At 34.4% G+C, this 72,089-nt stretch overlaps 2 pseudogenes; both read right to left on the bottom strand.

Moving 5' to 3' along the window:
- Positions 1–25,465: 25,465 nt before the first annotated feature.
- LOC141540670 (protein VAC14 homolog pseudogene) lies at positions 25,466–26,719 on the bottom strand (annotated as a pseudogene).
- A 189-nt stretch (positions 26,720–26,908) lies between these two features.
- LOC141540669 (protein VAC14 homolog) lies at positions 26,909–51,397 on the bottom strand (annotated as a pseudogene).
- Between the last annotated feature and the right edge of the window lie 20,692 nt (positions 51,398–72,089).

Genomic DNA, 72,089 nt, shown 5'->3' with positions numbered 1-72,089 from the left:
TCCTGAATGTTCTTTCTTTCTCTACCACCCACCTTCATTTCTATGCTATACAAAGGATTTTCTTTTCTTTTCTTTTTCTTTTTTTAAAAGGTCCTTTTATTCTCTGGGTAAAGCACTAGGTGAGAGAGTTTATTCTTACATTGGAATCTTTCTCCAACTTCCTTTACTGATTTTTTTCATATAGTTTCTGATGTCTTCATATTTATTTTGTATTTGCTTTGACATAGTTTTACCAAGATTTCTCACTCAGACAATGGACAAAAAAAAAAGAGAAAAAAGAGAAAATTGAGAGAAACTACAATGTGATTAAAAAATGATTAAAATTTTAGTATGTGTAGATATACAAATTATAGAAACGTACAGTAAATTGTGTACAAAACTGTAATTTTATTGTTTTAAAGCAATACAATTTAAGTTTTTGGACATGCAACCACTGTCCTTTGTGAGTCTTTTCCAAACTGGTTTTCAGTTGTGGCACAGTAATTTGTGAAATGTATTTGTGAGGGAAAAAACAACAACAACAACAACAACAAAACAAAACAAAAAAATCTTAAAATTTGATTGACTCAAATTAGGAACACTAATATAATATTAAAAAAAGCTTTAAGAATTTACCTTTTATAGATTGTTTACAATGTGTTTTTATCAAGTGTACACTTAAAATTACTTACTTTTAACATTACATAATGATAATAGAAGAGGACTTTGTAACTTTGTTAAATAGATCATTGGTTTTCCCCCTTTCTTTATCACTTTAAAAATTATCCATTGTCCACATATTTTTCTGTACACTCTTTTAGCTTCCCCCCCTCCATTGTCCCACACTGTCCATTATTTTTTCTTTTTATTCCTGGTTGTTTTATTTTTTATAATTTGCTCAGATTCTTAGATTGTTCATTTTAATAGTCCTTAAACAGAAAGTTATTATATCTGTACAGACTACCTTCTCACCTTTCCCTAAATTTTATCCTCTTTCTTCTTTTTTGGTGATCTGTATCTGTAAATCTAGAATAAATGTCCTGTTGTCCTGTTCATTTCTGCCCAGATGGCTCAGCATGCACACTACTATGTGTGCATTTCTGATCTTGAGACTCTTATGTGAGTTGCAATTCCTGCTGAAGAGTACCAAAATAATTCTTAGAGTCTTATCTCAGCAGCCTGGCTTATTTACTCTGACCCTTCTCTGTACCTGTTAGAAGTTTCCTGCTGAGTGACATCTCTTAGGATATGACAAGGTGGAAAGACTAAGTGGTCAGACATCTACAGGAAAAAAAAAACAAAACAAAAACGGGTCACATTTAAAAGTATTGGGAACACATTTTAGATTAACAGTTGAAGGAAGAAACTAGGAGGAATCCCCTTCATGGGGATGTTAGTGGAAAGGATAGAAAAAAGATACTGTATATTTAGCTAAGTGATCAAATGATTGAACTTAGGATGCTTCAGGTGATAAAAGGTAGTAGGAAAAAGGAAAGCAAGATTTAAAAAAATGAATTGAGATTTAATTAAGAAAAGTGTAGTAACTTTGGGGGGGGGTGAAATGATAAAGAGATACAAATGGTATTGGTGTTATCAGTTAGAAGGCTTATTCAATACTATTATTTCCTCATCAGTATTCCACTTCCTCTACCATCCCATCTCTAAAGAAAAAAATAACATGGTATAATGGGAAGGATATTAGCTTTAAATTCAAATGATTTAGATTAAAATCTCAGCTTTACCATTTTTAAGTATGATATTGGACATTTTGGGGTCTAAATTTCTTTATACTAAAATGAGAAGGATGGACTAATTGGTTTCTAAGGTTCCTTCCAGCTCTACCTTTATTGTGATGTTCTCTTCTCTAAAGTGTAAAGTTCTCTGAGAGCAGGTTTCTTGGGAAGCTTCTAGAGGCAGCCTTAGTTTCAGTTCAGTTTCAATAATACTCTGGGTGAGGGTAGGGGTGGCCAGGACCTGAGAGACACTAGCTTCTCAGAGTTTTATTCTTTATCTCCTGTGTTTACAGCTTCTCTGCAGCCAGGAGTTAAAGTCCAGATCCTTTATTTTCTCCTTCAAATATTGTTTCCTTCAAAATAGCCTGGTTAGCTTTAATAGAGGCCTATCTCTCTCCTTGGTTCCAAGAGCTCCCTCCAATTGTCTCCAGCCAGCACAAAGGTGGAATCTGGAATGAATCTTGACTCCTCCTCCAAGAGTGCACTTGTGGATTTCTGTGGGCTTGTGAACGCCTCCTTATATATGGTCTCTAAATATGTGAATGGGACTTCCGGCCAAGATGGTGGAGAGGAGACACACATCTGCTTAAGCTCTGCATTTTCTCTTAAAATTTATTTCATGATAAGCCTCAGAATTAAGCTTGACCAGAAAAAAACCCACAAATAATTACCAACAGAAGACATTCTTGAAATTCACCAGAAAAGATCTGTTTTTGCTTGGGGGTGGGGAAGAACAGATTGGGCGCAGAGTGAGGGCAAGCAGCAAGATCGAGGTAGGCAGCTCACACTGCACAGACCTGAGGGGGGAGAGGTATGATCTCTGCTGTTTCTGCAGAACAACCTTTACCCAGTGTAGATATTCTTTCTTGGCAGCAAGCCAGGATCAGCAGAGAAGCTGTAAACACAGGAGATAAAGAATAAAACTCTGAGAAGCTAGTGTCTCTCAGGTCCTGGCCACCCCTACCCTCACCCAGAGTGACTCAGCTCATTCTTAGAGCCTCAGAGTCTCAGAGCGCAGATGCAGTGAAGCCATTGCTGTCCTGCTAGTGCCTCACTGCTGTCTCCCACAATCTGTAGAGAAAGCCTAGTAATACCATCCAACCCCATCCCCTCCCCCAAAGCAGACCATTTGTTTTTCTTGTCAGTTTGTTTTCTTTGATTCTGCTCTGACAAAATGAACAAAAAATTTAAAAGGACTCCAACCATTGATAGCTTCTATATGGATAGGGAGCAGACTTTAAACCCTGAGGAGACTAAAAACAGACTGTCTCCAGAGGAATCCCCAAAGGGGGATATGATCTGCTCCTCAATACACAAAACAGTCATAGAAGAAATCAAAAAGGCTCTCACACATAGAAGAGAAATGGGAAAAGGAAAGGGAAACTTAGCAAGAGCATCTGGATAAGTCATCCCACGTGTTTAAAGACAGAGTGGATAAAGAAATCAAATCATTGAAAAACAAAATTAGTGAATTAGAAAAGGTAAACAACTCTAAGGAAAACAGAATTAGTGAGTTGGAAAAATAAAATAGCTCTCTAAAAAATAAAACTGGTGAAATGGAAAAAAAAATCCTAGAAAAAAACAATTCACTTAAAAACTCAATTGGACAATTGTAAAAAGATATTAAAAAAAATGAGTGAAGAAAATACTTCATTAAAAATCAGAATTGAACAAATAGAAGTGAATGACTCAAGGAGACACCAAGAATCAGTCAAGCAAAATCAAAACAATTAAACAATGGAAAAAAATGTCAAGTACCTACTTGGGAAGACAACAGACCTAGAAAATAGATCTAGGAGAGACAATCTAAGAATAACTGGATTCCGTGAAAAATATGATGAAAAAAAGAGCCTGGACACTATTTTCCAGGAAATCATCAAAAAGAACTGCCCAGATGTTCTAGAAATAGAAGGTAAAATAAATATTGAAAGAATTCATTGATCACCTACTGAATGGGGACCTTAAAATCAAAACTCCAAGAAATATAGTGGCCAAGTTCAAGAACCATCAGAAGGAAAAAATATTGCAAGATGCTAGAAAAAATCAATTCAAATATGGAGGAGCCACAATAAGGATTACCCAGGATCTAGCAGCATCCACATTAAAGGATCGAAGGGCCTGGAATATGATATTCCAAAAGGCTAAGGAACTTGGTATGCAGCCAAGAATAACTTACCCAGCAAAAATGAGCATCTTTTCCCAGGGAAGAAGATGGACATTCAATGAAATAAAAGAATACCATCTATTCTTGATAAAAAAAAAAAAACTTTAACAAAGTTGCTGGATACAAAATAAATCCTCAGAATTTTTATATATCACCAACAAAATCCAACAGCAAGAGATACAAAGAGAAATTCCATTCAAAATAACTGTCAATAGTATAAAATATTTGGGAATCCATCTACCAAAGAAAAGTCAGGAATTATATGAGCAAAATTACAAAATACTTGTCACAAAAATAAAGTCAGATTTAAATAATTGGAAAAATATTAAGTGTTCTTGGATAGGCCGAGCGAATATAATAAAGATGACAATACTCTCTAAACTAATGTATTTATTTAATGCTATATCAATCAGACTCCCAAGAAACTGTTTTAATGACCTAGAAAAAATGACAACAAAATTCATATGGAAGAACAAAAGATCGAGAATTTCAAGGAAATTAATGAAAAAAAAAAATCAAATGAAGGTGGCCTAGCTGTACCTGATCTAAAACTATATTATAAAGCAGCAGTCACCAAAACCATTTGGTATTGGCTAAGAAATAGACTAGTTGATCAGTGGAATAGGTTAGGTTCACAGGACAAAATAGTGTACAACTATAGCAATCTAGTGTTTGACAAACCCAAAGATCCCAACTTTTGGGTTAAGAATTCATTATTTGACAAAAACTGCTAGGAAAACTGGAAATTAGTATGGCAGAAATTAGGCATGGATCCACACCTAACACAATATACTAAGATAACATCAAAAGGGGTCCATGATTTAGGCATAAAGAATGAGATAATAAATAAATTAGAGGAACATAGGATAATTTACCTCTCAGACTTGTGGAGGAGGAAGAAATTTGTGACCAAAGGAGAACTAGAGATCATTATTGATCACAAAATAGAAATTTTTTATTACATCAAATTAAGAAGCTTTTGCACAAACAAAACTAATGCAAACAAGATTAGAAGGGAAGTAACAAACTGGGAAAACATTTTTACACTTAAAGGTCTGATAAAGGCCTCATCTCCAAAATATATAGAGAAGTGACTCTAATTTATAATAAACCAAGCCATTCTCCAATTGATAAATGGTCAAAGGATATGAACAGACAATTTTTAGATGATGAAATTGAAACTTTTTCCACTCATATGAAAGTGTGTTCCAAGTCACTATTGATCAGAGAAATGCAAATTAAAACAACTCTGAGATACCACTACATACCTGTCACATTGGCTAAAATGATAGGAAAAAATAATAATGAATTTTGGAGGGGCTGTGGGAAAACTGGGACACTGATGCATTGTTGGTGGTGTTGTGAAAGAATCCAACCATTCTGGAGAGCAATCTGGAATTATGCCCAAAAAGTATCAAACTGTTCATACCCATTGATCCAGCAGTGCTACTACTGGGCTTATATCCCAAGGAAATACTAAAGAAGGGAAAGGGACCTGTATGTACCAAAATGTTTGTGGCAGCCCTTTTTGTAGTGGCTAGAAACTGGAAAATGAATGGATGCCCATCAATTGGAGAATGGTTGGGTAAACTATGGATATGAATGTTATGGAATATTATTGTTCTGTAAGAAATGACCAGCAGGATGAATACAGAGAGGCTTGGAGAGACTTACATGAACTGATGGTGAGTGAAATGAGCAGAACCAGGTGATCATTATATACTTCAACAATAATACTGTATGAGGATGTATTCTGATGGAAGTGGATATCTTCAACAAAGAGAAGATCTGATTCTGATCCCATTGATCAATGATGGACAGAATCAATCATACCCAGAGAAGGAACAGTGGGAAATGAGTGTAAACTGTTTGCATTTTTGTTTTTCTTCCCATGTTATTTTTACTTTCTGAATCCAATTCTTCCTGTGCAACAACAACAAAAAAATTCGGTTCTGCCCATATATATTGTATGTAGGATATACTATAACATATTTAACATGTATGGGACTGCCTGCCATCTCGGGGAGGGGTTGGAGGGAAGGAGGGGAAAATTTGGAATAGAAGGGAGTATAAGGGATAATGTTTTAAAAAATTGCCCATGCATATGTACTGTCAAAAAAAAGGTTATAATTATAAAATTAATTTAAAAAAAGATGTGAATGTGTGAACTAATGTATGAACTCCTTTAAAGCTGTGAACTAAGTACATAAGCATTGTCTCTATCAGTGACTTATCACCTTGTTTCAAGTTATGGCCCATAAGACTTTATAAGCCTATGATTTTGAAATGGAGTCTCCATATTACTGTCCTGTCTCTTGATTTCAGGACAGATCTCCCAGCAACTCAAATCAAGCCATAAACTTAAATTTCCCAAAATGAATTTAGTAACATGAAAATGTATACATGATTTATCTTGTTTTTTTATTTGTGCTTTTACTTTTTTTTATTTTGTGCTTGTATCTATTTCCTTTTGGTCTGTACATTCATGTGTTTGTACATTTATCCTTCTCTGTGAACAGCCATTCATTTTCTAAGGTTAATATCTGTATCTGGTAATATACCAGGTATATTGTTCCAAGCAAAATAAACTGATACAACTTCTGCCTCTTAGGAGTTTACAATCTAAACCAATCTAAAATTATGTCAGAACATCCTATTTCCGCTCTGACAGAGTAACAGATCTTGGAGATAAGAAATCAATAGATATAATATTTATCCCATGAAGATTAAATTCATTAATCCACCAAATGTATATAGACCCTATGAACTTGCTTGGGTATTTACACAAATAGAACATTGAGACATGGCATCTCAAATGATAAGTGTAAGAGGAGGAAGGATAATTTCAATCTCATTTGCATTTCTAATATGCCAAGGGACAAGAGTGGCAATTAGTACTGGCTCTAATTAGATTTTCTTCATAATGTGGATATGTTCTGTCTACAGGCTCTAGGCTAGAATTACCAAGTCATTTCAAGTAAACTTTAGTTTCCTTATAAACTTTTCTCATATCTGGTTAAAGTATACACTGAAACTTTACCTATGTGAAAACCCCATACCCAAACAATTAGTTAAATTATTTTAAAAACAAAAAATATATATAACAATTTTTAAAATCAACTAGATTGCAATCTCTCTGATGACCAGAAACATACCTCTGTTATCTCTTAATATTTACACAGTGCCTTATTTTTGTAGTTACTAAAGTCAGTGTTCATTGATTCAAAGGAAATCACAATAGTTTTTTTAAGAATTAATAGATTCTGCACAATATTCAAATACTCCTTAGTCTACCTTTTATTAATAAAAAATTGTTCTTCTTTGAATGTGGCACAGATCTCATGAAAATTGTAAATCTAGCAGGCAAGAAAGAAAAGACAGATTCACTGTTCTCCAATCATTACCTGATTTGTCATACCTTTAATGAGAGCATAAAAAACAATAGGTTGTAGGTAGAAAAAATTAGGAGGGTGGATTCACTTCTATATATCAAAATAAAATGTTTTTAGTAATAAAGAGCCTTAGAATATAAAGAGCTTTAGAATAGAGAATGACTTTGGAAATCACATAGTATAATTTCTGACTGGTGTAATTTCAATGGAATGGATTTCTTCTTTAATGGATTAGTAATCTGGCATCTTTCCCTAAGAATTATTTGGTAAGACATTTGAACATTTAAGTAAAGTAGTTTAGTTTAAAGACTTTAAATCATTTATCACAAGATGTCCCCAAATTTCCTAGAGAGCTAAAAAAATCATTCCTTTGTTCATGTAGGTTCACCTATCAATATCACCTCTCCATAAAATACAAAAACTATAATAGAAAGATTATGCCTGGCTAGGAGTAAGATTTGGATTCAATAGCAGTTCTAAACTCCATTAGTCTAAATTCAAGTATTTTATTTGTATTCGTAATAATAAAGAAGTCATTTAATTTCTTCGAAGCTCAATGTTCTGATCTGAAAAAAAAAGGAAATAATACTTATATAATTTGCCTCAGATTGATTTGTAATTGAGGGGAAAATATATATTTTTAAACTTTAAAGTGCTATATGAATATGAATTATTATTAATACTATGGTTTGGTTAGACTAGGAAGCATCAGACATTTAATCATTATCATCCTTGTCATTGTCAAAAAGCATTTCTTGAACACCTAACTACACACAAGGAACTGATCCTGAGATGAGTATTATAATTAAACAATTCAATGCACATTTATTAAATGTTTACTGTATACACCTATGATGTCTCCCCATTTATGTTGTAACCTGTTCCACATCAGAGATTGTTTTACTTTTTGTCTTTAAATCCAATCTGCCTGGTACATGGTACCCTATAACATGGTTCATGGAACTTGATAAATGCTTATTATTGTTTGAATTAACGGTATTCAAAGCACACTGGTAGGTGCTAAAGGAAATATTGCTAAATTGAAATCCCTGAACTAGAGAGGATAACAATAGCAGTAGCAGCCACAGCAACAACAACAATGAACCTTTATACAAAGGCTACTAGGTGCCAGAAACTTTAGAATGATTTCATTTGATCCTCACAACAAATTTGGGCAGCAGGTTTCATTATTAAGCCATTTTAAAATGAAGAAATTGAGGCAAACAAGTTAAATGATTGATTTAGGGTCATACAACTAATAAGTGTCTGAAGTCAAATTTGAACTTAGATCTTCCTGACTCTAGGTCTTGTCCCCACTACCTAGATGGGGATTAATGAAAGAAGAAGCAGAAGTGACATTGTGGTTGGGATATATTATGAGACATATGACCAGAAAAAAAGAGTCGAATGATGAGATTTTGAAGTAGGACAGAATATTGGAATGGAGGTAGGATATTACATTTAGTGCTAGACTGAAAGCAGGGCTAAGGGTTAGCCATAATACACTTGGATTGAAACACTTGGTCTTCCTTTCACTTTCCTTTCTCTTCTCCCTTCTATCCCCTTCCTGTTTCTCCATCTCTTTCTTTCCCTCCCTCCCTCCTCCTCCTCCTCCTCCTCCTCCTCCTCCTCCTCCTCCTCCTCCTCCTCCTCCTCCTCCTCCTCCTCCTCCTCCTCCTCCTCCTCCTCCTCCTCCTCCTCCTTCTTCTTCTTCTTCTCCTTCTTCTTCTTCTTCTTCTTCTTCTCCTTCTTCTTCTTCTTCTTCTTCTTCTTCTTCTTCTTCTTCTTCTTCTTCTTCTTCTTCTTCTTCTTCTTCTTCTTCTTCTTCTTCTTCTTCTCTCTCCCTTTCTTTCTTCCTTTTTCCATCTCCCTCTTTTTTTCCCAATGCCAGTCTAATAGTTACACTCTGGACCACACTAAGAAATTTAAAAAGGAATGTTCTTCTGCAGTCCTTATTTTCCATGCCCCCCCACCCATTTCAGTCCCTTCAAGTTATATGATTAAATACTGTAAATTATTATGTGATTCAATAATAAAATCAAAAAGGAAAGAAAATAAGAATAAGTATTAAAAAAGAATTAATGCTTTAAATAGAAGATTGAAATAATATTACAGTTGGGGTTGATCTTTATTGCCTATTCCTTTCCACTATTATTTGTCAGAGAATGGAAAGAATAGGGATTAATATATAAAATGCTATAGGGAAATTCCTTAGAATACCTCCTGAGAGAAGCAGCAAAATAAAGAAGATATATGTTGGATTGTGTTTGCACTTACCATCTGAAATGATTAAACTGAACACTTTGGCAGAATCTGCTGCTCTTATAATTTCCATACTTATCTTGGTTTTTCCCTGTTAAAAATTATTGTCTTACTATACCCAATCTGAAGGATAATTTATTTTATGGAGAAATAAGATGAACATAAGAAAAAAGAATTCTACCTTCACTGATTCATTCAGCATCATTATCTTATCACCCCTTAACCACTGATTCTACTCCTTTATTTTCCCCCTTGACTCTAGTATGGCTATTATGCCCTTTTTTTGTTCTTAGCATTCATTATAAGCCTAAACACATTCTAAGTTTTAGTATTCCACAGAGTCTTTTCACTAGATCCACTATTTTTGCATTCACTTTCAGTTATCTACCATTCTTCTTGCTTCTAGCTTCTTTTCATGACCTTTAAAAATATGAATGGATCAATGAATTTCCTGTAAAGCAAAATTGATCTTTTTTAAGACACTTATCTCTTTTCTTCCTCATCAACAGGGTGAATGGAAATATTGCATGTATTGAGATGAGCAAAAGTGGTTTTGATTTTTTTGATTCAAAAAATAGAAAAAGGAGGAATCTTTAAACCAATTTTTGTTATAACAAAGAACTCTGATGGAGTGATCATAATAGTTGGAAAGACTGAATAAATTATGATTTATGAATATAAAAGAATATTGTTAGGACAAAAAATGAAAAAGGAATAGTTCCAGAGAAATTTGGGGAGACTTATAAGAACTATTTCAAAGTGAAGTGAGAAGAACCAGGAGAACCCTTCATCCTGAGAATATAAAAATGAAACAAAACAAACAAATAAACAAAAAAATTGAAGATGTAAGAACTCTTGACATGAGGGGCCATAATTTTATAGAAACAATGATGATGCATACTACCTACTGTCAGAGAGATGATATACTCAAGATGCATACTAAGAGGCACACTTGGTATAACATGGACAACATGGGAACCTTTAAAAAAAAACTTTTTGCTCCAGAGTTGTTACAAGGATTTTTTTCTTTTTCATTTTTTCTTTTGAAAGAGAAATAAGATAGTGATATAGTGAACCAAAAAAAAAAAAAAAAGAAAGAAAGAAAGAAAGAAAGAAAAAAAAAAGAAATGGAGACAGGAAAAAAGAAAGGAAGACAGGAAAAAAATAAGGAAATGGGGAAAAAAGAGAAAATAATTAATAGTAAATCTTTTTAATTGTAAAGGGGAAGGAAGGCCAGAATAAAATACAAATAAGTAGACTGACAACTGTTGAATTTTTTCACATTTTTCATAGTCTTAAAAAGAAAAGCAAACTCTATGTAATAAATATCCAGTTTCAGATATAATCTTTTTCTTTTCTACTCTGCATATGCAAATATTTATTTTATTTGGCGTTAAATTCAGAATTAAGAAATAAATAATGCTGAATGAGACAGATCATATATATTGAGAAGAGGAAAAATTAGTCTTGATTTTCAAGAAAAAAAGAGGATTGATTTTTAGAATGTTAGCAGTTTTTAGGTAACATAAAAACAAAAAAATAAAATTAAAATCATTTTTAAGATAAACTGCTTCCAATTACTCACAGATTATCTCTTCAATCACATGTTTCTCATCTGCCTTACCCTTTCAGGAGAGTTATCTTATTTGATGAAGAATTTTTTTAAGAGAAAGGAAGAAGAGCAAAGTAGTTACAATATTCTGATCAATGCATCCCAAAAAAACAAAAACAAAAACAAAAAAACAACAACAAAAACCCCCTGAAAATCGTGGCAATGTTCCTTGAATGTTAACTTCTTATCTCGGCAAAGATGCTTAGAAGATTTGAACTTTGTGAGACTAAACAAAAACTCATGCAAGACTAATCTCATTTTTTTTTTTGACTTACTAGTTTAATTCATGAGAATGCCATAGAAATACTATGCATGGATTTCAGCAAAGTATTTGACATAACTGTTAATAGTACCCTTGTGCATAAAATAGAATCATCTGAACTAGATCATTCTACAATTAACTGGACTTGGAACTTGTTGAATGAGAGGAACCAAAGAATACCAAGTATAATTGATACACTAATGTCAACTCTTAGGGACATCTCTAATCTAATATCCCACAAACTTGTCCTTGATTCTGTGCTGTTTGATATTTTAATCATTGGCTTTTATGAAGGGAGATATGGCATGCTTATAAAGTTCACAGATGGCACAAGGCTGGCAGGGAGAGCTAATATGATTGATGATATAGTGGGGATCCAAAAATGGTCTAAACAGAGTAAAACATTGGGCTAAATCTTAGAAGATGAAAATTAAATTGTGATGAATGTTAAATTCTGCATTTTTTTCTATTTTCTTTAAAGTTGAATTTATGACAGAGGTGACATGGCTAGATAAATATTTAAGTAAAGCAATTTTATTTTATTCTAGTGCAATGGGTGAAAACTGCAAAGAGTCAGATTTAAGCAAAATATATAGAGAAGCTTCTGAAAATTTAGAGCTGTCCAAAAGTGAAATGAATTGGCTGTTGACTTAATGACTTTTCTATCATGGAAGTTCTTCAGGCAGAGTATGTAGATGTTTTAGAGAAAAGTGTTGGATAAGATTATGTCTGAAATCCCTTCAACTCATGTATTTATCTGGCAACATGGAGATAAAATTTGATTGAAATTGAAGGAAAGGTAGGGTTTAAGGATATAAAAAAGTAAAAGAAGAGAATTTCAGATGTGGAAATGTCCAGGAGCATGTTAGTGGACACAAAGTTAAGCAGTTTGGATAGAATAAAGGGTTTGTATAGGAAAGTCATTAGGAAGGAAAGATAGGAGTCACATTCTAATGAATACTGAATATCAGAAACAGGAGTTTGAACTTATTCCTATGAGCAAATGAAGCCACTGAAAGTTCCTAGTCAGGAAAGTGATATTTGCCAAGGGGTGAATGGAAAGGATTACTTTGGAAATGGTGTTCAGGATACATTAAAGATTCAAGAAAGAGAGAACTTTAAGAGACAGAATGATTTAGTGGAAAGTGCTAGTTTTGGATCCAATTCTAGCTCTGATTTTCGATTCCTTTTTGTTCTTGGACTTGCTACCTTTGGCTTTTAGTACTTTAACTCTCTGTACCTGTAAAACAAAGAATTGGACTATATGATTTCTAATGCTATTTTTTTTTAAGATCTCAATATAAGATCTATCACTAATTAGGCTATGGCAGCAATCTAGGTATGAAGTAATTAGAATGGGTCCAACCCTAAACTAGAGATGGCTACAAGACAGTATGAATATTTAGATACCTTACTTGATATAGGGAGAGCAGAAACAGGAATAAATACTAGTTCTGACTTGATAACTGAAAAAATAATATTACTTCTAACAGAAAAAGAAAAGAGGGAAAGGAATTGGTTTTTAGAGAAAAGTGATTGGTTTGGGACTTGTTGAATTTGAGATCAGTGGGAATTACATGTGTAAATGTGTAGCTAACAATGAGAAGTGTGCACAGAAATGGACTAAAGAATTCCAAGCCAGCCAATGAGATTTATGTGTTATTTCAAGAACATGGCTGATGTCTCTAAAGAATATACTGTTCTATAGTTTTGTTGTTTGTCCTTCATTTTAAAAGAGAATCAATGACATCACTAGGCTGATGTCTTGACTTACATGTGAATTATATTTATCACACAAAGTCATAAGCCTCATTCTCCTCTTGAGTCAGTGGAGTCCAATGGCAAGACAAGATGTCCCTGAAGGTACTGGCCTTTTACAATCAAGTTCTTCTGAGATGTCAGTGTGTCTGAACCCCTTGTCAATGATTAGAATCTGGGTAAGAATTGACACAAAAGTTTACCCTAACAACAATATCACTCTGGAAGGAAAATAATCTCAACTTATTCAACCAAAACAGAAAACAATTGTTACTTTTTCTGACCTCTAGCCATTAAAACCTAAACAATGAGCAATAGAGGTCTGGTTTGGGGCTTAATTCTTGTTGCTTGATTGCCAATTCCAGATCATGATAACCATTGTCTACTGATTTCCATATCAATCTAATTTTTTTTTCAGGAAATTTAAGGAATTCCTAACTGTTTTCCTTTCTTCAATGCCCTTGTCTTTATATAAAGGAGAGAGTGAAATTTTCAAATTGATGAAAAAGAGAGGGGCCTGAATGGAACTAATTGGATGAAGTATTTCTCAGATTTGAGTCACGTGATCCCTGTTCCCAGAGCTGGGACACTGGGAAGGTCTCATCTTCTGGAACTGCTTCAGGCTGACAAGGGGTGTATAGCCTTACCCAAAGGGGTCCAGACAGAAGAGGGAAGATGAGGGAGTTGTAGGCAGCAGTAGCAGTGTGTGGTGCTGAACTTCAGAATCAGTTCTCAGGTGATTTCAAGTTGACAAAGTGGTTGGAATTTCATGGCTCAGTCTGGAAGAAACAACTCTCACAAGTATATTAAAATGCAAGGACTAAATATGAGTAAAAAACAAAGAATAAACAAAGGTAGAGCTAATATAGAGGTTACTAGGGACAGTAACTAGGAAACCCACCCAGAAGAAGGATGGGGGTGGGGATAAAGCTATCATGAATGCTTTGTAATCCAAACAGCTTTTCTAGAATAGATACCAAAGAATGTTTTTTCCCAAATTCTTGCTTTTGTTTCCTCAAAGGAATAGCTATAATAGGTAGAACATGTGCCCTCCAATGAGTATGATCTCTCCATAAAAATCCCAGAGCTTTACAAGGGAAAGTTTTTACCCAATTAGTTAACAAAACCAAAAGCCGTTTGAAGTCCCTGCAAAGGCACATGTGCAAGCTCTTTTCAGAATTTACTTGTCTGGGAGCTATATGAGGGCATGCAGGAGTTAGGGAATTAAAGTTGCCATGGTCAGGGGCAAATAATCAGCAACATGGGTAGCTGATCTGTAAGCCTGCTTTCCTTCACCTGTAGTGAATTCCCCTTCATTTAAGAAACAAACCTCCATGGATATCCATGGATAGCTGGCATAATCATTTTCTCTCCGCACTTAATGGGGAATTGTTTGGATGCCAAAAATTCTTTCTTTCCATATAGCATCCCCCCACCCCGATCATGCAAAACATGAAAAATGCATTTGAAGTCAGTATAGAGCTTTGTCTAGAACTGGGATGCCAGAGACCCCAAGGACTTAGCCCTTCTTTCAACATACAGTGTAAAAGACTAATTAGATTCATTTAACTTTTAAGGTCCTAATAAAACCTTAGCCTAATCAGGGCATGATAAGGTTGTCTGCTTTCTTTCAATGAACAAAAGGGAAAGTGGGAGTGGCCCCAAATAACTGGGTGAAGTAGGACTTTAGATAAAGAAACTCTAGCCCCAGGGAGTAAAGGAATTAAAAGATATAATAGCAGCAACCAGAAGGTTCTCCAGGGTTGGGCTACAAATTAAAATATCTATATACTTATATTATGTTTTATGTATCCCAGTGACCACTTGTTCTGATTACAGACATTTGCTGTAAGAGGAAAAAATCAGGGACATGATTTACTTAAAGCAGTATTACTTCAGGTAACTGTCCTAATTTTTTTTTTTTTAACAATTCCAGACTTAGCCAGACTCAGGAATAATCAGGTAGGTTCTCATTGTAAAAGAACACCACTGGGAAATTGAGTCAGAAGGATTCTACCTTCAGCAGATACTATCTAAATAGATGTTTCTAAGTCCAACATTACACAGATCATTTTGCTTTAAAAATACCCAATACATAGAAAAATTCTAAATTGCATATTGTCCATAACAGAAACATTTTCAAAGGGACAAAACCAAAAACTATTATTCTCAGAGTCCCTTTAAATAATGGTACAATTTTAAGATGACTCAGTACAATCAACTAAGACACAAAGAATATCCTATTTCCACATAAAATAATCTTTCACATTTAACATTAATAAGCTCTTCATTCTTTAAAATATATTAAATTTTTGGAAATAATCTTATCAAATTATCAGATCAGATTAAAATTCTACTCTAGTTTTTTTTTAAATCATATTTCTTAAACAAGGAGACCATTATACACTTAAAATAAACATTAAATAATTTGCTGAAGACAGATGGCATACCTTAATAGAAAAAAATTGCTTTTAGAAAACTTACAGTTCCAACAAACCTTTTAGAGCAGCTATAGGCTTGAAGAATAAAAATAAAACATTCAGTTATTAACACTATGTATAAATGTAAACTGTTCCTTTAAGCAGTATAAGCAATTAATGTTTGAATCAGCAAAGAGCTGTACCACATTTAATGGGAAAAGGGGAATTAGATTATCACCTGACAAAGTCCTTGCCACGTGCCCACCCTTCTCCCACTCCACTTGGTATTTCTCCCAACTCCACCATGCTTCCCAACCCCCATTTCTCACAGCTAACCTCTTTAGGGTGCCAAATCCTCCAGGATCCAATCTGCCAGCTAAAGGCCCTAACCTTATGGTGTATTTCCTTTCTCAATGCAAATTCCCAAGGGGCTTGCACCTTTTTGTCCCATGTTTCTGGCAAGCCATTTTCCTCTCTCTTCCTCCTCTCACATCATCTCTTCATGTCTTATTTCTTTCTCCTCCCAATGCCTATGTGCTCAAACCTTCTCTGACATACTTGAAACACACTCTCAAACCAATAATCCTTCTAACTAGGTGCTCCATTTAAACTATTAATTGCTCCCTTGTTGTTAAATCACTTTTTAAAAAAAACTTTAAACTTTAAGATTCACAATTAAATCACTTTGAACCAAGTTTCATGAAACATATCCAGCATAGCTGATAAATTTTAAAGCATAACTCATAGTTTACAAATTACCTAATACTTCTAAAAAGCAATAGATCATCTAAGTAGGGTAGACACAAACATGGTTTCCTTTAAAGTAAGCTACCAGCATTTTGTTTTAATAACCTCTATTTTAACTTAAAATCCAATCACATACAATTTTAAATTTCCAATAATATAAAAGTGCTCATATTTCAAAAAATGAATTTCACTAAATAGCATAGTTTCTTTTCTCCCTCTGGCCCCATATGGCCCTGCTGCAGTCAGGGAAAGAGGAAGAAAAATAAACTACCATCTTTACTCTCTTCACTCTCTGCACAATCCTCCCCAATTTAATTAAATTGCTTTGGAATTTTGAAATGACCAGTTGCCAAATTCCCCAACCAATTATTCCCAATGGACTTTTCCTAAAGCTCCAACTTTGGCCCAAGTTGAAGCCTACAGGAAAGTCAGATCTTTCTCTCTCTCTCTCTCTCTCTCTCTCTCTCTCTCTCTCTGTCTCTCTCTCTCTCTCTCTCTCTCTTTTCCTTACACATTTTAGCTCGCAGAACAAAGATGACAAGGACATCCTGCACAGACACAAACAGAAAAAAAAATTACATGGAAGAAACTATCCCTTCCCCACTTTCCTACATACAACAGAAATACCCAAGTGCACTTTTTTCCCCCTTTTGCTCCAAAGATTTGAGTTGAACTGACCCCTCTCAGAGCATCCAATCTCACCCCTGGTCTCCCAGAAAATGCACAGCTGATACCCCCAGAATGGCTTGACAGAAGGGTCAGAAGGACTGCCTACCTTCCTAGCCAACTATATAGTGCCCCATCTTGTGCCATTAATAGAATTCCTTACACTGGCCCTCACTCGTTAATCTGGATCATCCAAAGCTTGATAATCCCAGGGCCCACACACCCCCAAGGATAGTTCAAGGGCACATTAACAGATAGTGCTTTTTATGGATAAAGTATGCTTAAGTTACCTGGCTCTCTCTTATCTGGGCTTCATCTTTGAAGACTTGTAAGCCTTCTGTTTGTATCTAAGTGTCTCATCTCCCTAGGCCAATTCTTCACAGAGAAGGAGGCTGAGAGTCTGATCTTAAGGTCATTTGGAGAACCCAACCTGGCACCTACTTTGAATCAGGATCCCAGCCATCTTTCTGGAAGCCAGATCCCGGACGAGCCCCCATAAATTGGGATGGGTCAGGGGCAAGACCCTCTTTTCCAATGAACTAATCAGAGACATCTTCAGGTACAAAGAGAAAGCATTTATTTAATCCCTTCAGGGAGAGGCCCAGACACACCTGGGAGCCATCCCAATTCAGCCATGTGCTCCTAGAATCTGGCCAGTTTCCAGCTTGTCCAGGGTTTAAAAGCAAAAAAACCCCAGCCTTCTCATTAGATAGACTAAAACAGTGGTCCTCAAACTTTTTAAATAGTGGGCCACTTCATTGTCCCTCAGACTGTTGGAGGGTTGGAGTATAGTAAAAACAAAAGCTCACACTCTGTCTTCGCCCCTCAGCCCATTTGCCATAACCAATGGTCACCAATGTTAGCTATCTACCACAGGTCACGTCACTTCCTACAAGTTTCTGTATCCCAGGGTTCAAAGTTCATCTCTCCAGAGATCATATGATCTCCCCAGCGTCCCAGCTCTGGAAACAGGGATCATGTGACTCAATACTGAGAAATACTTCATCCCAATTCCATTAATGTAGTTTGGAGATGGAGTTTCTTTTATGTGGAATAGCAAGGGAACTAGTGTCAGTAAATAATAGAATATATGGACAGGGGGAGGTATAAGGTGAAAGGAGACAGAAAGGTTGTAAGGAAACATGTTTCAATGTTTCAGTACTCAAACATTTGTCAATTGCTTCCAAGAGTGTAAATAAATCCAAGAGCCCCAGGAGTACTAATGTCTCCACAGGCCACTTCCATTTTGCTCCTTATAAATATCATCCTTGGGGAATATGTATTCCCCTATAATATGATTGGCATTGGCTTCTGCAGATGCTGTATATCCAGCTTCTTTATTTTATTTTATTTTTTTTTAATTATAACTTTTTATTGACAGAGACTTTAATTTTAAAAATTAAATTAATGTTAGTATATTATACAGGGGAGTCTTTGCATCTGCTGCTCACAGAATAAGATGCTCCCACTGTACCCCTGTTATTTCCTTATATTATATCTTATTTAAGATTTTAGCATCAATATTCATTAAGGAGATTGGTCTATAGTTTTCTTTCTCAGTTTTCACCCTACCTGTTTTAGGTATCAGTACCATGTCTGTGTCATAAAAGGAGTCTGGTAGGACTCCTTCATTCCCTGTTTTTTCAAATAGTGTATATAACATTGAAGCTAATTGTTCTTTAAATATTTGGTAGAATTCACATGTAAATCCATCTGGTCCTGGGCATTTTTTCTTAGGGAGTTGATTAATAGCTTGTTCCATGTCTTTTTCTGAAATGGAACTATTTAACCAATTTACTTCCTCCTCTGTTAATCTGGGAAGCCAATATTTTTGGAGGTAGTCATCCATTTCACTTAAGTTATCAAATTTGTTGGCATAAATTTGGGCAAAGTAACTCCTTATTATTGCTCCAATTTTCTCTTCATTGATGGAAAGTTCCCCCTTTTCATTTTTAAGACTAACAATTTGATTTTCGTCTTTCCTTTTTCTGATCAGATTTACCAAATGTTTATCTATTTTATTGTTTTTTTCATAAAACCAACTCTTAATTTTATTTATTAATTCAATAGTTTCTTTTACTTTCAATATTATTAATTTCTCCTTTTAATTTTAAAATTTCAAGTTTAGTATTTGATTGGGGGTTTTTAATTTGGTCTTTTTTCTAGCTTTTTAAGTTGCAAGCCCAATTCATTGATCTTCTCTTTCTCTATTTTATTCAAGTAAGCCTCTAAAGATATAAATTTCCCCTTATTACCACTTTAGCTGCATCCCACAAATTTTGGTATGATGTCTCATCATTGTCATTATCTTGGGTGAAATTCTTGTTTCTATAATTTGCTGTTTCACCCAATCATTCTTGAAGATGAGATTATTTAGTTTCCAGTTACTTTTTGGTCTATTTACCCCTAACTTCTTGTTGAACGTGATCTGTGAAGAAAACATTTACTATTTCTACCTTCCTGCATTTAATTTTGAGATCTTTATGTTCTAATATATGGTCAATTTTTTTTTTAATTTTTATTTTATTTTATAATTATAACATTTTTTTCACAGTACATATGCATGGGTAATTTTTTTTTACAACATTATCCCTTGCACTTACTTCTATTCAGATTTTTTCCCTTCCTCCCCCAACCCCCTCCCCCAGATGGCAAGCAGTCTTATATATGTTAGATATATTACAGTATATTCTAGATACAATATATGTGTGTAGAACCGAATTTTTTGTTGCACAGGAAGAATTGGATTCAGAAGGTAAAAATAACAGTTTACAGTCCATTTCCCAGTGTTCCTTTTCTGGATGTAGCTGGTTCTGTCCATCATTAATCAATTGGAATTGGATTAGCTCTTCTCTATGTTGAAGAAATCCACTTCCATCAGCATACATCCTCGTACAGTATCATTGTTGAAGTGTATAATGATCTTCTGGTTCTTCTCGTTTCACTTAGCATCAGTTGATGTAAGTCTCTCCAAGCCTCTCTGTATTTCTCCTGTTGGTCATTTCTTATAGAACAATAATATTCCATAACATTCATATACCATAGTTTACCCAACCATTCTCCAATTGATGGACATCCATTCATCTTCCAGCTTCTAGCCACTATGAAAAGGGCTGCCACAAACATTTTGGCACATACAGGTCCCTTTCCCTTCTTTAGTAGTTCCTTGGGGTATAAGCCCAGTAGTAGTATGGCTGGGTCAAAGGGTATGCACATTTTGATAACTTTTTGGGCATAATTCCAGATTGCTCTCCAGAATGGTTGGATTCTTTCACAACTCCACCAACAATGCATCAGTGTCCCAGTTTTCCCACAGCCCCTCCAACATTCATCGTTATTTGTTCCTGTCATCTTAGCCAATCTGACAGGTGTGTAATGATACCTCAGAGTTGTCTTAATTTGCATTTCTCTGATCAATAGTGATTTGGAACACTCTTTCATATGAGTGGAAATAGTTTTAATTTCATCATCTGAAAATTGTCTGTTCATATCCTTTGACCATTTATCAATTGGAGAATGGCTTGATTTCTTATCAATTAAAGTCAATTCTCTGTATATTTTGGAGATGAGGCCTTTATCAGAACCTTTAACTGTAAAAATTTTTTCCCAATTTGTTACTTCCCTTCTAATCTTGTTTGCATTAGTTTTGTTTGTGCAGAAACTTTTTAATTTGGTGTAATCAAAATGTTCTATTTTGTGATCAATAATGGTCTCTAGTTCTCCCTTGGACACAAACTCCTTCCTCCTCCACAAGTCTGAGAGGTAAACCATCCCATGTTCCTCCAATTTATTTATGATTTCGTTCTTTATGCCTAAATCTTGGACCCATTTTGATCTAATCTTAGTATATGGTGTTAAATGTGGGTCCATGCCTAGTTTCTGCCATACTAATTTCCAGTTTTCCCAGCAGTTTTTGTCAAATAATGAATTCTTATCCCAAAATTTGGGATCTTTGGGTTTGTCAAAGATTAGATTGCTATTTTTATTCACTATCTTGCCCTGTGCACCTAACCTATGCCACTGATCAACTAGTCTATTTCTTAGCCAGTACCAAATGGTTTTGGTGACTGTTGCTTTATAATATAGCTTTAAATCAGGTACACTTAGATATGGTCAATTTTTATATAGGTTCCATGAACTATCACCATTCAGCTTTCTCCAAAGATCTATCATACCTAATTTTTCTAATATTTTATTTACCTCTTCTATTTCTTTCTTATTTGTTTTGTGGTTTGATTTATCTAATTCTGAGAGTGCAAGGTTGAGATCTCCTACTATTATAGTTTTGCTGTCTATTTCTTCTTCCAACTATCTTAACTTCTCCTTTAGGAAGTTAGATGCTATACCACTTGGTACATATGTGTTTAATATTGATATGACTTCATTGTCTATGCTACCCTTTAGCAAGATATACTTTCCTTCCTTATCTCATTTAATTAGATCCATTTTTGCTTTGGCTTGATCTGAGATAAGGATGGCTACCCCTGCCTTTTTGACTTCACTTGAAGCATAATAGATTCTGCTCCAGGCTTTTACCTTTATTCTGTAAGTATCTCCCTGATTAAATGTGTTTCCTATAAGCAACATATTGTAGGGTTCTGACTTTTGATCCAGTCTGCTATCTGCCTCTGCTTAATGGGAAAGTTCATCCCATTCACATGTACAGTTAAAATTACTAATTCTATATTTCTTGCCATCATATTATTCCCAGGTTATGCTTTTTTTCTTTGTCCCCCCCGAACCCCTTCCCCAGTGTTAAACTTATGAGCTCCATTTGTGTCCCATAGTTCTCCCTTTTTAGTATCCCTCCCCCTTTCTTTTAAATCCCTTCTTCTTTCTTGTACCCTTCCCTTATTACTCTTTTCCTCCCTTTTCCTCTCCCCCTTTTTAATGAGGTGAGAGAGAATTCTCTGAAAAACAAATATGTCAATTATTTACTCTTTGAGCCGACTCTGATGAGAATACAATTTGCACAATGTGTCTCCCCCTCTCTACATTCCCTCAGACATGATAAATTTTCTTCGCCTCTTCCTGGTATGCAGTTTCCCTCTTTTTATCTCCCCCTTTCCTGTTTTCTGACACTATCCCCTTTCCATTTCTACTTCCCTTTTTTTAATGTTATATCAGTAAAATCAAATTATACATGTTGATTTTCTGTATATCCACAACAGAAATAGTTCTCAAGAGTTCTTTTTACCTCTTTCTGCTTCTCTTGAGTTTTGGGTTAGAGATCAATTTTTTTGTTTAGATCTGGGTTTTTTTTTTCTTAGAAACAAATGGAATTCATCTGTTTCATTAATTGTCCATCTTCTGGAAGAAAATGCTAAACTTGGCTGGGTTGTTTATTCTTGGCTGCATTCCAAGTTCTTTTGCCTTTCAGAATATCAGATTCCAAGCCCTTTGATCCTTTAATGTGGATGTAGCCAGATCTTGAGTGACCCTTATTGTGGTACCTTGATATTTGAATTGTTTTTTCCTGGCTGCTTGCAATATTTTTTCCTTAGTCTGATAGTTCTGCAGCTTGGCCACAATATTCCATGGAGTTTTTTTTTTAGGGTTTTTTTTCTGAAGGTGTTAGATGATTTCTTTCAATGCCTATTTTACCTTCTGGTTCTATTATCTCTGGGCATTTCTCTTTGATGATTTCCTGTAAAATAGAATCTAGGTTCTTTTTTTCATCCTAATTTTGGGGAAGTCCAATAATCCTCAGATTATCTCTCCTAGATCTATTTTCCAGGTCTGTCAATATTCCCAGTAAATATTTGACGTTATTCTCCAGCTTTTCATTTTTTTGGTTTTGCTTGACTATTTCTTGGTGTCTCAATGAATCATTCATTTCTATTTGTTCAGTCCTGATTTTTAATTAGTTATTTTCTTCATTCACTTTTTAAAATTTTTTTTTGTCTATGTCCAATTGAGTTTTTTAAAATGAGTTATTTTACTCTATGGAAATTTTTTCCATTTCACTTTTTTTTTTTTTTTTTTTTAGTGAGTTATTTTCTTTTTCCAATTCACAAGTCCTACTTTCTTGGGAATACTTTATCTTTTCCAATTCACAGAGCATACTTTCTGTGATTTTTTTAACCTTTTCCAATTCACAAATTTTGTTTCCCTGCGCTTCCTGTGAATTCTTTATCTTTTCCAATTCTCTCTAGCATAGCTTCTCTTTCCTTTGCCCATTTATCTTCTAACTCTCTTTTTTATGTCTTTAATAGTCTCTTCTAGGAGAGAGTTATGTGACGGGTCCAGGTAACATTCCCCTTCAGGGTATTAAAGTAACAGTCTGGACACTGTCTGCTATTAACCTCCTTGAGGTTAGAAACCCGCTCTTTTTCTGTATAGAAGCTGTCAATTGTTCTCTTCATTTTTTACTCATTTTAAAAAAACCTATGGGGTTTGCCTTCAGGGTACGGATGTTACCAACTTCCTTTGCAGAACAGGGATAGTATGGAAGGCAGCTGTCTTGTGAATGGGTTGCAAAAGTAAGTAGGTGCTCTGGGAGACAGTTCCCCACCTCCCTCCACCACTGGAAATGATACAGAGCTGCTTAACATGGCTGGGCTGCAGAAGTGCCCAGTGAAGAACCCCTGCTGTGTGGCCTAGTGACTGCCCTTAGGTTAGAGGCTGAACAGTGAAAGTGTCACAACCCCAGGCCAAAGCCCCCCTGTGGGGCTGTGAATATTAGCAGATGACCAGCAAATAGCCCTGGTGCATAGACCGTAAGTGTCTCTGCCTGGAGAAGCACAGTTACTGCTGCAGAAGTTTTGCTGCTGTGGAATTTCCACTGCTTCAGGCCAAGCCCCCCACTGTGCAGATTAGAGGTTGCCCCTGGCTGTGTCCCCCCACTGCCTTGCAGATTCTTAACTGCCCCAGCAAAAAGCCCTGTACAGCAGAGGGCAGCTGCACAGCAGTGCCATGATCTGTGCTGAGTCACTTCTGGTTTGGGGTAGCTATAGGCAATTTCTGGCGTGTTTTTTTTTTTGTTTTGTTTTGTTTTTTTTTTTTGTTTTTTTTTTTTAAGTGGCTTGATTACTCTGCTGATCTGCTGTTTTGCAAGCAGAGTAGAGCAATCAGCCTCTACCAGAGTCTTCTGTGTCTGTAGTTTTTATAATCCCACAGGCCTTCCCAGCTCGATCTGCACAATGTGCTAGGCTTTAGTCTATCACTGTATGCGCTGGTCTTTTTTCCCACCCCTCAGGACTGACCTTTTATGACAAAATTCCAGATTCTCTTTGGTTGGTAAGTTGTTGTGCTTCTAATCTTCATGTTTTGTTTTGTTTTGTTTTTTGTTTTGTTTTGTTTTGTTTTTGTTTTTTTTTACCAGTACAGGGCTATTTTTGAGGCTGAATTAAATAGTTGGTATTGAGGGTAAGAGAAAGCTTAGAAATATGCTTGTGTCTTCTCTGCCATCTTGGTTCAACTCCCCTATCCTGCTTCTTTAGCAGCTACAGCTACTGAAAATAGGGGAAAGAAAGTTTGACATTGTCAAGTGGTTTTACATCAGAAACTGATAGAGTTTTATCAATAGAAATAACTTAAAAGAAGATACATTATAATGTGCTTTGCAGCTGCATCCTCTGGGAACCATTCATCTGATTTGAAGCTGCAGCTCCTTTATGTGTTGTCTTTTTCATTAGCACATGAATTCCCCCAGAGCAGAAAACATTTCTGCTTTATGTTTGTACCCCTACTGCTTATCAAGGTCCTTTGCACATAGTAAATGTTTAATGAATGTTTCAATTATTCATTCTTTTATTCTGTTAACAGTTCAACTCCAGATTGTCTTTTACTTTCAAATCATTTTTCCCCACTTATCCTATCAGTTACAAACACCATCCCTGTGATTCAGATAGAAACTATATTAAGAGCCAGAACACACACCCAATCAAGTTCTCTCAATAAGTGAAAGAAACTTCTTAGAATGGGTGTGTTACTTCTCTCTTTTGGGTGTGTGAGGCCATTGGAGTTATGTGATTTGCCTAGGGTCACACAACTAGTAAGTGTCTGAAGCTAGATTTGAACTTAGGTCCTCCAGACTTTAGGGCTGGTGGTCTATCCATTGTGCCATCTTGTTACCCCGCACCTTAAGACAACTTTTTAGGCAAGTCATTTTGGGAGAGTTGGAAATTCATTCTGCTGCTGTTCTAGCATAGATGTGAAAGCCAAGGAGCAGCAGTCAGTGCTGACTATACCTAAGAATGGGAGGAAGAGGCTGACTATACCTAAGCAGGAGGAATAGGCAATTCGGCAGAGCAGTTTTTCTTTCTTTGCCCTTGAATGGGCTTCCTATTTGCCTGTATGGTGTGCCTATTTAGAGTAGAGGGTAGCACACATACACACCAAACATCACCTCTCCAGTGGGATCCTGGAAAGGTCTTTGTGAAGGCCATAAAATGGTCCACAGGGATACTCCTTTGGCTTCCTTTTCATACCAAGTAGCCTCCATCCTTGAACTATGCATGCTTGGAGCTCAGAGGACAATCCTGTTATTTAGGTGGTCCCCATACCTATTCTTCTGGTATTTCAGATCCAGGTCATTGCTCTGAATCTTCCCAAAATACTGCAGTAGCTCCACATTGTCAATAGGGGAGGAATCTACTTTCTGGGAGTTTGGGGCTATCTTTACACTACCCTCAGTCTGCATGAGTTCTGGATTGGGCATACAGTACAATTTATGGGACAGGAGCTGGAAGGCATTTCTCTGAAGGAGAAAGTTGGCAAGATCATATAGGGCTTTGATCAGGTAGGGGTTGTTCTTCACATTCAGCAGCTGTAGGTGAAAATTAAATATACAATCAAGTACACAAGCTTGTTTACTTCAGTGAGGTGATCTCTTGATCACCAAATTTCTGGATGAGGTCATAGATATGGTGGTATTTTGGGGCAAGGAAGTAGAGTACTTTGGTGACTGAGTTGTGGCATTAGGACTGGTAAAGGAAATAAAATAAGCTCTACCTCTCTAAAATCAGTCTTTCAGCCGATTTTTTAGTTGGAAGAGCTTTGTAACTGTTAATAAGTTATATGTTGAAAATGTGAACCAATTATATGAATGTTATGGAATATTATTGTTCTGTAAGAAATGACCAGCCAGATGAATACAGAGAGGCTCGGAGAGACTAACATGAACTGATGCTGAGTGAAATGAGCAGAACCAGGAGATCATTATACACTTCAACAACAATACTGTAAGAGGATGTATTCTGATGGAATTAGATATCTTCAACAAAAAGAAGATCTAATTCAGTTCCAATTGATCAATGATGGACAGAATCAGCTACACCCAGAGAAGGAACATTGGGGAATGAGTATAAACTGTTTGCATTTTTGTTTTTCTTCCCAGGTTATTTTTACCTTCTGCCAATTCTTCCTGTGCAACAAAAAAGACGGTTCTGCACACAGATATTTTATCTAGGATATACTATAACATATTTACCATGTATGGGACTGCCTGCCATCTAGGGGAGGGGGTAGAGGGAAGGAGGGGAAAATTCAGAACAGAAGTGAGTACAAAGGATAATGTTGTAAAAAATTATCCATGCATATATACTGTCAAAAAAAAGTTATAATTATTTTAAAAAATTAAAGAGAAGAAAAAAAATGTGAATCATTGTTAAAGCAAATTTGAGGTCTGCGAAGTGAAGATACTTTCAGCTTACAACAGTAAATACAGCTGCCTGATGAGGAAGGCCCTGTGAATCTCTAGGAGTTAGTAGTCACTGCTGAACCTTTAGCAAGATCATCATGACACTGTAAAATTAATTCATGGTGGGTTGGAAAAGTTAGTTTTTGCTATCAGGGGACACAGCTGGCTGGTTCTGCTAGAGATGGACAGAAGATTCCCGAGGCAACCCAATAGGTTGGGGATATGAAAGAAGCCAGGATCTTCTCTTGGGCCTAGAGGGGATGATTCAATTCATGCCAAAATCTTCAAGTTCCTCAGGATAACCTTATTCAATTCCAAAGGTCTAAAGTAGAAGGGAAAACATTGTTTGTGTATTGGAACATGTTTTTCAGGGAGTCTTTATACACAGGTGGTAGAGCCTTTTAGGACGTTTAGTACTTACATGATCTTATCAATGTTTAGTAACATTGGTAATCCTTTAGCACTAGTTGGAGTGAAAACACTGAAGTTGGAATCACAAAAAGCACATAAACAGCCACTGATAAGATACTTCTGACTTGGCTAAGGCCTAGTTTAGTCTCTAGTTTAGACTCTGAATGGCTCAGGGAGTGGGCCCTTGGTTAATGACAGCATCAACAGGAGTGACTAATTTCATCAGGCTGTGGTTATACACATTGGCCATTTCCTTTATGTTTTCTTTCAGTTATTATAGTCCAGGCAGGGCAAAATGGCTGTCAAATGCAAAATGACTAAGGAGTAAGGTAAAATCATCCAGCCATTCAACTGGATGAATTTCCTCATCTATCACGATGCTGTGAACCAAATTGAATCATTTGAGTCTTGGCAGTGAATCACTAGGTGTTGGCCAATTTAGCAAACTTGACACTAGAGGAATTCTTTTTAATCTTTTTAAAGAATTCTCTGAGAGATACCTATCACATTTTTTCCTATTTCTTTGCTGTTGTCTCCCATGTTGGGGGATATCTCATTTAGTTTCTTAGGCAGATGATCTAGGAGGTTAATGTTGGACACAGACTTGTCCAGACTTAGCAGATGAACTGCTAAGATTGTTGGAGTCTCTAAATTGGTTAAGGCTCCCTACAATGTCATTTATTTATTCAATCATTCATGTATTTATTTCAAATAAATAGGTTATTTTGTGTTTATAATGAGCTTTTCTCCAGGGAGCTGAAATTAATTAATCCCCACAACAACCCTGGGAAGTAAGTAAATAAAAGTAGGTATTGCTTTAATTTTAGAGATAGGGAGGGTAAAATGCAGAGCAGTCAAATGACTTGCCCAAGCTCACACAGTTTTTTTTTTTTAATTTCAATAATATTTTATTGAAGATTTACAAATACATGTGAAAATAGTTTTCAATGCTCATTTTTGTAAGATTTTGAATTCCATATTTTTTTTTCTTTTCCTTCCTCTGGCCCAAGACAAGTAATTCTTTTAAACATATTTCGATGTTTGTCATGTTGTACAAGAAAAATCAGAACAAAAGAGAAAAAATATAGGAAAGAAAATAAAGAAGGTGAAAATATTATGATTCAATCCATATTCAGTCTCCACAGTTCTCTCCCTGGATGCAGATGGCATTTTCCATTCCAAGTCCTTTGGAATTGCTTTAATCATCTCAGTATAGAAGAGTCAAGTCCATCACAGTTGATCATCACATAATCTTGTTGTTATTGTTTACAATGTGTTCTTGGTTTTCTTAACCTCACTCAGCATCAGTTCATGTAAATCTTTCCAGACTTTTGTGATGTCAGCCTGCTCATTATTTTTATAAAACAATTATATTTCATTAAATTAATATACTATAACTTATCAGCCATTCTCCAATTGACTGGCATTCATTAAATTTCTAGTTCCTTGCCACTACAAAGAGGGCTGCTACAAACATTTTTGCACATGGGTCACATAATTAATTTGCTGAAGAGGAAATCAAAATGATCCAATATCTGTTTCCCAATATTTTGTTTTAATTGCCTCATGAAGTCTTTCACAAAAAATGTCATTAAACAAATAATTAAGTAGTGCATTATGAAAATGAGGCCTTGATATTGCTGTCAATAAGGACATAAAAAAAACAACCTGATGGCCAGAGACAATGGGGACCATATACACACAGCTTCCAAGTCTCTCAACTGTCTCTAGTCATCTTTTTAAAAAGCATTTATTTTTTCCAAATACCTATATAGTTTTCAACATTCATTTTTGTAAAAGTGTTCCAAATTTTTTCTTTCTTCCTCCTTTACCTCCTCTGTCCCCAAGAAAGGAAGCAATTCTTTTAAACATATCCCTATATTTGCCATTTTGTTCAAGAAAAATCAGATGAAAAGAGGAAAAAAGGTTATAAGAAAGAAAAAACCCAGCAACAATAACAACAAGAAGTTAAAATACTTTACTCTGACCCATATTTAGTCTCCATAATTCTCTCTGGTTGCAGATAACATTTTTTATCTTTCTTGGAATTGCCTTGAATTGCTGCATTGTTTAAAAGAGCCATGTCCATCATAGTTGATCATCAAATAATTTTGTTGTTTTTCTGAAATTAGTCTGCTCATCATTTCTTTTTTTTCTTTTCTTCAGTTACATGTAAAACAATTTTTTGTTACATGTGTACATTCATTTTTAAAAATGTATTTCTTTATGAATCATATTAGGAGAGAAAAATCAGAACAAAAAGGAAAAATCAGTGAACATAAAGTGAATATATCACATGTTGATTTATGTTCAATCTCCATTGTTATGTCTCTGGATGTGGATGGGGTTTTCCATTCAAATTTTATTGAAATTTTCATCATATCATTGAACCACTGAAAATAACCTAGTATATCATAGTTGATCATCACACAATCTTGCTATTGCTATGTACAATGTTTTTCTGGTTATACTTGTTTGACTCAGTATCAATTAATGTAAATCTTTCGAGACCTTTCTAAAATCAGTCTGTTCGTCATTTCTTTTTGTATACCATAACATTCAAATACCATAACTTATTCAGCCATTTCCCAACTGATGGGCATCCACTAAATTTTCAATTCTTTGCCTCTACAAAAAGAGATGCTATAAACATTTTTTGCATATGTAGGTCCTTTCCCATCTTTTATGATCTCCTTGGGATACAGATCCAGTAGAGACACTGCTGGTTCAAAGATGATGTACAGTTTTAAAGCCCTTTGGACATAGTTCCAAATTGCTTTCAGAATGTTTGGATCATTTCATAACTCCACTAACAATGTATTAATGACCCAGTTTTCCCACTTCCCCTCTAATATTTATCATTCTTTTTTCTATCATCTTTGCCAATCTGAGAAGTGTGAAGCCATATCTTAGAGCTGTTTTAATTTGTAATTCTCTAATCAATAGTGATAAGAACATTTTTTCATATGAATTGAAATGACTTTAATTTCTTTGTCTGAAAATTGTCTGTTTTCATGACTTTTGATCATTTGTCAATTGGGAGCAACTTGTATTCTTATAAATTTGAGTCAATTTTCTATCTATTTTATAAACAATTTTTTTTTTTTAAATCAGAAACACTGCCTAGAAAATCCCCCCACCCAACCCAGCTTTCTCTTTCCCTTATAATCTTGACTGTATTAGTTTTGTTTGTGCAAAAAACTTTTCAATTTAATGTATTAAAAACTATTTTGCATTTCATACTGTTCTTTAGTTCCTCTTTGTACATAAATTGCTCTTTTCTCCATAGATCTGAGAGGTAGATTATTCTCCTAATTTGCTTATAGTATCACTTTCTATCTAAATCATGAACCCATTTCTACTTTATCTTAATATAGGGTCAATGACTAGTTTCTGCCATTTTATTTTCAACAATATTTGTCAAATAGTGAATTCTTCTCCCAGAAGCTGGAGTCTTTGGATTTATCAAACATTAGACTACTGTAGCCATTGACTAATATGTCTTATGAGCTAACCTATTCCATTGAACCACTGTTGTATTTCTTAGCACCAAATACTTTGGATAACTGCTGCTTTATAATATAATTTTAGATATGGTAAATATAGTTATCTTATAAACACAAGATTTATAAGACGGTGACTATGTGACTCAAGATCAGGACTTAGCATGGGATACTCACCCTTTAAAGTAGATAACTGCTACAATATAGAAAATATGGAACTGCTGTCCCTGAACATTTATGTAGTAAGGCAGCAATCGGCCAGTATTTACATTTTAGGACAATTTTTCCCATTCTCCTCTCTATCAACCAGAAAACTTCATAATGCTTTCTATATTATTCATTTTTCTTCTTTACTATATCATCTTCCTTCCCATAAAAAATAAAAAACATCAACTTTGATTTTTAACTTAGCTTTAGTTGCATTAGAAGTAAAAAGTACATTTAGAACCATTATGCCTACAACCACTAATCCCAGAAATCACTTCGTGGAATGTAGTTTAAATGTAGAAATGAAGCAAAAATTGTGACTATCACTCAATTCAGTAAAAATGCTATAACTTGATAAAATGTGAAATATAATCTTATCTTTTAATATATTTTAAACAAACATTTGTTAGCAACAAACATGAAATTATACAAAATAATTCATTCTTTCTGACACATATTTGTGCCTTGACTCACAAAATAATATGATTAGTCTTTACTTTCTTCCTTTTCCCTCTACAGAAAGAGCTGTAGAAACATAGATCTAAATTCCAAGATAATTTAGTATAAGCTCTTATAATAAAATTCTCATTTATTTTTATTTTCATGAATTTTTCTCATATGCTTGGTTATTTTTTCTTTCTTTCTTTTATTTATTTTTATTTTCTCTGCAATGATGGTAGGTTAAGCTGGCTATGTGCAATTTGTAAAAAAAAAATAAAATTCTAGCCAATATAAGACTTTACAAACTTTTTGTTAAAAAAAAAAATACAACAATTTGTTAAAATACAGCTGTACTTTCTAAACATTTGTTTTAATAGCCCAATTAGATAAATGACACTGTTAAAGATCTAAACGAATAGGTGAAGTCTTATCCTGAACTAAATATAAATACTAATTATAGCAGTGAAGAAAAAATTTTAAAAATATTAATAAAATAACTTTAGAAAATAACAGTAAAGGAAACACAAATTACTCTCTGAATATGGGTGACAAGATTCAAAACCTGATTGCTATACAGTGTTCTTTAAAAAGTGTTTTAGGAACTCAGAACTGCTTTTGAAATTGAGATCTGGATCAGTAGCTAACTTGCTAAGTTCAACAAAAACTACACCCAAGTGGGGCAGGACCGAGATTCGGGCCACCTTGAAGATATTGTACAGGGCTTCATAGCCATTGGCATCACTGAAGAATGTTAGCACATTAGCTACTTTAGGTACAATCTAGAGTCCTTGTCCCATGCAATGTAGCAACCCTTTTCGCTTGTTAGGGTGCTAAAAGAATGCAAACTCCTGCTGCAGAATCTGGATCACACGCTTAATCTGTACCTTTAATAGGTACTACAAATTTTTAAGCCAGCTTCTCAGTTTCCAGCATTGCCATCTTCCTTCTCTTGTACAGTTTGTTGTTGAGGACTTGCCGGATGTTGGGTATGAAAGGCCTGCATTTCTTCTCATTCATGGTTGCTGTGGGGACTGGGACAAGGAAGGAGGACTGAGAATGAGGAGCAGCATACTGACAACTTATAGGATATTTGTGGCTCTTTACTCATTTACCCAGTACTGCTATTGCTTTGTGGATCCCACCTTTATTAAGGCCCCATATCTTTTATTTTCACCTAAAATTTCTTGCAACTACCCTTGCCATCAGCTTAGGACTTCCACTTTTACTTTAGTAAGATAGTGGTGAGGAAACTAGGTAGTTCAGTAGATAGAGTACTGAATCTGAGTCAGGATGACCTGAGTTAAAAATCTGGTCTCAGGAAAACACTAGTTCTATGACCTGGTACGAATCACTTAACTTCCCTTTCCTTCAATGCACTGGAAAAGGAAATGACAAACCACTCCAGTTTCTTAGCCAAGAAAAACCCAAAGAGTTAGTAACCTATTCACCAACACCTCCAAAGAAGACAATGGAAATCATTTAAAGTGAAGTATCTTTTTCCCCATTCTTATTATTTCTAAAACTTTTTGACACTATTTCCAACTCTTTTTCCCTTTCCATCAGGTTTGATAATAAAGTTGTCTTTTTCCTTGCCAATCTCACATGATCTGTTCCAGTAGAATTCACTCCTAATAAATACCTATTTATTTTTATTCTTGACACTTTTTCTATGAGTTTCTTAGTTCTCTCAGGTTCAGAAAAACTTAACTATATCAGATGATCCTCTTAGTTTATTATTCTACATCTGGTCCTCTTCTTAACCAAATTCCTAGGAAATGCTGTTTATTCATTGCCACAGCTTCTTCCTCTCATTTATTTCTGGATTTTTTGCAGCCTGATTTCAAAATTCATCCCTCAGTTGTTACTATTTCTACAAATTTACTCCTGATAACTTAAGAACCTAATCTGATGGTCTTTTTTGAGTCCTTATCCTTCTTAACTTCTTCAACCTTTGACAGTGAGGACTACACTCAGGATAAATTCTCTTCTCTGTGTTTTTGTAACATGATTTTTTTCCCCCCTGAACTTCTTATGTCTCTCTTACCTAAAGATATGGATTTACTCCAAATCTACATCCCTGATTCTTTTTTTTTTTTTTAATTCTCTAACATTTCTTTTTTACTTAAAGATTTTGTGAAGTCCCACAAGCTCCATTATTATTTTTATGTAATTACTCTCAGTTATCTATTTTCAGCATTAGACTCCTAAATTCTGTTCCTGCATCACCAATTGTCTTGTGAGTATTTCTTGATAGATGTCCTATGATCCTCTAAAATTCAATAAGCTCCAACATCAACTCATTATCAATTCCCTTTACTTGCTCCTCTTCCAATTTTTCCTATTTCTGTAAAAGAAGACCAGAATCTTGTGAAGACAAGCTGGTAGAATAAAGCCAGGAAGCTGCTCAAGCTCTCCCAGTTTCCTCTGAAAACCACATGAAACCAAGCCTCTCAAATAGAGTCTAACAAGATGAAACCATTCTCCAGCTCAAGATAGACTGAAGAAAGGTCAGTCTCACTAAGATGAAAAGGATGTTCAGTACAGTTCATATTAATACAATTATCTTGCTCTACAAGAAAAATCAGATCAACAAGGAAGAAAAACCGAGAAAGAAAACAAAATGCAAGCAAACAACAACAGAAAGAGTGAAAATCTATGTTGTGGTCCAGACTCAGTTCCCACAGTCCTCTCTCTAGGTGTAGAGGCTTTCTACATCACAAGATTATTGGAAGTAATATGAATCATCTCATTGCACTATTATAACCTCAAGAAAAAATACTGTCAGCTGCCAAATAAAAAACAATTAAAATATAAAGGAGCAATAGTAAGGCTTACCCAGAGTGTGCAGCTTCTACAATAAAGGATTAGAGGGACTGGAATACCATATTCCTGAAGCTAAAGGACATGGAGTTATAACCAGGAATTAAGATTCAGCATCATGTATCAGGGGAGGAGATGAATGAAGTAAGAGACTTTCAATCATTTCTATTAAAAACAAAAGTAAACAGAAAATTAATATACAAACAAGTACTCAAGAGAATCATAAAATGTGAAACAGGGGAAATATATGTTTAAAGATTAAACTGTTTATATCTCTAGATGGAAAAACAATATCTATAATTCTTGAGAACTGTATCTGTCACTGGAGCAGATAGAACAGAGCATAACATGAATTGAGGATGTGGTTGTGAATGATACCTGATGTGATAACATCAAAGAAAAATATATTAAAAGTTGGAAAAAGGTCTGTATTGGAAAAAGAGGAAGGGGGAGGTATAATGGATAATTAGTTCACACTAAAAGACTCAAAAAATAATACAATTGACAGAAAAAGGAGAGGGGCATGAGCATTGACTGAAGCTTGATCTCATCCATTTTAGCTCTAAGAGGGAATAACTATCATGCAGTTAGGTATAGAAATTTATCTAATTATTTATAGAAGTAAAAGGAGAAAGGAAAAGAAAAATGAGGAACCAGATGGAAAGGAGGGCAGGAACACTAGGGAAAAAGGTTAAGGAAGAGATAAAAGATTGGTAGAAGATAAGGTAGGAAAAAGGTCTGTATTGGAAAAAGAGGAAGGGGGAGGTATAATGGATAATTAGTTCACACTAAAAGACTCAAAAAATTATACAATTGACAGAAAAAGGAGAGGGGCATGAGCATTGACTGAAGCTTGATCTCATCCATTTTAGCTCTAAGAGGGAATAACTATCATGCAGTTAGGTATAGAAATTTATCTAATTATTTATAGAAGTAAAAGGAGAAAGGAAAAGAAAAATGAGGAACCAGATGGAAAGGAGGGCAGGAACACTAGGGAAAAAGGTTAAGGAAGAGATAAAAGATTGGTAGAAGATAAGGTAGTGGATAAAGTGAGTTAAAAAAAAATAGTAAGAGAATGGGGAGGGGTGATAGGAAATATGATAGTGAGTATGGTGAGTTAAAAAAAAATACCACTAAGGACAGCATGGAAAGAGAGAACAAAAAAGGAGAGAACTATAGGGGAAAAAATAGGATAGAGAAAAATGCAGAGCTGGTAATCATAATTGTTAATGTGAATGGGATTAACTCTCCCATAAAATGGAAATAAATAGCAGAGTAGATTTAAAAACATAATCCTGTTACAATATGTTGTTTACAAGAAACACATTTGACCCAGAGAGACTCATATAGAGTAAAGTTAAAAGGCTGGGACAGAATTTATTATTCTTTAGCTGAAATAAAAAATGAAGGCCTAAACAAAAGGAGCGGTGGCAATTCTGATTTCAGATAAAGCAAAAGTAAAAATAGCTCTTATTAAAAGAGATAAGGAGGGAAAGTACATCTTGATAAAGGGTGACATAAATAATGAAGTAATAATGACAGTAAATATGTATGCACCAAGTGATAGAGAGGCAAATAGCAAAACTATTCTAGTGGTGAACCTTAACCTTCTTCCTCTCAGAATCAGATAAATTTAATCACAAAATAAACAATAAAGAAACTAGGGAGGTGAAAACCTAGATATGAGAGGCCTCTGGAAAAAAATTGAATAGTGATAGAAAGGAATACATCTTTTTCTTGTCAGTACATGGCACTACACAAAAAATTGACCATGTATTAGGGCATAAAAACCTCCCAATTAAATCTAAAAAAAAAAGCAGAAATAATAAATGCTTCCTTTTCAGATTACAATGCAATAAAAATTATATTCAGTAAAGGGCCAAGGAAAGATAGATTAAAAACCAACAGGAAATTAAATAATCTAATTCTACAGAGTGAGTCAAACAACAAATCACAGAAACATTCAAAAATTTCATCCAAGAATATGACAACAATGAGACAATATACTATTGTATAATATATACAAACTTATGGGATACCACCAAAGCAGTTCTTAAGGAAAATTTTTATATTTCTAAATAGTTATATAAATAAAATAGAGAAAGAGAAGATCAATGAATTAGGCATGCAACTAACAAGAGGTAGAAAAAAATTAAAAACCCCTACCAAATTAGAAAATTTAAAACTCAAAGGAGAGATTAACAAAATAGATTCTGAGAAAAAATATTGAATTCATAAACAAAACTAAGAGTTGGTTTTATTTAAAAAAAAACAACTACTAAAATAGATAAACTTTTGATCAGAAAAAGGAAAGATAATAACCAAATCACCAGCATTAAAAATGAAAGGTATCAATTTGCCACCTATGAAAAAGATATTAAAGCAATAAATAGGAGCTATTTTGCACAAATCTTTGGCAGGAAGTCTGACAATCTAACTAAAATGGATGAATATTTGCAAAAAAATTACCCAGGTAAAAGAAGAGGAAATAAAAATAATTAAATAGTCCTATTTTAGAAAAAAAAAATTGAGCAAGTCATTAATGAACTCTCTAAGAAAAAAATCTTCAGAGCCAGATGGATTCACAAGTGAATTCTACCAAACATTTAAAGAAAAATTAATTCTAATATTATGCAAATTATTTGGAAAACTAGGTAAAGAAGGAGTACTGCTAAATTATTTCTATGATAGAAATATGGCACTGATACCTAAACCAGGAAGAGCCAAAACAGAGAAAGAAAATTACCAAACAATCTCCCTAATGGCTATTGATGCAAAATTTTTAAATAAAATATTAGCAAAGAGATTATAGCAACTTATGAGCAGGATAATACACTATGGACAAATGGGATTTATATCAGGAATTCAGGACTGATTCAAAATCAGGAAAACTATTACCATAATCAATCATATCAGTAACAAACCAACACAAATCAACAGTATCCATTCCCATTAAAAACAGTAGAGAGCATAGGAATAAATGGAGCTTTCCTTAAAATAATAAGCAGTATCTATCTAAAACCTACAGCAAGCATTATTTATAATGGAAAGAAGCTGAACACATTCCCAATAAGCTCAGGGGTGAAACAAAGATGCCCATTATCACCACTATTGTTCCACATTGTACTAGAAATTAAAAGAATTAGAATAATCAATGAGGACATAAAGCTATCACTCTTTGCAGATGATACAATGATGTACTTAGAGTATCCTAGAAAATCATCCACAAATCTATTGGAAACAATTTACATCTTTAACAAAGTTACAGGATATAAAATAAACTCACCCAAATCATCAGTATTTCTATATATTACTAACAAAGCCTAGCAGCAACAGATTGAAAGAGAAATTCCATTTATTTTAAATTAATATATTTATTGTAGATATAATATTGTAGACAAAATACAATACTTGGGGATTTATGTGCCAAGACAAACCCAATATGATCACAATTAGAAAACATTTCTCACACAAATAAAGTCATATCTAAACAACTGGGAAAATATCAGTTGTTCATGACTAGGCCAAACCAAAATAAATAATAGGCCCTCATAATCTGAACTAACCAAGTCTCTTCCTATGGACAATTTCTTGAAATCTTATGATTTGGATATATGGTGGATAAAAGCCTGAAAGTTTTTATTTTTTAAAAACAAGATTTTCCACATAGGACTTGAGCCTAACAGAATGTCAGTTTTTGTGTATGTGTTTTGTGTTTTGTTTTTCACTTACTTGAACTGTTCACATTTTATGTTAAGATGAAAAGATTTTTGAGAAGCTGAGGGACACATAAGAAATATTTCTAACAATTGACCACAATGACTTTGTGACACAGAAGAAAGTTTCTATAAATACCTATAAATAGTCAGAAAAGCCATATAGAAATAGTTTCTAGAAGCAAGTCCCGAATAGAGAAAATTAGGGAATGGAAACAAAACTTTTCTGAATTTTTACTTAGTTCATAAAGGTTACAATTGACAGCGTTGATCTTAATTCTGTGTTACGTTGAGTAAAAATGTGGTAGCCAAAAACAACTTGCCATATTTAGTTCTTTGTATCAGAGCTTATGCTATAAGATGCTTCTGAGGAATCATCATAATGTTGTCACTCCTATTAGAAGAATACTTCCCTCTTGACTCCATCTCCCCTTGCTTGCTCTGCTTCATCTTCTTCTTTCCCTGTTTTATATTTCTTCCTAAGTCTGTTGCAGAGTAATTCAAAAGGTCCTGTCTAGCTTAAAATACCATAATCCTCAGTTAACATTGATGACAAGGCAGTAGTAAACTATCATTTTTCTTGTCAGCCTTCAGTGGTTTCTTTCTTTTTTTCTCTCTCCAGCACAAAAAAGCACAAGTTTTTCATATTGGCATTTAAAGCCTTCCACAATCAGATTTTTCCACACTAAATCACTTCAGTCCCTTTCACATATTATGATCAAATTGGCCTCAGCCATTCCATTTCTTTTTATTTTTGAATTGACTACTTACATTGCTAGAATGTTCTCCTACATTTTTTTTGCCTCTTAGAATCCAAAGTTCCTTTGACTCAGGTGCCACTTTCTACGAGGAAGATTTTTTAGATACTTCTAGTTGTTAGTACTTTTTCTATCCTTATATTATCTAGCACATACTTATATGTGGAAATACTGTACTTCATTCCTACTGCTTGCCTGTAGAATATAAACTACTTAAAGACAAAGGTTTTTTTTTTTTTTTTAATCTTTAGTAATTTAATCATGACCTTGCTTATAGCTGCATAATAAATGCTTATTGAATAAGAGTGGAAACTACCTTTAGGACTGCAGAATTCAGGGGAACTTAATATGTCTTCCTTAGGTCTTTCTTGTAAAAGAAAGCTTTTATATTTTTCTCAAAAGAGGAAAGCTATGAGACAAGGAAGTAGTTTTTAAAAATAACTTCTCATTCCAATAAGCTATTGGGAAAAATAACTAGAAATATCTAGATCAGGGATTCTCAAACTACGGCCCACAGGCCAGATGCGGCCTGCTGAGGACGTTTATGCGGCCTGCTGGGTTATGGCAAATTGGCTGAGGAGTGGAGACAGAGTGTGAGTTTTTGTTTTTACTATAGTCCAGCCCTCCAACAGTTTGAGGGACAATGAACTGGCCCCCTATTTAAAAAGTTTGAGGACCACTGATAGATGATAATGGGTTCACGAACAGCAAGTTGCATTAGGTTTATGGGAAACAAATCATCCTGACTTTGATGGCTTCTTCTGATGGAATTACAAAATGTATGAATGAAAGGTGTGCCTCAGATGCAATATATAGTCCTTGGATTTTAATAAAGCATTACATGAGTCTTGGGAAATATTACTTGAAAATTTAATTTAAATTGACTTGGAGATGAAGTGTCAAATTGGTTCAGAAATGAATAGTGTTTCATGGATTAAAAACCATCAGAAGGAGCATAAATAAATTTTAAGGTTAATGGTTTTGCTTTGAATTTGTGGGAGCTGTCCAGCAATGGATCAGTTAGACCTGATTTGACACATTTTCGTTAGTGTTCTAATAAGATATTATATAATATTGTAGTCAAATTAACAAGTGAACTAAATTAGGTACTGGTTTGCCATAGAAATTATGAAAAATTGATTATCTAATAAATTGATCCTTAATTGGATTTTACTTTCTTCTTTTGCCTACTTTGAAAAATGTTACAAAATAGTAGTTTGTTTTTGCATTTTTTTTAATGTTAATGATTTTCTTTTGTACCCTTTTCTTCTGTGTTTAATCACCATCACTTTCTCTTAGGCTCCATAGTTTATTATGCCTGCCTTAATTTATTTTAGGTTATTCTTCATTTTTCTTTCAATTGTCATAGTCAAATAATTCTCCTGCTCTATCTCCATCCACTACCAAGTCAAAGTGGGTTCTTGAATCAAGTCATATCAGACTACTGACTTGTCTTCTAAAGACAGTTTACCCTAATCAAATATCTGGACCAATAAGGCCAATAAGCAATGTATTATTGCTTTCCAGAGTACATTGAAAACAATTTTTTTAGCTTTATAACTAATTAGGGACACACAAAACTTGCTCGATAAAGAAGAGAGGTGGAAAGTATGTCTCTATAAATATAGTTTATTTTTGTTTCTATTCTTCAATTGAAAGTCACTAAGGAAATACCATCCACAATTAGTGCTGTGATCCGATTGATCTTATGAAGTGATGGCAGGCAGTGAGAGTACTTACTATTCAATTCAGAAGGATCTTAGAGATTTTCTTGTTTAATATCTTCAATTTATAGAAGAAAAGATTGAAATCCAGAGAAATTAAGTGACTTGCTTGAGTTCATACAGTCAGTGATGGAGCTGGTCTTTATACCTGAATCTTCTAATTCTTTTTTGATGTTCTTTCCATTATATCATAATGCCTGTCAAGTGACTAATATAAATTCCTGGAACTAAAGAGAGTTAAGGTCTTGAATCAGGTCTTGGATCTAGTTTTGCCTGGGTAACTGCTGATTCCTCAAGAATTGGTGAAAACTTTACATTCTAGGAACCTGCTTGATGGTGAAATCCAATTGTTACTTAACAAGAAAAAATTCATCTTAACATAAGGAAAAGCTGCATAACAATTAGTGCCATCCAAACATGGAATGAATTGAATTGGGAAGTGAGGTATTGTCTCTTAGTGGAAGTCTAAGTAAAATCTGGATTAATGCTTATACATATTATAGAATAACTTTTTTTTTTCAATGCATAGATTGGATAAGGAGAACTAGGTGGTATAGTAGATAGAGAATACTGGACATAGAGTCAAGAATACTTAACTTTCCTGAATTCAAATCCAGCCTCAGAAACTTACTAGCTATGGGATCCTAGGAAGTCACTTAATCCTACTTGTTTCAATTTTCTTATGTACAAAATGAGCTATGGAAATAAATGGCAAACAGATCTGTCTAAGTTTAGGGAAATTTAAAATAAAATATTAGCAAAGACATTACAACAGATTATCAGCAAGATAATACACTGTGACCAAGAGGGATTTATAACAGGAATGTAGGACTGATTCAATATCAGTATTGGCATAATTTATTATATCAATAACAAAATTAACAGAAATCATATGATAATCTCAATTAATTAAAAAGCTTTTGACAAAGTACAACACCCATTCCTATTAAAAACACTAGAGAGAATAAGAATAAATGGAGTTTTTTTCTTAAAATGATAAGCAGTATCTATCTAAAACCTACAGCAAGTATTATTTGTAATGGGAAGAAGCTAGACATCTTCCTAATAAAATCAAGGGTGAAACAAAGATGCCTATTATCACCACTTTTATTCAATATTGTACTTGAAATGTTGGCTCTAAAAATAAGAAAAAAAATGAAAAAAATTAGAGTAGACAATAGAGCAGAGCAAATAAAACTATACTCTTTGCAGATGATATGATGAAATCTAAAACCTACTGAAAACAACAGCTTTAGCAAAGTTGCAGGATATAAAATAAACCTAAACAAATCATCAGTATTTCTATTTTACTAATAAAGCCCATCAGTAAGAGTTAGAAAGGCAAATCATTTTAAGTAACCATGGACAAAATAAAATATTTGGGTGTCTGCCTGCCAAGACAAACCCAGGAACTAAATGAACAAATTCACAAAACACCTTTCACACAAATAAAGTCAGTTCTAATCAATTAGAAAATTATCAAATGCTCATGGAGAATGCAAACTGATATAATAAAAATGATAATTCTACCTAAATTTGCCTATTTGTTCAGTGCCATGCCAATCAAAACCCCCAAAATATCTATAAATAGATATAGAAAAAATAGCAAAATTCATTTGGAAGAACAAAAGGTCAAGAATATCAAGGGGACCAATAAAAAAATATAAAGGATAGTGGCCTAGCAATCCCAGATCTAAAACTCTAATGTAAAGCAGATGTCTTAAAAAAACATATGGTACTGGGTAAGAAATAGTGCAGTGGTTGAGGGGAATACATTAAGTTCACAAGACATAATAATCAATGACCATAGTTATTTAGTATTTGATAAACCCCAAAACTCCAGCTTCTCTGATATGAACTCTTTATTTCACAAAATTTCTATGAAATAATATGTTAGAAACTTGGCAAAGACCTATATCTTACACTCCATTCCAAAATAAGCTTAAATTGGGTAGGAAATTTAGATGTAAAGGATGACAGTATAAGCAAATCAGAAGAGCAAGAGTTTACCAGTTAGATTTTTGGTGAAGGGAGACATTTTGGCCAAAGAAGAAATAGAGAATATTATGAAATGAAAAATAGAAAACTTTGATTACATTAAATTAAAAGGTTTTTCCTTTTTTTTTTTGGTTGTGGTCCTTTTTATGATTTTTTAAAATGAATTTTATAATTATAACATTTTTAATAGTACATATGCATAGGTAATTTTTTATAACATTATCCCTTGTATTCCCTTCTGTTCCAAATTTTCCTCTCCTTCCCTCCAACCTCTCCCCTAGATGGCAGGAATTCCCATAGATATTAAATATGTCATAGTATATACTAGATACAATATATATGTGCAGAACCGAATTTTGTTGTTGTTGCAAAGGAAGAATTGGATTCGGAAGGTAAAAATAATCTGGTAAGAAAAACAAAAAAAGTGCAAACAGTTTACACTCATTTCCCAGTGTTCCTTCTCTGGGTGTAGCTGATTCTGTCCATCATTGATCAATTGTAATTGTATTAGATATTCTTTATGATGAAGATATCCACTTCCATCAGAATACATCCTCATATAGTATTGTTGTTGAAGTGTATAATGATCTCATAGTTCTGTTCATTTCACTCACCATCAGTTCATGTAAGTCTCTCCAAGCCTCTCTGTATTCATCCTGCTTGTAATTTCTTACAGAACAATTATATTCCATAACATTCATATACCTTAATTTACCTAACCATTCTCCAATTGATGGGCATCTATTCATTTTCCAGTTTCTAGCCACTATAAAAAGGGCTGCCACAAACATTTTGGCACATACAGGTCCCTTTCCCTTCTTTAGTATTTCCTTGGGATATAAGCCCAGTAGTAGCACTGCTGGATCAATGGGTATGAACAGTTTAATAACTTTTTGGGCATAGTTCCAGATTGCTCTCCAGAATAGCTGGATTCTTTCACAACTCCACCAGTGCATCAGTGTCCCAGTTTTCCCACAGCTCCTCCAAAATTCATCATTATTTGTTCCTGTCATCTTAGCCAATCTGACAGGTGCGTAGTGGTATCTCAGAGTTGTCTTAATTTGCATTTCTCTGATCAATAGTGACTTGGAACACACTTTCATATGAGTGGAAATAGTTTTAATTTCATCATCTGAAAATTGTTCATATCCTTTAACCATTTATCAATTGGAGAATGGCTTGATTTCTTATAAATTAGAGTCAATTCTCTGTAATGTATAAAAATGCTGAGGATTTATGTGGATTTATTTTGTATCCTGCAACTTTGCTAAAGTTATGAATTATTTCTAATAGCTTTTTAGCAGAGTCTTTGAGGTTCTCTAAGTATACCATCATATCAACTGCAAAGAGAGATAGTTTGATTTCCTCATTACCTATTCTAATTATTTTAATCTCTTTCTCAACTCTTATTGCTGAGGCTAGCATTTCTAGTACAATATAGAGTAGTAATGGTGATAGTGGGCAACCTTGTTTCACTCCTGATCTTACTGGGAAAGGTTTCCAGTTTATTGCCATTTCATATGATGTTTACTGACAGTTTTAAATATATGCTCCGGATTATTTTAAGGAATAGTCCATTTATTCTTATACTCTCAAGTGTTTTTAGTAGGAATGGATTTGAACTTTAACAAATGCTTTTTCTGCATCTATTGAGATGATCATATGGTTTTTGTTCATTTGGTTATTGATATAGTCGATTATGCTAATAGTTTTCTTAATATTGAACCAGCCCTGCATTCTTGGTATAAATCCCACTTAGTCATAGTGTATTATCCTGGGGATGATTTTCTGTAGTCTTTTTGCTAATATTTTATTTAAGATTTTAGTATCAATATTCATTAGGGAGATTGGTCTATAATTTTCTTTCTCTTGTTTTCAGCCTACCTGGTTTAGATATCAGTACCATGTCTGTGTCATAAAAGGAATTTGTTAGGACTTCTTCAATCCCTATTTTTTTCAAATAGTTTATAAAGCATTGGAGTTAATTGTTCTTTAAATGTTTGGTAAAATTCACATGTAAATTCATCTGGTCCTAGGGATTTTTTCTTAGGGAGTTGCTTAATAGCTTGTTGTATTTCTTTTTCTGAAATGGGACTATTTACACTATTTATTTCTTCCTCTCTGAATCTGGGCAAGCTATATTTTTGAAGGAATTCTTCCATTTCATTTAAGTTATCGAATTTATTGGCATAAAGTTGGGCAAAGTAACTCCTAACTATTGTTCTAATTTCCTCTTCATTAGTGGTGAGTTCTCCCTTTTCATTTTCAAGACTAACAATTTGCTTTTCCTCTTTCCTTTTTTAAATCAAATTTACTGTAAAAGGTTTGTCTATTTTGTTGGCTTTTTCACAGAACCAACTCTTAGTTTGATTAATTAATTCAGTAATTTTTTACTTTCAATTTTATTAATCTCTCCTTTTATTTTTAGAATTTCAAGTTTCATGTTTGTCTGGGGGTTTTTAATTTGTTCCTTTTCTAACATTTTTAGTTTTAAGCCCAATTCATTGACCTTCTCTTTCTCTATTTTATGCAAGTAGGCCTCTAGAGATATAAAATTTCCCCTTATTACTGCTTTGGCTGTATCTTACACATTTTGGTATGATGTCTCATTATTGTCATTTTCTTGGGTGAAGTTATTAATTATTTCTATGATTTGCTGTTTTACCCAATCATTCTTTAGTATGAAATTATTTAGTTTCCAATTATTTTTTGGTCTATTTTCCCCTGGCTTTTTATTGAATGTAATTTTCATTGCATTGTGGTCTGAAAAGGGTTCATTTATTATTTCTGCCTTACTGGATTTTGATTTTGAGGTTTTTATGTCCTAATATATGTTCAATTTTTGTATAGATTCTATGAACTGCTGAAAAGAAAGTGAACTCCTTTCTGTCTCCATTTAGCTTTCTCCAAATATCTATCATATCAAACTTTTCTAGTTTTCTTTTTACCTCTTTGACTTCTTTCTTATTTATTTTGTGGTTTGATTTATCTAATTCTGAGAGTGCAAGGTTGAGATCTTCCACTATTATAGTTTTGCTGTGTATTTCTTCTCATAGCTCTCTTAATTTCTCTTTCAAGGATTTACATGCTGCACCACTTGGTGAGTATATGTTTAATATTGATACTGCTTCATTATCTATGCTACCCTTTAGCAAGATATGATGCCCTTCCTTATCTCTTTTAATTAGATCAATTTTTGTTTTAGCTTGATCTGAGATGAGGATGGCTACCCCTGCTTTTTTGGCTTCTCCTAAAGCATAGTAGATTCTGCTCCACCCTTTTACTTTTATTCTGAATTTATCACCCTGTTTCAGGTGTGTTTCCTGTAAACAACATATAGTAGGATTCTGGCTTTTAATCCAGTCTGCTAACTGCTTCCTCTTTATGTGGAGTTTACCCCATTCACATTTATGGTTAGAATGACTAATTCTATATTGCTTGCCATCCTGTTAACCACTGCTTATGCTTTTCTCCTTTCCTTCCCTCTTACCCCCCTCCCCAGTATTAAACTTGTGAGCACTACTTGCTTTTCATATCCCTCCTTTTTTTAGTATCTGTCCTCCACCTTAAAGTTCCTCCCCCTATTTTAACCCTTTTCCTCACAATTTCTGTATTCCCTTCCCCTTAGCTTACTCCTTCCCTCCCACTTTTCAATGAAGTGGAAGGAGTTTCACCATAAATCGAATATGTCTATTGATATACACTATGTTCATCTCCCTCTTTTCTTTCTCTCAGATATAATAGATTACCTTTGCCTCTTCATGAGTTATAGTACCACTACTTTACCCTTTTTTATGATATAATTTCCTTTCCACCTCTAGTTTCTAGGACAAATTATACATGTGTTCTTTATATATCTTTATGGCAGAAATATAGTTCTCAAGATTTATTTTTACCTTTTTAGCAATCTCTTGAGTTCTGTATTTGAAGATCAAACTTATTGTGTAGATCTGGTTTTTCATCAAGAATAGATGGAATTCATTTATTTTGTTAAATGTCCATCTTCTTCCCTGGAAAAAGATGCTCATTTTTGCTGGGTAAGTTATTCTTGGCTGCATATCAAGTTCCTTAGCCTTTCGGAATATTATATTCCAGGCCATTCACTCCTTTAATGTGGATGCTACTAGATCCTGGGTTATCTTTATTGTGGGATATGATATGTTTAACTCTTGAGAATTATATCTCTATACTTAGAGTGTATAGGTATAATTTGATTTTATTGTGATGATATAAAAAAGAAACTAGAGGTAGAAAGGGGATTGTACTAGAAGAAGACAAAAATGAAGGTAAAATGAAGTAAATTACATCTCATGAAGAGGCAATAACAATCTTATTCTAAGGGAAGAAAACAAAGGATAGGATAAGCATTTTGTGGATCTTACTGTCATCAGATTTGGTTCAAAGAGAGAATATCAGACGTATTTAGCTTCACAGAGAAACTTGTCTTAATCTATGAGGAAATAGAAGAAGAAAGTGGAAAGAAAAGGAGAAAGCTAATAGAAGGGAAAACAGAAGTAGAAGAGGAAAGGACTAAGAAAGGAGGAGGATATGTATAGATATACAGTTCTCAAGAGTTAAACATATCATATTCCCATAAGGGATGTAACCTTTCTAAGTGTTGAAAGAAACAATTATTTCTTTCTTTCCTTTTTACTGTTTTATAATTCTCTTGAGTTCTGTATTTGAATAACAATTTTTTTTTCCGTGTAGCTCTGTACCATGTTTATAGCAGAACTCTTTTTGTAGTGACAAAATTGGAAAATAAATAGATGCCAATCAATTAGGGAATGATTGAATAAGTTATGATATATGAAAGCAATGAATATTATTGTTCTGTAAAAATTATGAACAAGCTGATTTTTAGAAAGGCCTGGAAAGATTTACATGAATTAATGCTGAGTAAATCAAGCAGACCCAGCATAGCATACAGAGCAACAGCAAGATTGTGCAATGTTCAACAATGATGGACTTGCTTTAATCTAAAAAAACTTTGGATCAAAAATGTCATCTGCATCTAGAGAGAGGACTGTGGAGATTGAATGTAAATCAACACATCCTATTTTCACTTTTTAAACTTTTTTCTTCTGTTTTGCTCTTTCTCATGATTTTCCTTTGGGTTCTGATTTTTCTTTCCTAACACGATTCATAAGAAACTATGCACAAGACTAAATATACATATATTTTCAAAAAAGTTTCTACATATAACTGGAGAAAATAAAAAATAAAAACAGAAATGGCAGGTCATTCCAGTGTGTTTTCCAAGAAAATTTTAAATGGGGCCACAATCTTGATCTTGATAAAATGGTATCAGATATTCTGATAGCTTGGAATGGGGAGAGGCATTCTGATATTCTAAAATATAAGATTTTTTTATTTGTATCAAATATTCTGATAAAGAGGGAGGGGAGGTTTTGCAGGACAGAACTTTGAGCTGACAATTAAAACTGAAGCAGAATAATTATAGAAATTGAGTCAGGACTGGGTCAGGATAATTAGGATAATTGAGTCAGGATAATTAGAATAATTGAGTCAGGACAATTAAAGAGAACTGTGCCATAACAGTAGAAGTTAACCATTAGGCCATAGGAGGAGGAAAGATGTAAAGAAGAATGGGAAGAAGACTAATCTCACAACCTGTAGTTCAAAATGACCATTGTTGTAGCTAATATTAGAGAAAAGTTAGAGGTTACTAAACTCCCTAATATCTGTCCTAATATATAATTCTGAACATCAATATATTGACCCCTTCTTACCTAACAGACATTTTTTCTCTTTCATAAAGTCATCACTTCCAGTATTTTATATACCTCTCACTTTACACTTTCATATTACAACTGTAAGAATAGGGAAATATGTTTGAATATAATGATTTTTGAGAGGGACTTTTGAGAGATAAAGTTAGAAAGTGTGATCATAAGCAAAAGATTTGAGGACAAAAGGGAATTTTCCAACCAGGAAATGCTCTCTCCAGTAATACAATCATAAGTCCAGATCAAAATTAGAAGAAATCTTCAATACACGTATATTATCCAAGTAATATTTTCTTTTTCTTCTTCTTCTTCTTTTTTTTTTTTTTTTGTGATTTTGATCAACAGTCAGTGATGTTTAATTTCACAAGTAAAGTAGCAAGTTGGAAAGGAATCTGGCAGTATATATTCCCACAAGCAGTAAATTACAAATCAGCATTGTCTATGTTTTTGTTTTTTTGGTTTTTTTTCTTGTGGTACTGATGTCCAGGATGCTCAATAATAGTCTCTAATTAGAACTCATCCCTGTGTTTTCCCATTGTTATGGTAAACCAGCAATATCAACATTAGCATGGAGCACTTCTTGCTTCCAAACATATGCTTATCTACTCATCTATCGTAATAACAATTTATCACCCCATGCTAATTATGATTAGTTAATAATTTTTTCATCAAAAATATTGATTCCCATTACAATCCTTTCACTTTTAAAGACTCCTCTTTGCTCTTCTATCCTGGTACGTCTCCTTTGTTTTTTTTTTTTTTTTCATTACTTTTTATAATTATAACATTTTCTTCGACAGTACATATGCATAGGTAAATTTATTATTATTATTTTTTTTTTACATTATCCCTTGTACTCCCTTCTGTTCCAAGTTTTTCCCCTCCTTCCCTCCACCCCCTCCCCTAGATGGCAGACATTCCCATACATATTAAATATCTTATAGTATATCCTAGGTACAATATATATGTGCAGAACCGAATTTTGTTGTTGTTGCTGTTGCAAAGGAAGGATTGTATTCGGAAGGTAAAAATAATCTGGGAAGAGAAACAAAACAAAACAAAACAAAACAAAAACTGCTCACAGTTTACACTCATTTCCCAGTGTTCCTTTTCTGGATGTAGCTGATTCTGTCCATCATTGATCATTTGGAATTGGATTAGCTCTTCTCTATGTTGAAGATATCCACTTCCATCAGAATACATCCTCATACAGTATCATTGTTGAAGTGTATAATGATCCCCTAGTTCTGCTCGTTTTACTTAGCATCAGTTGATGTAAGTCTCTCCAAGCCTCTCTGTATTCCTCCTATTGGTCATTTCTTACAGAACAATAATATTCCATAACATTCATATACCATAATTTACCAAACCATTCTCCAATTGATGGGCATCCATTCATTTTCCAGTTTCTAGCCGCTACAAAAAGGGCTGCCACAAACATTTTGGCACATACAGGTCCCTTTCCCTTCTTTAGTATTTCCTTGGGATATAAGCCCAGTAGTAGTATGGCTGAGTCAAAGGGTATGGACATTTTGTTAACTTTTTGGGTATAATTCCAGATTGCTCTCCAGAATGGTTGGATTCTTTCACAACACCACCAACAATGCATCAGTGTCCCAGTTTTCTCACAGCCCCTCCAACATTCATCATTATTTGTTCCTGTCATCTTAGCCAATCTGACAGGTGTATAATGATATCTCAGAGTTGTCTTAATTTGCATTTCTCTGATCAATAGTGACTTGGAACACTCTTTCATATGAGTGGAAATAGTTTTAATTTCATCATCTGAAAATTGTCTGTTCATATCCTTTGACCATTTATCAATTGGAGAATGGTTTGATTTCTTATAAAGTCAAAATGACTGAAAAAAGATTTTTAAAAATTCAGCAAATAAATTCACAAAGGGAAGGCAATGCAATTAAAAAGGTCAGAGTTTGTTTTTTTTGGTTTTTTTTTTTTTGAGACCTAAAGGAAGTCAGGGAGATCAGTAATTTAAATGGAGGAGGGAGAGTGTTTCAGTCATGGGAGACAGTCAGAGAAAATACTCAGAAGACATAGAATGTTTTGTTTATGGAACTGTCAGGAGGCCAGTATCATTAGACTGAGGAGTAATGTCACAGAGCAAAATATGAGAAGACTGAGAAAGTAGAAACTTAGGTTATGAAATCCTTTGAACACTAAACTGAATATTTTGTATTTGTTCCTGGTGGCAATAGGAAGCTACTAAAGATTGTTGAAGAGGGTGACATGATTGAACCAGAAATTCACTTCTGTGGCTGAATGGAGGATTACCTGGATTGAGGAAAGACTTGATGCAGGCAGACTCACCAGCAGGCTATTGCAATAATGCAGGTGGGAAGGGAAAATAACCTACAATGGAGTGGTAGTAGTCTGGGAAGAGAGGAGAAATATTGCAAAAGAGAAATCAGCTGGTTTTTGCAACCAATTTCATATGGGAGGTGAGATACCAAAGAATGCAGGATGTTTCTTAGGTTTCATACCTAAGGGACTAGGAGCATGGTGTTGCCCTTTCTAGTGACATTGAAGATCTAGGGGATGGGGATTTAGGGAAAATATGAATTCTGTTAAGGACATATTGAATGGGGAGGTGGAGACAAGATGGCGGAGAAGGCACACACTCTTTAAGCTCCTCTCTCACCCTCACTACCAATCTTTGAATTTAGCCTCAAAAAATAGTGCGTGACTGGTGAAATTCATGAAGATTAAAGGTGCAACAACTTACCAGCCGAAGATAATCTGGAAGACTGCCAGAGCAGGTTTGTCTGAGGGGCTGGAACAGAGCAGTGGCAGGCAAGGAGATAGGAAAGTCTGGTGTCCTGAGTGGACAAAGGACAGGGGTAGCCTCTGTGACTAGAAGAGCAGTGGAAACGACCCTGCCATAGGGATTGTAAAGTAGGGGACCAGTACAGAGATTAGAGCCGGAGGTACAGGGTACTCTAAAAACACCAGAACTGTACCCCCTCCCCCCCACAAATTGGAAGTGACTCAGCATAGACCAGCGCAACTGTGCAGCTGCAAGCTGAAGCATGAACAGGGCAGCAGCAAATCTATACAGCAGAGGGGTGCAGCCAGGGGTAACCTCTAATCTGCACAGTGGGGGCTCAGCCTGGGGCAACAGAACCTCCACAGTGTGACTGTGATTCTGGGGTAGAAACATTTCTATTACAAGCAGGGCTATTCAGCTGGTCAGCTGCTAATACCCACAGCCCAACAACAGCTTTGGATTGGGGTAGTAACACTTTAATGCTCACATGCTTTCCTCAAGGCAGTCATTAATCCACACAGCGGGGCTCTCAGCAGGGCATCACCCCTGCAGCCAGGCCATGCAGACCTGAGTCACTTCTGTTGATGAACTTTTTCCCAAAGCACTCCCGTTCCTTGCCATTCCTTGTAGCTGGTTGACAGGCCATCCATACACCTATCCCTGTTCTTCAGAGGAAGCTGGTAACCTCCTGGCCCTGAAGGCAGACCCTACAGGCTTTAAAAAATGAGTAAAAAAATTAAAAGGACAATTGATAGCTTCTATACAGAAAGAGAGCAGGAGACTAATAGCAGATAGTTTTGGTCCCCAACACAAAAGGCTCTCCTAGAAGAGACTATTAAAAATCTTAAAAGAGAGCTAGAAGTAAAATGGGGAAAGGAGAGAGAAACTATGCAAGAGAGTAACAACTTCCTGAGAGGTGAACTGTAAAAGGTAAAAAACTTCCTGAAAGGTGAATTGGAAAAGGTAAAGAACTCCCAGGAAGTGCAGGGAAATAGAATTTGTGAATTGGAAAAAGAAAATAACTCACTTAAAAAAATAGTGAAATGGAAAAAAATTCCATAGAGCAAAACAACTCATTTAAAAACTCAATTGGGCATATAGAAAAAAAAAAGTTAAAAAAGCTAATGAAGAAAATAACTCATTAAAAATCAGAACTGAACAAATAGAAACAAAAGATTCCCTGAGACATCATGAATCAGTCAAGCAAAACCAAAAATAAATAAATAAATAAATTAATAAATAAATAACTAACAATAAAAAATAGAAAGAAATATTACATATTTACTTGGAAAAACAACAGACCTGGAAAATAGATCTAGGATAGATAATCTGAGGATTATTGGACTTCCAGAAAATTATGATGAAAAAAAAGAGCCTAGATAATATTTTACAGGAAATCATCAAAGAGAACTGCCCAGAGGTAACAGAACCAGAAGGGAAAATAGGCATTTAAAGATTTCATCAAACACCTTCTGAAAAAGACCCCCCCCCAAAAAAAAATACTCCATGGAATATTGTGGCCAAATTTCAGAACTATCAGACTAAGGAAAAAATATTACAAGCAGCCAGGAAAAAACAATTTAAATATCAAGGTGTCATCACTCAAGATCTGGCTGCAACCACACCAAAGGATTGAAGAGCCTGAAATCTGATATTCCGAAAGGCAAAAGAACTTGGAATGCAACCAAGAATCAGTTAAGCTGAGCATTGTCTTGCATGGAAGAAGATAGACATTTAATGAAACAGATGAATTTCATTTGTTTCTAAGAAAAAAACCAGATCTAAACAAAAAAGTTTCAACTTCAACCAAGAGAAGCAGAAAAATGTAAAAGGAACTCTTGAGAACTGTATTTCTGTTGTGGATATACATAAAGTCCACATGTATAATTTGATTTTACTGATATAAAAAAAAGGGAAATAGAAATAGAAAGGGGATAGTATCAGAAAAAGGGAAAAGGGGAGATAAAAAGAGTGAAACTACATCTTACAAAGAGGCAAAGAAAACCTATCATATCTGAGGGAAATTAGAGAGGGGGAGGAACATTGTGTGAATCTTACTCTCATCAGAGTTGGCTCAAAGACAAAATAATTGACTTATTTGTTTTACAGAGAATTCTCTCTCACCTCATTAAAAAGTGGGAGAGAAAAAGGGAAAAGGGAAAGAGTAATAAGGGAAAGGTACAAAAAAGGGGAAGTGATCTAAAGGGAGGAGGGAGGGATATTAAAGAGGGAGGGCTGCGTGATGCAAGTGGGGCCCATAAGTTTAATACTTGGGAAGGGGTTCAGGTGGGGCAAGGGAAAAAAAACATAATCTAGGGATATTATGATGGCAGGAAATACAGAATTAGTAATTTTAACTGTAAATGTAAATGGGATGAACTCTCCCATTAAACAAAGGGGACTGGATCAAAAGTCAGAACCCTACAATATGTTGTTTACAAGAAACACATTTAAAGTAGGGAGATACACACAAGAGTAAAGGTAAAAAGCTGGAGCAGAATCTATTATGCTTCAGATGAAGTAAAAAAAAAAGCAGGGGTAGCCATCCATATCTCAGATCAAGCAAAAGCAAAAATTGATCTAATTAAAAGAGATACAGAAGGAAACTATATCCTGCTAAAGGTAGCATAGACAATGAAGCAATATCAGTACTAAACATATATGCACCAAGTGGTATAGCATCTAACTTCCTAAAGGAGAAGTTAAGAGAGTTGCAAGAAGAAATAGACAGAAAAACTATAATAGTGGGTGATCTCAACCTTGCACTCTCAGAATTAGATAAATCAAACCACAAAACAAATAAGAAAGAAATAGAAGAGGTAAATATAATATTAGAAAAATTAGGTATGATAGATCTTTGGAGAAAGCTGAATGGTGATAGAAAGGAGTATACTTCCTTCTCAGAAGGTCATGGAACCTTTACAAAAATTGACCATACATAAAGATCTCAAAATTAAATGTAGGAAGGCATAAATAGTAAATGCCTTATTTTCAGATCACGATGCAATAAAAACTACATTCAACAAAAATTTAGGGGTAAATAGACCAAAAAGTAACTGGAAAGTAAATTATCTCATCTTAAAGAATGATTGGGTGAAACAGCAAATTATAGACACAATTAATAATTTCACTCAAGATAATGACAATGATGAGACATCAAAACAAAATTTGTGGGATGTAGCTAAAGCAGTAATAAGGGGACATTTTATATCTTTATATCTTTAGAGGATTACTTGAATAAAATAGAGAAAGAGAAGATAAATGAATTGGGCTTGCAACTTAAAAAGCTAGAAAAAGACCAAATTAAAACCCCCCAATCAAATACTAAACTTGAAATTCTAAAATCAAAAGGAGAAATTAATAATATTAATTAATTAATTAATGAAATAAAAGAAACTATTGAATTAATGAATAAAACTAAGAGTTGGTTTTATGAAAAAAACAATAAAATAGATAAACCTTTGGTAAATCTGATCAGAAAAGGGAAAGAGAAAAATCAAATTGTTAGGAGGAATTTTCCACCAATGAAGAGGAAATCAGAGCAATTATAAGGAGTTACTTTGACTAACTTTATGCCAATAAATTTGATAACCTAAATGAAATGGATGATTACCTCCAAAAATATTGGCTTCCCAGATTAACAGAGGAGGAAGTAAATTGCTTAAATAGTTCCATTTCAGAAAAAGAAATAGAACAAGCTATTAATCAACTCCCTAAGAAAAAATCTACAGGGCCAGATGGATTTACATGTGAAATTTACCAAACATTTAAAGAACAATTAGCCCCAATATATAATTTATTTGAAAAAATAGGGAATGAAGGAGTCCTACCAAATTTTATGACACATACATGGTACTGATACCTAAACCAGGTAGATTGAAAACTGAGAAAGAAAACTATAGACCAATCTCCTTAATGAATATTGATGCTAAAATATTAAATAATATATTAGCAAAAAGACTACAAGAAATCATCCCCAGGATAATACACCATGATCAAATAGGATTTATACCAGGAATGCAGAGCTGGTTTAATATTATTATATCTATTAGTATAATTGACCATATTAATGATCAAATTAACAAGAACCATATGATCATCTCAATAGATGCAGAAAAAGCATTTGATAAAATCCAACATCCATTCCTACTAAAAACACTTGAGAGTATAGGAATAAATGGACCATTCCTTAAAAGAGTCAGGAACATATATTTAAAACCATCAGCAAGTATCATATGTAATGGGGCTAAACTGGAACCTTTTCCAGCAAGATCAGGAGTGAAACAAGGTTGCCCACTATCACATTACTATTCAATATTGTATTAGAAATGCTAGCCTCGGAAATAAGAGTCGAGAAAGAGATTAAAGGAATTAGAGTATGTAATGAAATCAAACTATCACTCTTTGCAGATGATATGATGGTATACTTAGAGTATCCCAGAGATTCTATTAAAAATCTATTAGAAATAATCCACAACTTTAGCAAAATTGCAGGATACAAAATAAATACATATACATTCTCAGAATTTTTATACATCACCAACAAAATCCAACAGCAAGGGATAAAAAGAGAAATTCCATTCAAAATAACTGTGGATAGTATAAAATATTTGGGAATTCATCTCCCAAAGGAAAGTCAGGAATTATATGAGCAAAATTACAAATTACATGCCACAAAAATAAAGTCAGATTTAAATAATTGAAAAATCAGTTCCGCACACATATATTGTATCTAGGATACACTATAACACATTTAACATGTATGGGGGAGGGGGTGGAGGGAAGGAGGGACAATTCTGAATAGACATGAGTGCAAGGGATAATGTTGTAAAAAATTACCCATGCATATGTACTGTCAAAAAAAGTTATAATTGTAAAATTAATAAAATAATGTAAAAAAAAACCTAAGGACATATTGAATGTAAAATAGCTACTACAATTACTGTTTGAAGTGTTTGAAAAGCAGTTGAAGAAGTAAGAGTATAGATTTGAGAATCATCACTATAGAGATGACAATTAAATCTATGGGAGCTGATGAAATAGCCAAGCAAAATATTGTAGAGACAAATAAGAAATGAAGCCATGACAGAACGTAAGGCCAGAGGGCCTGATCTGGAAGAAAATCTAGTAAAGGACAAAGAAAAGGAATGGTTAGATTTGGAGGAGGCAGACTGAAACAGAGTGATTGTCCTAAAAATCTTGAGAAAAGAGAGTATTAAGAAGAGATTAATCAACAATGTTAAAGGCTTCAGAGAGGTGGAAGAGAAGGAAGATTGAGTAAAGTTAATTAAATTGGTAACAAAGAGATCATTAAGAATTTGAATGGAGCATAAAAAGCATGAAATCCCTATGAACTAATAATTCAAATAAAACATTTATAACAAAGGTAATCTTAAAAATCAGCATTTTTCTATCATGAGTTTTACAACTGGAGAGATCAGGATTTAATATGCAATTTATTGAGCAGACAGAAAATGTATTTTTTATAATTCTGTGAGTACTCTCCATAATGTAGAAAAAGAAAATTGACAAAACTGTTGCCAAAAATATACAAAACTTACCAACAGTTTAGTTTGGACTACATTAACTGAAACTATAAAATACAGGAAATTTTCTCTCATTTTTCCCAAATTTGTTGGCAAATCCTTATATACAAAATACCCTGTTTTATAAACTTCATATCAAATTTAATTAGAATTTAAATGATTAAATACTTTTAGAGAAGCTTCATTCCTAATAATAATTATGTAAAACAACTGCATCTGAAATTTTAGTAATCTGTTAAAATTTTGAAAGTTTTAAAGACATGAATGAGCTGAAATACCACAGGTTGAAGGATGATATGATATTTGGTAGAACTAGGGCAGTTTTATTTTATTTACATATAATGTCAGACTTCTAATAAATTTTCTCCATAAGAAAAATTTACTAAGAGGATTTCTGAAATAGCTCATGTTATAAAAAAGGAGAATTCAGAATGAATTAAATTTTTTATTTATCACCTAACCTAGATTCTTTCTTGGATAGAAAATTAGTAGGCAATTCTATTTCATTTTCCCATCAATAAAATAGTAATAATAATATTAACACTATGTAACTACCCACAGAGTATCATATGATCATAGATTTAGAGCTAGGCCATTGCAAGGATTAATTAAGACTTACTTTGAAGATGAAAAACATTTTATAGCAATTATAATTAGAGGTAAATATTTTATGACACATAATAAACACCAGTACTTTTCTTTGGGACTCCTAACTTGAAGAAAAAAAATTTTATTTGTGTTTTAATTACTAAATCTCTATAGTAATTGACATACATCCCTATATCTATCTATCTATCTATCTATCTATCTATCTATCTATCTATCTATCTATCTATCTATCTACTTATGTATCTATATCCCTGCATTGATTCCTAGCAATGAACTAAAATGGACAAGTTACTGAAACTGGTATCAAAGACTAATTTCAAGGAACTCAATAAGAACAAACTGTTTATGTTTTATATGTGGAAATGTCAACCCATAATAAGATAAAAATGGATACATAGTTTGGGTATAAAGGATGATTCCAAACAAATTAGGAGAACAAGAGCTTATTTACCTATTACATCTCTGGAGAAGGGAGGAATTTATGACCAAAGAAGAACTAGAGAACATTATGAAAGGGACAATGAACAACTTTGATTATATTTAAAAAAGTTTTTTGCAGAGACGAAACTGACAGAAACAAGATTAAGAAGGAAGTACAAAGCTGGGAAAAAAATCTTTATTTCCAGTGTTTCTGATAATGGTCTCATTTCTAAAATATATAAAGAACTATGTCAAATTTATAAGAACAAGGCATTTTCTAATTGATAAATGGTCAAATATTATGAACAGACAATTTTTAGATGATGAAATTAAAGCCATTTAGAGTTATATGGAAAAATGCTCTAAATAGCTATTGATTAGAAAATATCTAAATTAAAACAACTCTGAGGTACCATCTCTCATACCTCGCAGATTGGTTAAGATGAAGAAAAAGACAATGATTAATGTTGGAGGGGATGTGGGGAAACTAGGACACTAATGTATTGTTGGTGGAGTTGTGAAATGATGCAACCATTCTAGAAAGAAATCTGGAACTATGTCCAAAGGGCTGTTAAACTGTGCATACCCTTTAACCTAGAAGTGCTATTACTGGATCTGTATCCCAAAGAAATCATAAAGGAGGGAAAAGGATCCACATGTACAAAAATGTTTGTAATAGTTCTGTAGTAGCAAAGAATTGGAAAATGAGTGGTACCCATCTATTGGAGAATGGCTGAAGGGTACATGAAGGTAATGGGATGTTATTGTTCTATAAACATGAAAAACAAGCTGATTATAGAAAAAACTTGGAAATATTTTTATGAATTGATGCCAAGTGACACAAGTAGAACCAGGATTACATTGTACACAATAACAGCAAGAATGTGCTATGATAATTACGAAAGCTTGGTTCTTCTCAGTGATCCAAAGCAATCCCAAAAGAATTTGGACAGAAAATATCATCTCCATTCAGTATATATGCTGCCGAAGAGAGCACATGTTATCTCCATTCAGAAAAAAAAAATTTAAGGAGACTGAATGTAAATCAACTATGTTCACTTATTTTTTCTGGTTTTTTTTTTCCCTCTCCCATGGTTTTTCTTTTTCCTGGGATTTTTATCTCCCAACATGATTCATAAAGTAATATGTATTAAAAATAGATGAACTTACTACAATAAAGTAAACAAAAAAGGAAATATAAGCTATATTCCTAAAATTGACTTAGCAATTGAGTGTTCCTGAAGAAAGATTGGAGCAGAGCTGAGTATGATAGGACTATAAAAATCAAAACCATCTAGGAAAAGGTGAAAATAGTATGCTATATGAATGAGGTGCAGAAGAAGAACCAACACAGAGGCATTAGATGGGGGAAGAGGGCTGGTAATTCTGAAAACCTATTCACATTGGAAATGGGTTAAATAGGGAGCAACACACACACACACACACACACACACACACACACACACACACACACACACACCAAGAAAGATATAGTACCCCCCAGAATCCATAAAGATGGGTTATAAAAGGTTATAGGGATGAGGTGTATGTATTAATGAGAATAGGATAAATAGGGAAGGGAAGTGTGGAGGAAGAAGATAAGAGAGGGGATCTGTGGGCAGGAGTAGGTTAAATAATTACAAAGCAAATTAAGGGGTAGAACTAAAGTAGAAGAGTTAGCAGAGATAGAAAATAAGGGATATAAACAAATGCAATAACAATGACAGGGAATAGCATTTGTTAGAAAAAAAAAGTAGAGGCAGAAATTACTGCTCTGAGATAAAGTCAAACTTAGAGATTCAATCAAGTGAGAAATCTACATTTTGTATTAGTCATATTGATACTGTTTTAGGTGAATGTCTATGTATGTTTTTATGCCTATGTGTTTGTATGTATGTCTGTATATATGTTTTTGTATGTATGTAGTTGTATGGTTGGTTGAAGAGGACCAAAATTACATCATTATTTTAGAATTAGAATAAAATTACAATGTATCAGATTGTGTCTGATCAGACCAATAAAAACTTGAAATGCTCTGTCACAGGTCAGTGACAAATAATGCTTATGCACATTTTGGGTGGCTTCTATAACTGCATATCTCACATTTCTTCTGAACAAATTCAATTCTGCTTAGTTCATAGAGCCCAGAACCTTTTTTTTTTTATTATACCTTTTTATTGACAGAACATATGCATGGATAATTTTTCAACATTGACCCATGCAAATACTTCTCTTCCAACTTTTCCCTGCCTTCCCTCTACCCCTTCCCCTAGAAGCAGGCAGTCTCAAACATTTTAAACATGTTAAAGTATATCTTAAATAGAATAAATGTGTACATATTTATACAATTCTCTTGTTGCACAAGAAAAATTGGATTTAGAAAGTTAAAAATAACCTGGGAAGAAAAACGAAAATACAAGTAGTCCACACTTGTTACCAGTGTTCTTTTGCTGAGTGTAGCTGGTTCTGTTCATCATTGATCAATTGGAACTGATTTGGATCCTCTCTTTGCCGAAGATATCTACTTCCATCAGAATTGATCCTCATACAGTATTGTTGTTGAAGTGTATAATGATCTCCTGGTTCTGCTCATTTCACTTAGCATCAGTTCATATAAGTCTCCCAAGCCTGTCTGTATTCATCCTGCTGGTCATTTCTTACAGAACAATAATATTCTGTAACATTTTGTATATCATAATTTTCTTGGCCAATCTCCAATTGATGGGCATCCATTCAATTTCCAGTTTCTAGCAACTACAAAGAGGGCTGCCACAAACATTTTGGCACAGACAGGTCTCTTTCCCTTTTTTAGCATTTCTTTGGGATATAAGTCCAGTAGTAGCACTGCTGGATCAAAGGGTATGCACAGTTTGATAACTTTTTGAGCATAGTTCAAATTGCTCTCCAGAATGGTTGGATCCGTTCACAATTCCAACAATGCATCAGTGTCCCAAACACAGAACCTTTTCTGATAAGGGCATGCCATACTGGGTAGTCCTGTACTGGTGTCTCCCATGTCATTCAATTAATTATAAAGTTCTTAAGAGAGACCTGGAGAGTGTCCTTATATTACTTTTTCTGACCACCTTGTGAGTGCTTGTCCTGTGTGAATTCTCTATAAAGTAATCTTCTTGGCAAGCATGTTTTTGTCATATTTGAATAATGTGGTCAGCCCAATGGAGTTAGGCTCTCTGCAGTAGAGTTTAAATATATGGCAGTTGAGTTTGAGAAAGGACCTCAATGTTGGGCATCTTATCCTGCCAGGTGATCTTCAGAATCTTTAAAAAACATTCATATAAAAGTAATTTAGTTTCATGGCATGGCACTAGAATACTGTCTATGTTTCACAGGCATACAACAATGAGACCAGCACAATGACTCTGTAGACTTTTAGTTTGATAGTCAGTTGAATAACTCTCTCTTGGTTATTACTAACAAGATTCTTGCCAGATTCCTCCTAAATAGGCTGATCCTACACTTGGAAAAAATCATCCACCTGAGAACAAGTGTGGTTTCAGAAGGAACTTAGGAGGTTATTTACTGTGTGACACCTGCAGGAGAAATGCCAAGGGCAGAAAAGAGGTTTATATACAACATTTGTAGATCTGACCAAGGCCTCTGATACGGTTAATCATAGAAAATTATATTTAAAAACCAGTCAGTTTCTGCACTGATGATAAATTCTTCAAATTGAAAAGGCTACAAGCCAAAACTAAAGTGGAGGGAGTGTTGGTGTATGAATTTTTTGTTTATATATGATTGCTTACTCAATATACCCTCTGAAGTCGAGATGCAACAAAGTATGAATTGATTCTTGGCTGCTTGTGCTAATTTTAGCCTGACAATAGCACCATATCATCCTTATGTGGAACCATTGATTACAGCAAGTGGAGAAATTTTGAATGCTGTGGATAACTCACTTTTCACAGTCTACTTTCCAGAAATGTCCACATTGATAATGAAATTGACACATACATTTCCAGAGCTACTTCAGTGTTTGGGAGTCTCTAAAGGAAACTGTGGAAGAAGTGTATGTATGTGTGAATATAAATATATAAATGTCCATATATGTAAGGGGCCTTTAAATGGGTGCCACAGCGCATCAGGAGATTGAGGCCTGGAAGTAATTTCTGTGGATATTAGGACTGCCCTTGGGCGGGATCCTGGCCATATTGAGATAGCTTCGTAATGGGTGACTCTCTCGCTGATTGGCTGTGTGTGTGACCTCACAGGCCCTATGTAAGCCCACTGCAGGCAGCAGGCGGCCCTCTTTAACCTGGCGCTCTTCACCCTGGCTCCCTAGCCTGGGTGGCTAAGCCAAGATGGATAGCCAAAAGAGGTAAGGGTTTTGGTAGTGAACACATGGGTCTTCTGACCAGGTGTTCACTCGGGAACCAACAAGTCAGGGCATCAGTTAGGGCATTATGTGAGTAGGTATAATAAAGGCTTTTAAGATTACACGTGGTTGTTCTTGAGTGCGCTACCGGTTATTAAGCTAGTAATTGTAACTGCCAGGAGAGCACGTTACACATATACACATACATACATACATATATCTGTGCTTAACTGTAGCCTGTTTGGGGGAAGTAGGAATGAATGAAAGGGGGACAAAAACAATATAATGAAAAGTGCACAGCAGAGAACAAAAGAAAAATTACAAGGAGGACAAGACAAGCTGGATAGTTATAAATATAATGTCTTTTATTATTAACTAAGTCTTCTTGAAATGGAAATTTATTGTTACATATTTTGAATTCTCACTAGCATTCTGCTGGGCACATGATAATTCTTTTTTAAAAAGACTTTTTCTTTCTTGTTTTCTCTTATTTTATATTTGTTTTAAGTAAATAAATTTGAAAAAAAAATTAGGAAAAGGCCAAGATCTCCCACTATATCCAGGGCTATCTTGATCTATATACATACATGTCATGGCATCACTTCCCTGATGTCATGGTCCTATTCAAGAACCAGGGGAAAACAATAGATCTTGCATTCTAGTCCTTTTTCTTCTTCTTTTCTGCCTCAGTCTTTTTTTTTTAAACTTTTTTTTATTATTTTCTTTTTATCTGGTTATACATGTGCATTATTTTTTTATGTATCATGTTGGGAGAGAACAATCAGAAGGGAAAAACATGAGAAGAAAAAAAAACAGAAGAAAAAGAAAAACAAAGTTAATATAGCATAACTTGATTTACATTCTGTGCCCATAGTTCTTTTTCTGGATGCAAATGGCATCTTCTACTCAGTTTATTGGAACTTCCTTGGATCATTGAACAGCTAAGAAAAACCAAGTCTTTTCATAGTTGATTATTGTACAAACTTGCTATTACTCTATACAATGTATTCCTGATTCTACTTGTTTTCCTCAGTATCAGTTCATGTAAATCTTTACAAGCTTTTGTAAAATGAGCTTGTTCATTATTTTTAACAGATCAATAAAATTCCATTACTTTCATATGCCATAACTTATTCAGCCATTCCCCAATTGATGGACATCTAGTCATTTCCCAATTCTTTGCCACCACAAAAAGAGCTGAAATAAACATTTTTGCACATGTGGGTCCTTTTCCCTCCTTTATGATTTCTTTGGGATACTTGCACCAAAAAGTATGCACAGTTTTATTGCCTTTTGTGCATAGTTGCAAATTACTCTCCAAAATGGTTGGAACATTTCACAATTCTATCAACAATGCATTAGTTTCTCAGTTTTTCCAGATCCCCTTCAACATTTATCATTATCTTTTTCTGCCATCTTAGCCAATCTGAGAGGTGTGAGGTGGTACCTCAGAGTTGTTTTAATTTACATTTATCCAATCAATAGTGATTGAGCATTTTTGTATGATTACAGATGGTTTTAATTTCATCATCTGAAATTTATCTGTGTATATCCTTTGACTATTAATCCATGGGTTAATGGCTTATATTCTTATAAATTTGAAATAGTTCTTTATGTATTTTAGAACAGGCCTTTATCAGAAACACTGATATATGAAAATTTTTACCAACTATTTCTGCTAAGAAGACCATAAAATCTGATTTTACAATTCTAATTTTTGATTGAAATCATTCAGGTACCACCTGTGGTGGTTACTTATTTTCCTGGGAAATCACAGAGTCCCTTAGATCATCAGATGTTGATGGATTTTCCTTTATTTTATAAAGTTATTCATAGATATCTGAAATAATTTAGCTGATTTGGAGGCAATACTCTTTTGTTATAAATATCTTCCCTATTGGTTTAACTCTTCACATTCAAGACCTTTAACTGATTTTTTTTTTTCCTTTTTAGATGTTTGATAACTGGTTTCTTTTCCCCTTATTTTTCTCTATTGTAAACTTTCTTATTTCTTTGCTTTTTGTAAAGGTTTTCCTGGAGATTAGACCTTAAAGCAAGTTCAGTCTCCTCACATAGTTAGCAATTCACATTTCACCAATCTCTGACTTCAAATAGCATTTATATGGATAGAAATAATCACAGCTGGGTTTTTGAGTCTTTACTTTATGCTTAGTGGGGTGCTACATAGAAACACACGTGTCCTACCACAGATCTTTTTCTTCCTAAGTTCTCTGCCTGAGCTATATAGTGGTACAGAATTTTCTACTCTGTTATTTTAGCCAGGACAAGCTTTGTCCTTTTAAATTTTGTATGGTAATGAAGGAAAGAGGAGTACAGTTAAGATCTGTTGTAAACCTTTAGATTGGCTTGTATAGCTCTACCTCAATGTAATAGGATGTTGAGATAATATGTCAGAAAATAAAGATTAGTCTTTTTTGCTGATAGCTCATATTTAATTTTGTTTTTTTTTTTTCCTTAAGAAAGGCTCTATTTATAGTGATCTTTTTATGTTAAACATGTATAATATAACTCATATTTTTAAAAAATCTTATTTATCTACTAGTCTGGGAAACTGAAAAACCTAAATTTTAAAAAGCTGAAATTAGTATATTTTTGTATATAATTCCTGTTTTGGAGAGATTTAAGAGGTTGTGCTGCTTGGAGAAGATATGTAGTTCTCCATCTTGTTTGTCATGTAACCTGGAATTTGGAACTCAAAATTAAAAAAAAAAAAGAAAGCTTTAAAATATTGTTTAAAATGGGGAAATATTATTAAAATTATTAGCAAGTGATCTTATAATTTGAGAAATGGCATCAGAGTTTAAAATAAATTAAATAAGGCATTTTTATCAATATTTTGATTTGGTCCCAGAATGACTTAATTTAGGCCTAGACTTGTTAGGATTCTTATGATTAATCTGATCCTATAAGGAGATGTTATGGGCCAGAACTTGAGACAAGGTTATGTACTTGGATCACACTTTTAAAGGAGTTCATAGCTTTAAAGGAGTTTACACTTTTAAAGGAGTTTGCTCGTTGGTCCACACATTAGATTTCACACCTTTAGAGAGCACATAAAAGGACAGGCTCACTGGAAGGAAATGGAGAGCCAGGATTCATTCAAGGAAAGGACTTACTGGGAGAACTTCAAGGGACTTCCAAGGAGAGGACTTGGGGAGATTCAGAACTAAGATTGACTTCTGGGAGCTCCCACAAGCCTACTGTAACCCACAATCCTACTCTCAGAGGTGGAGTCTGATTCATTCCATTTTCACCCTTTGTACTGGCTGGAGGCTTTGAATTCAGAGGGAGCTAGAGGCTGAAGCTGGAAAAGACAAAATACTAGCAGCAAGAACTCTTGGGAACCAAGGAGAGAGGAAGGCCTCCAGAAAACTAGCTGGCTGGATTTGGGATTATTGAACTGAACTGAAACTAAGGCTGCCTCCAGAAGCTCCCCAAGAAACCTGCCCCCAAGAGAATGATTACATTTTAGAGAAACAGAACACTGCTACTTCTTTACTTTTGAAACTCTGTTAATGATCACAGTAGGCGATCGAATCTAGTATTTTTTGTTCCAAACCATGTATCCTTTTATTATAAACTTAACAGATCATCTTCAGTAGCTACCAGTTTTTGTGCATATGATGTAGCCTCAAGACATGGAGTTTCTATGTGATTATCTAAATACTTATAAGTTGAGTAAAGGTTAGATAGAAATTTGATACTGGAAGCTGACCAGGGTGAAAAATTTATTTGGAAATGTTCTATAGATAATGATAAGAGGACCAATATTGAGATAGAGAGGTACTTTGGTTATCATCAATATTCAAATCATAACTGGAATTATGAGTGAATCATATCTTGAAAGATGGAGAAAAATAATGCAAAATGTAATCCAGAGGAGTAAGAAGGAGTTCAGCAAGCATTTCTACATATTTAGAAACTGTTTTCAAAGTATTATGCTAAACATTGGGGATATAGATTTATCAATATGACAGTACTGGCCATCAAGGAGTTCATCATCTAGTGAGATGATACAATATGTTTGCAAATAATAAAATGTAAAATGTAATATAGAAAGGGAAATGAGTTGGACAAGGTGCTATAAAGATATGTGAGGAAAGAGAGATCATATTTATCTAGGTGAGATCAGAAAAATTTTTATGCAGGAAATGGCATATGAACTAAGCCTTAAAGAGAGGTGTAAAGAAGAGTGATGTCACAGGATTTAAATCCTTGCTCTGGTGTGACATGAATTTAGGCAAGGTCTCTTCAGGACAGAGAAAGGACTTTGGGAGTAAGATGTTATGGGAAATAGAAAGAAATAAGCATTTATAGTGGCAACTACATGCTAGGGACTGTACCTACTGTGCCACTGTTTTGCAAATATTATTTCATGTAAACATCAAACAATCCTTTGAGATAGGTTCTAATATTAAGCCCAATTTTCAATTAAGGAAATTCAGGCAATCAAAGGTAAAGTGACTTGCTTAAATCTGTTAAGTATCTGAGGTCATATTTGAACTCAGGTCTCTGACTCCTGGATTTAATCCAGGCAAATGGTCACTTGCTCCTCTGAGGCTGGAGAGAAGAGGAAGAAAAAAGGTGAAAACATGGAAAGGTTTTTAAGTATGAAAGAAGGTTTATGAGTGATGTCAGTTTTTAATCCTCTCACAAAATACAATTTCAGGTAGACAGTGGTGAGCAAGTTAGAAGCTTAAGGAAAAACAAGCAAAAGAAATAGATAGCCTAGAAGTAATGTAGCAATAGAGAGGCATTATGGAGTAGCGGATAGAACATTGAATTTAGAGTCAAGAAAACCTAGGTTCAGGTCCTGTCTTAGATACTAATTATATGATCTGTAGCAAATTGTTCAACCTTTCATTTCTTCTCTTTTTTTCCATCTGTAAGATTGGGTCATTAAACTAGGTGATCTCACAAATTGCTCCAAATTTATGACATGAATAGTAGAATCAGTGCTGGATTTAGAAACAGAGACCTTGCCTATGTCACTTCCTATCTGTGTAACCTTAAGTAAATCACCTTAACTGTATGTCCTCAGTTTCCATATTTGTAAAATTATAAGTTTGAACTAGATGACTTTAAAGATGCATTTGAGTTCTAAGTCTATGCTTTTTTGCATTTAGCAAAACAATTAGGTAGAGGAATAGAAATTCAAGAGAAGGGTCTTCCAAGCTTTTAGGTTACAGCATTGAAGGAAACAGAGAAGCCGAGGAGACACATAAACAATACCTGTGGATTTCTTTAGCACTAACCGTGGGCTAATTAGACAGTAAACATGAGAATGCAGGGCATAAGACAGGCAACCAAATATTGCTACAGTATTAATGACCATTAATTATGTAGATGTTTTGATCTTATATCTTATAACCTTATGTTGTTCTAAGTAACCAGGAAACTTAGAATGAACAAGTATGTGCAAGCAAGACAATCTGGTCATCTTGTGGGCAGATGGGAGGATTAGCACCTACTTAGTTAACACTGGTACAATGGAGGAGACAGGTGTTTAGAGAATCTTGGCATGCATTCTATTGTAGATCTCAAATTGGAAATAAAGACTGTGTGTGTATGTGTGTATTCCGTTTTGTCTATAAAGTAATAACTTCCCACACAAACCTTTTTTTAGTTAGGTATATGCATATCCTTGAGGGAAAAAGAAGTTTGGTCTCAATGAGAAGAAAACAGTGGCAAATGCTTTTGTGTTCTAAAATTCAACTGCCACAGAGTTGTTGTTTTTAAAAGTTTGAATATCATCTTATATTTCAATAAATACAATAGGCAGTACTTCTCTGGAATTACATCCATTTAAATGTATTCTGCTACAAGTAGTACTTAAATATTTTTAAACTTGGCAGACCACTTATGCAAACTACTAAAACAATATATAAAAGCCTTCATGAAAGCACAGTTAATTAAGTTAGTATTACTTTGTAATAATATATAGAACTTTCAGGCTTTATATGTATGTGTCTATCTCCATTTTTTTAGAAGAGCCTTTTTATTTCATTGGAGTAGGGAATTTTCCATGAGGAAACTACCTCTACTAAGGAAGATTTGCACCCAGAATTTTAGAGTATAAGAGAGTTGCTTTGAAGGCTTAACTTGTCTATCCAGATCTACACAGCCAGTAAATGTTAGTGATAGGACTTGAATCTAGTCTTCCTAAATTAAATCTATTATTGCTCATCCTACCATACTTGGCAGTATAAAGAAATTATTTATTCACCCAGTATATGAAATATCCTTTTTTAAAGCATAATTTGATAAGAATATAGTGTGTATGCTTTAGTTTAATAAGAACTAAACTGTTTAGATAAAATTTAGCTTTCAGTATATTATTTAGCACTAGGAATTTTTAAAAAATTTTAAGTATCCATTCCAAGACAACTGAGAAATATAAGGAATATAATGGAGGAAGGAAAATGTGATAGGATTAAAAAAGCATTTTAGTAAGAAAACATAATTGGTTTAGAGTTATTTGTTGAATCAACTAAGTCAACAAATTTTTATTCAATAGCACAAACTAACTACTTTTCTTTCTGATTATCTTGGAGACACATAGAATGAAATATAATAAATACCATACTTGTGTGTTTACTTATCCAGAATGTTCTCCACACAAAAAGTAATGATACCCTTTCATTGACATCATCCAAGTGATAATATCTTTTTTGTCTCTGTCATTGGAGTAATAATAACCTTTCAACCACATCAAGACACAGTATTTCTTTCTTTTTTCTCTATAAGGCATACAAATAAAAAAAGACTTTAGATATATTTTAAGATTGTTATGTAAATAGGTTCCCAGTTACCAGAAAAAAACAGTTTTCTTATTCATTTGTGTTGAAATGTCTCTCTTTGTATCTCTCTGTCTCTGTCTCATTCTGTATCTATTTTTTTATCTTTCTAGCTAGACAGGTAAATAGATACAGAAGATAGATATTTTTGCCTCTGTTAAGAAAATAAAATTTCCAAATCTTTAAATTGCCACCTTAAACTTATCTACAAGGTGCATTTAAAGATAAAAATAAAACAACAAATTTGGCTCTATTTGCCAATGCTAATGATTTAGATCTTTGACCCAAATAGTAGGCTTCAAAGCATGGTTTGTCCAAAGTCCCATCATCAGATAAATATTATATTTATGTAGGACAAATACCAAAATTCTAACCTTATATTGATATGTATGTTCTCCTAAATAAGTCAATAGGCTGAGATGAAAATTTTTATAATGAAAAATGAATCATTTTTTGTCTTTCAAATAATTTATTTAACTGCATAATCTAAAATATTTAATATAATAAGCCAAACTGCTATCTCTAGAATCTTCCAACTACATTGCTTCTAATTTAAGAAAAAAGACATGGGGGGCTGAGCCAAGATGGCGGAGAAGAAACACACGACTCTGTGAACGTCCTCACTCCCTCACAACCAATTAGATAAATTAAGTCTCAAAATAAGCCCAGGACTGATAGATACCACAAGGACTGGAAGCACGACTTACCAGCTGAAGAGAATCTGGAGTTTCAACAGAAAAGGTCAGTCCCCAGGGGAGGAAGAAGAGAGGCCAGCACAGACGGCTGGGTGCTCGCATACTGCGCCCATTGCACTGGGAAGGGCTCTGGGATCAGAGAAGCCACTGAGGTAAAGGAATCTGGCACAGGCTGTTAGCTCTTCTCTGCTAATTATTTAGCAGTTCAGAAGAGAAAGCCAAAATATTTTAAAACTCAGATTAGATTTTCCCCGGACCCTGGAGGTGACCCAGCAGATCTCGGCACCAGGGGGTGTGGCCTCAGCTACCACCTGAGAATAGTTAAGAGATTGACAAGTGGGTGGATACGGCCCAAGGCAACACACACTGCCTAGCTTAGCTGGAGGGAGTGGAACTCAGCTCCAGGAAGTCCCAGAGAAGCGGAACCTTTGAACTAGGGACCGCGGTTTCTGGCAGACACTTCCAGTTTGAGCACAGGGGCTTTTCACGTCACCTGCTGCAGACATCCACGCCCCACTTGGACACATAGGCTGGGCTTTGTGTTGTCTTTACTATTCAACGCCCTCGAGCACAGCAGTGCTAATCACCTCTGAGGCACTTCCAGGGAGGGGGTGGGGAACTCTCTCCCAGAGCTCTCTCTAAGCTCAGGCGCAGGAGCCGCTGCATCCATCTGGTCTGGGAGGAAGCTGGTAAAGAAGTAAATAAATAATTTCCTAACCCAGGGACAGACCCCAAAAGATTTTTTAAATATGAGCAAAAAAGCCAGAAAAACTATAGATTCCTTCTATACAGAGAAAGAGCGGGTATCCAACCCCGAGGAAGTTAACAGCAGAGAGACAGCAGATAACAACCTAAAGGGGAACAATTCCTGCCCCCCATCACATAACTCTCTCCTAGAAGAAACTCTTAAAAAATTAAGGGAGTTTGAAGAAAAATGGGGAAAGGAAAGGGAAGCTATGATAGAGAATAACAACGTCCTGAAATTGGAGTTGGAAAAAATAAAGAATTCACAGGAGATGCAGGGAAACAAAATTTATGAATTAGAAAAGGTTAAAAAAACACAGGAAAGTAGGATTTCTGAATTGGAAAAGATAAAAAAGTCTCAAGAAAATAGAATTTCTGAATTGGAAAAAGAAAATAATTCTCAAAAAAAATTAGGGAAATGGAAAAAAATTCAATAGAGCAAAATAATTCATTTAAAAACGTAATTGGGCATTTACAAAAAGAACTAAAAACTGTGAAAGAAGAAAATAACTCCTTAAAAGTCAGGATGGAACAAATAGAAATGAATGATTCACAGAGAACCCAAGAATCAGTCAAACAAAACAAAAAAAATGAGAAGCTGGAGAACAACGTCAAATACTTACTGGGAAAATCTATAGACCTGGAAAATAGATCTAGGAGAGATAATCTGCGGATTATTGGACTTCCAGAAAACTATGACCAAAAAAAGAGCCTAGATTCTATTTTACAGGAAATTATCAAAGAGAACTGTCCAGAGATAATAGAAACAGAAGGGAAAGTAGATGTGGAAAGAATTCATCGAACTCCTTCTGAAATAGACCCTAAAAAAAGAACACCACGGAATATTGTGGCTAAGCTGCAGAATTACCACACAAAGGAGAAAATCCTGCAAGCAGCTAGAAAAAAACAATTTAAATACCAAGGTGCCACAATAAGGGTCACCCAAGATCTGGCTGCCTCCACATTAAAAGATAGAAGGGCCTGGAACCTGATATTCCGTAAGGCAAAAGATCAAGGACTGCAACCAAGAATAAACTACCCAGCTAAGTTTAGCATCTTTTTCCATGGAAGAAGATGGTCATTCAATGAAACAGAGGAATTCCATATGTTTCTAAGAAAAAAACCAGACTTAAACAAAAAATTTGATCTACATCCACAAGACTGAAGAGAAACAGAAAAAGGTACACAGAACCCTTGAGAACTGTAACTCTGTTGTGGGTATATAAAAAGTACTCAAGGATAATTTGATTTTACTGATATGAAAGAAAAAAAGGGGGGTGTAGTAAAGGGAAGGAGGTCGTTTCAGAAAAAGGGGAAGGAATGATAAAAAGAGGGAAACTACATCCCAGGAAGAGGCATAGAAAATACACCATATCTGAGGGAACTTAGTGAGGGGGAGAATCATTGTGTGAATCTTACTCTCATCAGGAGAGGCTCAAAGAGTAAATAATTAGCATATTTGTTTTTCAGATAATTTTCTCTCACCTCATTAAAAGGGGGGAGAGGAAAAGGGAAAAGGAAAAGGAGAATAAGTGAAGGGACTTGGAGGGAGGGGGGAGGGATCCTAAAAAAAAAAAAAAAAGAGAGGGAGGGTTGCGCGTCACAAGGGGGGTCTGTAAATTAAATATCGGGGAGGGGGATCAGGGGGGTCAAGGGAAAAAAGCATAATCTGGGGATAATACGATGGCAGGAAATACAGAATTAGTAATTTTAACTGTAAATGTAAATGGGATGAACGATCCCATCAAATGGAGACGGATAGCAGATTGGATCAAAAAGCAGAACCCTACAATATGTTGTCTACAGGAAACACACTTAAAGCAGGGAGATACATACAGAGTAAAGGTAAAAGGTTGGAACAGAGCCTATTATGCTTCAGGTAAAGCCAAAAAAGCAGGGGTAGCTATCCTTATCTCAGATCAAGCAAAAGCAGAAGTAGATCTCGTTAAAAAAGATAAGGAAGGAAACTATATCCTGCTGAAAGGTAGCATAAATAATGAAGCCATATCAATACTAAACATATATGCATCAAGTGGTATAGCATCTAACTTTCTAAAGGAAAAGTTAAGAGAACTGCAAGAAGAAATAGACAGTAAAACTATAATAGTGGGAGATCTCAACCTTGCACTCTCAGATTTAGACAAATCAAAACACAAAACAAACAAGAACG

Source organism: Sminthopsis crassicaudata, chromosome 4 (genome assembly GCF_048593235.1).
Source record: "Sminthopsis crassicaudata isolate SCR6 chromosome 4, ASM4859323v1, whole genome shotgun sequence".
Lineage (NCBI taxonomy): Eukaryota > Metazoa > Chordata > Mammalia > Dasyuromorphia > Dasyuridae > Sminthopsis > Sminthopsis crassicaudata.
The sequence above is the reverse complement of the archived record's forward strand: the minus strand, read 5'-3'. Positions and strand labels throughout refer to the sequence as shown.